General features: G+C 42.9%; 2 protein-coding genes across 6 annotated transcripts; both read right to left on the bottom strand.

The window, feature by feature from the left end:
* Nucleotides 1-2,748: 2,748 nt before the first annotated feature.
* Nucleotides 2,749-22,136, bottom strand: LOC308586513 (cytochrome P450 4B1-like). Of its 5 annotated transcripts, none has more exons than XM_081193186.1 (12): nt 21,824-22,136; nt 20,145-20,286; nt 19,184-19,228; nt 11,943-12,070; nt 9,857-9,987; nt 8,614-8,765; nt 6,866-6,972; nt 6,494-6,684; nt 5,722-5,855; nt 5,043-5,107; nt 3,660-3,742; nt 2,749-3,329 (listed from the first exon to the last, which is right to left on the bottom strand). In XM_081193186.1, the coding sequence occupies exons 1-12, from the start codon at nt 22,019-22,021 to the stop codon at nt 3,161-3,163; spliced, it is 1,545 nt and encodes a 514-aa protein (XP_081049312.1). In that variant the 5' UTR covers nt 22,022-22,136; the 3' UTR covers nt 2,749-3,160. The 5 variants fall into 5 exon arrangements, 4 of the variants coding, with proteins under 4 accessions (XP_081049312.1, XP_081049313.1, XP_081049314.1 ...); XM_081193187.1 differs by having other exon boundaries at nt 3,161-3,329; nt 5,003-5,107; XR_014007919.1 differs by having other exon boundaries at nt 3,263-3,329; nt 3,660-3,982.
* A 419-nt stretch (nt 22,137-22,555) lies between these two features.
* Nucleotides 22,556-57,233, bottom strand: LOC308586517 (cytochrome P450 4B1-like). Its single transcript, XM_081193199.1, has 12 exons — nt 56,734-57,233; nt 54,267-54,408; nt 52,636-52,680; nt 44,110-44,237; nt 43,117-43,247; nt 38,997-39,148; nt 38,019-38,125; nt 37,393-37,583; nt 35,011-35,144; nt 34,791-34,855; nt 25,174-25,256; nt 22,556-24,608 (listed from the first exon to the last, which is right to left on the bottom strand). Exons 1-12 carry the CDS (start codon nt 56,929-56,931, stop codon nt 24,440-24,442), a joined length of 1,545 nt encoding a protein of 514 aa, XP_081049325.1. The 5' UTR covers nt 56,932-57,233; the 3' UTR covers nt 22,556-24,439.
* Between the last annotated feature and the right edge of the window lie 1,002 nt (nt 57,234-58,235).

Below are 58,235 nucleotides of genomic sequence, written 5' to 3'. Positions count from 1 at the left end.
CGCTCCAGAGTGTCTTCAGAACAGAGCTTTGACCCACCTAGACAGGAGTGGGTGGCATGGCAGTGCTGGGCTTTGTTGGGAAGAAGGGCGGGATATAAATTCAAAAAAATAAATGGAATAAATAAATGCAGTGGAGCTGGCCTGCTGGCTGACACTCACAGATCATCTCTAGTTTGGATCTTAGTCAACAAAGTAACTGGCCATGCCTGAATACAGGAACACTGAGATATTGTAGCTAAACATGCTGAGTAAGGCTTAATGATTATCTAATCACTTCCATTACTCCAGAGCTATTTCAAACATGCCAGAAGGACACATGGCACATGCCTCATCTATTTGTGCCAAGGAGTGGTCAGCACAGCAGGGCAGTGCCACAAAGCCACCCTCACAACATACGTTGTGCTGCTACTTATGGGGCAGGGTTATGGCAAGGTTGCGAGTGTGCATTGTGGTGGGAGCAACAGATTAGCTCTGCCAATGTGGCTGCACAGTGCCAACCATGGTGCCTTTCTGCCCTGCCCAGGCACCATTCCAGTAAAGCATGCTATTTTTCTGGAAAAAGAGGTGCCAGAACTCACCATGAACACCTCCCTTGTTTGCTTATAATGGCAATGGCACCCGCAAGAGAAGTGCTGGAACAGAGTTCTGGTGAGTTCTAGCTGAAAAAAAGCCCTGCCACTAAGTGGCAGCAATACCAGCGTTGAGATTGGCAGCCCCATGGCATTGCTCTATTCTATCAGCTGCTCCTGCAAATTTTGTAAAATATGCAGCGATTTATGTAAAATGAACCATGGAAAGAAAAGGGAAGTCACTGATATCTTAAGGATGTAAAACGAGTATCTTAAATTGCAAAACAGAAAACCTAATAGAAATTATATACAGAATGGTAAAAAGAAAAAGAAAGAAAAGGAATGAAAAGTAAAAAACCCACATGGAGGCTATGCCAGCAATGATAGCTCCACCCTGCCATTCTCGCCTCCAGCTAAATTCTTTTCATTCAGGTAATTTTCCTCTGCATGCATACTTTATTCATCATTGTCAAATACAGCTGGCAACTGGATTTACCCCTGCAAACATGCCCTGACAAATACGTCTCAAGTTGTTCAATCAACAAAGAAGCAAAGCACTCTATGGACATAAAGTTTTCCAGTTTCATAGCAATTGCCCTACACTTTATTCACAACTGAATGGTGACTGGTAACACAACATTCAATCCATTTTCAGTTCCTTATTGAGAAATGCAGTTTTACAAAGAGACCCCCCAACATCTCACTAGTTAAGTCAGAGAATCCCTTACCATGTGGACATGGCCATATAGTCAGTGGCTGGGGGGTCCTGGGAAACTCCTAAAACCCTTGATCAGTTTCTGCCTTGTCTGAAATAGCTGGATGGCTTTCAGAGCGATGCAGCTGAAGATCAACGCCATAGTCCAATAGAAAAACCGAGAGGGACTCGCCAGTAGCCAGGACCATAAGGCATTGATTCCAATTTCCATTGCCAGCTGCTTGCTTTGCTCCAGCATCTAGAATAAGTCCTGAAAACTTTCTAGCTTGCTTGGCTTTGCTCTGTGTGCTGTGTGAAAATATCAGATCAAATCCAGGTACTGCAGGGATCTGAGAACTGCTTAAACCTCCACCCACACACTCTAACTAGTTCCACCTGCTGGGCGCTGAATCTTCCCCTTTCCCCCACTTCAGAGCTGGATCCAGATCACTGTTACTGGGAAATGTTTTAATTAACTGCATGCATCCCATCAGAAACTGAAGTCTTTATACCAGTAGCCTCAAATTCCCCAATAGGGATAGGGGACATATTTGATTCACTTTCCATTTAAATAAAAAATGACAAAATTCACAGCCTCTGAAACAATACAAGAACCGAAACAGACATACTTTGAAATTTGCCCTTTTCCAAATTTTACTGTGTAATTCTTCAGAATACACTGAGGCAAAGTGTGCATAAAAAAATGCATGTATTAGTGAATATAGCATACAACAATATATTTTATTTACGGACATTGCTTTGCAAAAATGTGCATATTAGGCAAAATTGCATACTTTTGTATCCTAGGAAAAATGGCACTAAAATGATGGATTTTCATGAGGACAGAGTGCCAAGCTTCAACATTCTTCCACCTTGGGTCCACAGATGATGTTTGCCCACAACTGTTGATGTGAGATCAGCAACAAGGAGAAAGTCCAAAAGATCAGGCTTTCCCCCGTACAATCCTTGGAACACAATAGTTATGACCTATATATTATAAAGCTGACTAATGCATACTTTGTTTTACTAAAAACAAACAAACCCCAAAGTATTCCTAGGTCTATAATATTAAACATATAAAAATTAAAACCCAGCCATATTAAGCCTTGATTTCAGAGTTTATATTGTAAATAACCAAAGCTCTGTAGTGGGCATGTTCAATAAGCACAGGAGAATTTGCCATAAAATCACAGAAAGATAGCAAATAATTCATGACAACTAAATACCCATTATCCCAAAACCCCATCTGCCAGGGGCAAATACTCATCTGGAGCTCATTGTCATTAGCTCATCCTACTCTCGAGTAGGACCCTGGTAGAGACACATGCCTGGCTGGCATGTTCTCTCCCTCCTGGTCAATTGTTCGGGAGCTTCAAAAGCTTTCTTCTGCCCTAACATCACAGCGACTGATGCCAACAGACACCAGCATACTCAGGGATCCACAGAGTTTGTGCAGTCCGCGTAACAGAACTCAGTAGCTCAGCATTTGGATAATCTATGTTTATTTATATATAAACACATATGGAGCATTCTGACTTAGCTCCTTCCTCTTTCTCATCAGATAGCAAAGAGAAAAAACAATGGACAATCGTAACACAAACATCCTGTCTCCGTCACTTCCCACACTGTGGAGTCAAAACATACACCGTTATGTGATAGACAACAACCCCATGACTGCAATCATGGAGCAGGAATTCTAACAATTAACAGGGTCATATATAGGTTGGTCTCACATCAGCTGTTCTGTGGGAAGGGTCCTGAACACTTTTTAATATGTCGCAACTATCTGCTGTGTTTTTAAAATGTGTAATTTACCTGTAAACCTTCTTAGAAAAATATTTATTGGCAGGAATTGAGAGTCCAGAAGCAAGCATTACTACTCTGGTAACAGCAGCCATCAGTGGAGAGCCTTCAGCTTCAGATATATCCCATTCATGGATCGGGTGACAATTTGCGGCATGGGAATCGGGAGGTTGGCAGGATCAGGAAAAAGCTCAAAGTGCAGGAGTGTCAATGCAAGAGCAATCTTCATCTCATTCATGGCAAACTGCTGTCCAATGCAGTTCCTGAGTAGAATAAAGGGCAACATTACATTACAAACAGAAGAGCATTCTGCACATGGTCAAATCAGGGCCTTTTTGGTTGTTGCTCCTTCACTTTTAGATTTCCCTTCCCAGAAATGAATGTCTGGCACCATCTTTGTTCTCCTTTGTATGCCCTACCCTTTTAAGTTTTTGAGTATATATTGTTTTATGCTGGCAGCTAATTCTGCCTTGCTGTGGACTCATTCACAATTTTATAAGCCTTGAACACAGTTGTGTCTTTCATGGAAGATTAATGTAAAAGTCTCCTTTTATGGAGGAAACAGTACAAAATCTAGGTGAGAAAATATTTACCTTGGCCCTGCAGAAAAAGGCAAGAAAGCATATGGGTGGCGATGGTTTGAATTCTCTGTGGAGAATCTTAGAGGATTGAACTCCTACAACAGAAAATAAGTCATGGAACTTTGTATTAGTATGGCAACAGATATAGTGGCAAAAGAGCTAAAGGAAAAAGGGGCATTCACAAAAAAGAATACTGTTCTATACCCACTTACCAGGTCATAATGCTCATTGAGCTCCATGGGGCTTAGTTCTGTATAGGATTATAGGACTACACTCTTAGCAACATGTTTTCCCCAATGTAATCTGAAGGAAAATTCCTTCACATCTATAAATGCCTGGGCCAAATGAGACATGATGTTAATTGCATCAGTGTGCATGTTTTTAAAACTGTACACAGTCATTGGGGTGTCTGACCAGCAACAGGGCTGCAGGGCTTGGGAGGGAAATGCTAACCATTCCCCCCTGCTGTGGTGCTGATGTTGCTCCTGAAGTTGCTCTTTGAATGGAGAGGGAAGCCTACACAGTTTTTGTAAGCAGCACTTTAGGGACTGGTGGGTGGGTGGATTTTTGGCCGAATACTTCCATAGCTCCTGACCTGGATTAGGAATGTTTTCTCGATTAGGATTCCACAGCAGCTTTGCCAATATATTTTGCAATGGTTTTCTTTTCGCAATACATTTTTGCCATTTTGTAAGTGCGTAAGCAACATTTTAAGAATCATAACTACATAACATGTGGCCTGTCCTTCTACTTAATTAGTACAGTATCTTCCTCATACCGTTCTTATCCAATTCTGTAGAGGGACACTCTAAGCTTGACATCAGAGTTGTACGAAGATATATCCAAACATTTTTCTTTTTACTAACAGCTGCTGGCAGGAAAGGGATTTGGATCAGAGTCATGGCATAGGGAGGAATTTAGCTCTACATGCGCACACATGCACAGAAACACACAGAGAGACACACATGTTTTCCCCAGCATCTCTCTCTCATGCACACACTCTAGAGCTGGTAGTATCTACATAGGAAAATGCAGGCATCACTTGTGTTTATATGTTTCTGCTCCACATTTAATATCATATCAGGGGGTAGATAGTTTGGCATTAGGCCATTGATATGGGGCAATGGACTAAATGTGCCTTTCTCACTTCCAAACTGGAATACTTCTGGATGTGTTTACTAAGGTAAAACAAGCAAGAAACTGGTAAAACAAAACACTGGGATAAATCCACACATCTAGTCACACAGTGTTAGTGTGACAAACAATTGGCCTCTTTTCTTAAAGAAATTGTATGCGTCTATGGCAATTATTCCACCATCTTTTTCTCAAAACATGTCAACTTCTCTCAGTCTCACCAGAAAGGTCTTGCTTAGGCTTTTCTTCTTTTATTATTACCTCAGGATTTTCCCAAACCTCAGGATTTCTATGAAGACCATAAATATCCAATATAGTTAGAAAGCCTGTGGAAAAAAAGAGACATCATCTAGTATCATTTCGTCACCAGTGATATTATGTAATGAGAATTAATTGCTATCCAGTGGCATTTACCAAGACATTCATTCTCAATAACTTGCTGCAAAGACTGGCAGTTTTTCAGAGTTGTTGCACGGATAACCAGGATGATTCTGCACAGAGTACAGGAAGGCAGCTGGAAAGCATACGACTGTGCTTTCCTGGTCATGTAATATTTGTTTGTTTGCCCAAGGAATTCATTTAGGTGTAGGTGGGGCCTCAAGAGATGGTCCATCTAAGGCCTAGCAGCTCCTGAAAGTGTCCATCTGAACACAGGGGCTGTGTACCTCTGTGTAGGCATGCACACCTGTGTGTGTCCTCCACATATTCCGTGTGCACGAATGTGAGTGTGTGCAAGCAAGATTGTGTGGTGGCCGCATCACAGTTCTCAGTAACCCCACAAGGTAGGCCAAGGGTGAATGTGGTCCAGAAAAGGTTAGAAACCCTTGATGGAAGTTAAGTGACAGTGGAATTGAATAATGAGAACAGTGTAAGAATGAAGATGGAAGAGGAAGGGGCGAGTTCAAAGGAAGTCTGCAGAAGGGAGAGAGGGGAAACCTACCTTTTGGTAAGGTTCGTCCATCAACAAAAGTCACAGGAGAATCCACTTCTCGTGCTATAAGAGGTACTGGAGGATAAAGCCGAAGGCTCTCCTTAATGCACATGGTGCTGTATGTCATCTTTCCCAAGTTGTCCCTTAAAGACACAGCCCAAAATTGCCAGATTTAGGTCTCATAACTGTTTTTTAAGGGACGCGGGTGGTGCTGTGGTTGCCTTGGGCTTGCCGATCAGAAGATCGGCGGTTCAAATCCCCACGGTGGGGTGAGCTCCCATTGTTCAGTCCCAGCTTTTGCTAGTGGTTCGAAAGCACGTCCAAAAGTGCAAGTAGATAAATAGGTACCACTCCAATGGGAAGGTATATGGTGTTTCCATGCGCTGCTCTGGCTTTGGAGTTCCGTTGTGCCAGAAGCAACTTAGTCATGCTGGCCACATGACCTGGAAAAACTGTCTGCAGAGAAATGCCGGCTCCCTCGGCCTGTAAAGCGAATTGAGTGCCACAACCCCAGAGTCATCTGAGACTGGACTTAACTGTCAGGGGTCCTTTACCGTTACCTTTTACCTTTTTAACCATTTATTAAGATGTAGCAAATAGGGTTCGAGAGCATAGGATTAGGCCAATTTCCCTGGAACCTAACGAACCTGAGACTTGTAGTCAGAGTACTCTGACCCTAAAACACTCTGCAGTGTTGCTATCCCTTCATCTTCTCTTAATTTCTGAGAAACCCATAAAGCAGGAAATAAACATTTAAGGTTGAACAAGAATTTAGTCTGACCATTGTATCTCTTCCTGTTGCCCAAGAAGCTCCATGATCTCCTCTCTGCATCTCTGCTGATGTTCAGGGTTCTGGGCCATACAATAAAAGAGCCAAGAGATTCCACTAGCTGTGGTATCATGACCTTCGAACATGAATGTGTCCACTTCTGCACGTATGTCTTCATCTGGCAATGGATTTCCATTTTCATCCTAACCGCACAGGGAACATAGTGTTTTATAGGATTGGTGAGAACCAATATTTAAAGTCCTCCAAGACCCTCCTCCCTCTCCCAGCTCACATTAAACCTTTCAAAGAAGGTTGGTGATGGCTGGAAAGGCCCTTAGCAATATAGCATGGCAGGCCTAGGTGCATTATTTCTACAATGTCCACCTTTGCGCAAAGAAGAATATCCAGGAAGTCCAAATGCCTCTTCTTCAGAATCTTTTCAAGCTCTTTCTCATTCTTGAGGGAATCCTTCCTCTCTCTTATTACCTTCTCTGCATTGAAAACATACAGTATGAACTGAATAAAGCTATATGCAAGAGGCAAGCAAATATATTTAGATTGTGTTTTGCTTGGGGTAACAAATACTTTTATTAGCTGAGCTCTGAAAAGGAAGCTTAGAATGATCAGTAGCTTAAAGAGCTAAAAGTTTTCAGTCCAAATTCCAGTCCACAGTTGGGAGCATTAAGGCTTCCAAATGCTGGTTTCTGGGAACCACAGGAGGGGGAAGTTCCTTTGTGTTTAGGTTCTGCTTCCTAGGTTCCCACCGGCATCTAGTTGACCACTGTGAGAAAGGATGCTGCACTAGAATGGGCTATTGGCCTGATCCTGCAGGCTATTCCTATGTTCTTAGGAATTTCAGAAATAGACTGGAAAGAGAAGCTGCTGAATTGCAACTCATTACCAAACTTAAAACCATGGAGAGACCTGGTTTGAACAAAGACATTGGATTCTTTTTATTTATTTATTTATTATTTTGACTATGGCAGACCAACACGGCTACCTATCTGTAACTATACATGACTAAGCCATTCTTCACCTTCTCACCCCTTGCCTTTTCCTGTAAGACCTATTGCAGTCGTTAAGAGTCGTCAACAAGCTCATCTCAGCTATCTGTCAATCTCCCATTCCCACCACCCTTCTGAGTAATACCCCTCCCCACCTTCTCACTATATAGAAGGATCTGGCAACTTCTGTTTCAGTGTATCTGAAGAAGTGTGCATGCACACGAAAGCTCATACCAAGAACTAACTTAGTTGGTCTTTAAGGTGCTACAGGAAGGAATTTTCTTAGAGAGAGTTATCATGTTGGGATTAAAGCTTCACATAGGAGAAAGCTAAAAAGGAGAAGAAGTCCCAGGATATAGGGAAGATGAGAATCCAGATGCAAACTCTGCCCTTTCACACACACACACACACACACACACACACACACACACACAACCACACAGAGGTTTCCTCAGGGTCTTTTGGACGTTTAACAATTCAGTAAAGGTTACATGATCTCCAGAAATCCAGGGAGAAATCCTGAACAGGAATGATGTGGGAAAAGGACAATGAAATATTTCTCTGGGGACAGAGAGAAATTATTGAATTGGCTGCATTCATGACAATTCTCAGAAGTATAAGAAAGATATATTCATTATGTTAGGCAAATGATCAGATTTTAGGGTTCCAGAAAGAGAATTCATGTTATTAGGAAGTATGAGAAGAATTGGTAGGGAGGTAAATATAATGCCAAGGTGCTGGTTGATTTCATTTATAAAATTTCACTTCTTATAAATAGAAAGTCCTTTCTCCTTATATAAATGATTGAGCACATAACTAGAGAAGAAGTTAAGTTGGAAAGGAGGAGGCAGTTATGTGTTTTCTTAATTTTGCTTCAACCTTTTTCATTTCTAGTCTCTCTATTATAATAAGACCATTGTTAAATTAATTTAAAAAAATTTGTCTTGCTTTTCAAGTGCATCATACCAACACTTACAATTTTTAATTTTCCTTATGGTACTGAAACACTATCTTCTTTTATTTTGAATTTTTTTATTAGGAAATAAAATTATATATTAGCTCAGAAGAAGAGGAGGAGGAGGGGGAGCAGGAAGGAAAAGTTGTTGCCAGGAAGTAAAAAATACATACCTGTGTGATGGTGGGCTATTTTGCAAGCTTTGTAAAACTGACGCCCTTTGGAGCTCAACCAGTAAATGAGATCATTGTGATGCAATGGTGTTTTCAGTCTCTGATAAGCCAGGAACCCAAGATCAAAAACAGTTTCAATATAGGAATTTTCTCTGTGGACAGTGAGAAATGGAAACCAATATAAACACAAAAAAACAAAAATGACTTTGTAAGAGCCAACAAGCTGATGATCAATCCAGATAAGTCTGAGGTACTGTTGGTGCGTGGTTCCCTAGACTAGATGGGTTGTGATGGAGTGGGTATGTGGTTTGGGGGTATTTCTGGCAGCCTTGGTGGCCTGTAGTGCCCTCAATCAGCTTTGGCTGGCAGCCCAGCTGCACTCCGATCTGGACAGCGATAGCCTTATTTCCATTGTCTATACTCTGGCTACCTCTATGTTCAATTATTGCAACACCTTATGTATAGGACTACCTCTGAAGACAGTTTCAGAAACTTCAGCTGGTGAATAATAATAATAATAATAATAATAATAATAATAATAATAATAATAATAATAATAATTTATTTATACCCCGCCCATCTGACTGAGTTTCCCCAGCCACTCTGGGCGGCTCCCAATCAAGTGTTAAAAACAGTACAGCGTTACATATTAAAAACTTCCCTGAACAGGGCTGCCTTAAGATGTCTTTTGAATGTCAAGTAGTTGTTTATCTCTTTGACATCTATTTGGCGGCCTTGAAGCTCACCAGGGTAACATGTTTTGAGCATATTGCACAAATTCTGGCCTGACTGCACTGGCTGCCGATTAGTTTCTGATTACCTGGTACCTTCCATGGTGAGCTAGGCCTGGCAGGACCGCTTACTCTATGGCCTTAACCCCTTTGTGCATTAATTAGACTTAAGCATGCTGGTTATATGAGGCTGGTTATCTCACAATAAGAACAAACAAATTGGTCCAGGGGTTAGAGGAAGGAACCCAGGGTCATCCATTGAAGCTGACAGTTGGAAGATTCATCACAGACAAGCGAAACTATTTCTTCGCACAGTTAAACTATAGAATTTACTCCCCAAAGATGTAGTGATGTCCATCATCCTGAATGGCTTCCTTAACCATATGCAGATCGCAGAGGTGACTGCAATCTTGGGCTTGCTTCTCATGACACTCCTAGCGCATGACACAGAAAAGAAGGTCTGTATCTGTCTGGGACACCCACCTTCTCTGAAATGGGGATTTTATACTGACCTGTCCGTTTCAGCATTTTTCTGGTAGCTGAAGGCACATTTCATAATAGTATCAAGAGTCATCAGACTGACATGTTCGAACATCTCCACTGATGCTGTGGGGTTGCTGAGTACCAGCTTTCCCCATACATCCTAAGATTTTAGGAAAGGGAAAGAAATGAGAATAGAGAAGTCTCCTGAATGATTAGATGATTCAATATTAGATACGATGTTGCATTTGTAGAACTCAGCAGGGAATAGGGGTTAAAGTAGGACTGGTTGGCTCTGCCTGTCATTAGCTCTGGCTCCACTTACTGATGGCCTCTTTGCCTTCTATCCTCCTAGTCCCAATGGGCATCAGTCACTACCGTCTGCTAAGCAGCTTCCTCCACTGCAGGGGTAGGCAACCTAAGGCCAGGGGGCCGGATGCAGCCCAATCGCCTTCTAAATCCGGCCCAGGGACAGTCCGGAAATCAGCGTTGTCAGGGGTTCAGGGACAGAGGCACAGGTGAGGGGGGAGACGGAGAGCGATGGGGAAGAATCCCAGGACTGTGAGGAAGAGGAGGACAATGACTTGAGGTCTTCCATGAGTCTCTCAAGTGAATCGGAGGATTCCCAGAAGGGGGCGCCCCTAGTCAGGCCAAGGGGGTTCACAGGGGGGACATGCCAGGGGCAGGGAAGCAGCAGGGAAACCCCGAGTGGGAGTGGGAGATCGGGGCCGGCTTCCCAGCAGGAACGAAGTGAAGAGAGTGGAGTTCCCAGTGTGACACACGGAGCAGAGCAGGAAGGAGACAGGGGAAGGAGATCGGGGCAGAACGTCCTGCCGGAAGAGGCGGAGAGTAGTACAGGGAGTAGTGTAAGTGTCAAGAGGAAGGTCAGGGGTAGCGAACGCGCGCCAAGTTCAAATGTGGAGGCGCGCGGAAATGGAGAGAGCCCGGAGGAGGAGCCTGGCCCCAAAGCACGAAGGAGGGGGGAACAGGCATCTCAGGAATCCGCTTCAGGAGAGAGCAGGAGGGAAGGGACCCAGGGGGGCAGAAAGACCCTGCGGAAAAGGAAAGACAGGAAGAGGTGGACTAGCACAAGCCTCTTAAGCTGGTGTAGGGGCGGGACCGATTCAGAGGGGACTTAAAACGTCTAGGCTAAGAGACGCGGGGCTGCGCGCCTCGGTTGTGAAAGCAATAATGAACTGCAATAAACATCCTTGTATATAAGAAGAACCTGGCGTTGGTCTTTTGTGAGCTGAGACCTGAGGCAGCCCTGACAAGCGTGTTTTTACATGAGTAGAATGTGTGCTTTTATTTAAAATGCATCTCTGGATTCTATGTGGGACATAGGAATTCGGTCACCCCCCCCAAAAAAAAATAGTCTGGCCCACCACATGGTCTGAGGGACAATGGACCAGCTCACAGTTGAAAAAGGTGCTGACCCCTGCTCTACTGGCTGGTAAGCGTATCTCAAGGACACACATAAAGCCTTTTGATTCAGGGGAGATGTGGAGAAGAATGAGGAAGCATCAGACAGACAGAGAGAGGGAGAGAGAGTTTGTGTGTCATAACTAGACATTGGGGGGAAATGTATTTGTTCCTGCAGAAGTCATTGCCTGCAACATAAAGGACTGCTCAACTAGCCTCATACTTTCACAGGTACTCCAGACTCAAACTTTTCAAAAGAACTTTGTGTTATGGAAGATGTTTTGACATACAATTCTAGCTAATACAACACTGCACAACCCTTCAAAGTGATGCATTCAAATATTCCACAAAGAAAGCTGATGGTAGTCAGCATCTGTCTGTCCTGAAAATATGGATGAACTAATTAAGACAATATCAAGTGCCACAGGTTATGAAGGAATTTTAGAATTCAGTACTGCTGCAAACTCATTGCCTGAGACCCAAAGGGCTGCTCAACTAGCTTCACACTTTGATGGGGGCTTCTGACTCAAACTTTTCAAAAGATCTTTGTGGTATGTCAGAGGAGGTTTTCAGGTCAAAGAAAGAGTCTGCTCTGGCCCTCTGAGTCTGCTCAAAGCAAGACTGAGAACATGAAGATGGATGAGCAACTTCTTAGACTGGAGCTGACCTCCTGAAAGTAGTAGTGGGGTTTCTTACCAGCATCTCCTTGACTGATTCTGCCATAAGAGTCACATAAGGCTTCAGAATATTGTAATGGAATCCGGGAGTCAGCAATTTCCGGTGCTGCTGCCACTTTGGCCCATTCAGGATGAGAAGTCCCCTTCCTGCCAAGGAAAGGAAGAAAAATGAGGAACAGAAGCCCAAGATAATGTTGTCTTTCATAGGCACATACACCAGGGTCAGGGTCACATGGGAAATTATCCACCACAGATGACAGGGTTTACAGCACTATATTTGACCCATTGAATTAGGCACTTAATTGCTGGAACAATTCAAGTTAAGAATCTATTTACCTACTAAAGGATTTCTGAAACATGGAATGCAGTGTGTATATTTCCTTACAACCCGAGAAGTCCATCTTCATAGACTCTATAAGGACAGACTTTTGAGATTGTAGGGAAACATCCTATAGAGTCTGATTCCTGAGCAAAATGGGCAGAAATCAGTTGGCCAGAGGAATAAACCTGGCACTGAAGCCTCCTGGAAGGCACCAGTGGGGAAGGCACCAGCTTAACAAATACTAGCAGCTTCCCATAGACCCAAAGGAAGTTTGAACTTTGAAAGCTGAGAATATATGTGTCAGGGGTTCAGAAGCAGAGACGCAGAGAAGGGAGGAGACAGAGAGCGAGGGGGAGGAATACGAAGGAAAGATGAGTGGGGATGACGAACCGAGATCGCCGAGCTTATCCAGTGAGTCCGAGGATTCCCAGAAGGGAGCGCCAGCAGTCAGAGCAAGGGGGGAAAGCAGGGGGACACCCCAGGAAGAAGGGTCCAGAGAGGAATCAGAGAGCAGCAGTTGGAGATCGGGACCCACGTACCCAGACGGGAACAGCGGGGAGAAAGGGGACCAGATATCGGGTTCCGGAGGCTTTCAGAAGGAGGGAGGGCATGAGTCAGGAGTAGTCACGCCCACCTCGGGGAGCGACGAAACGATCAAGAGGAAGGTTGAGAGTTGGGCGCGCGCGCCAAGTTCAAATGTAGCGGAAGCTGGCGCAGTAAGCAGCCCAGAGAGTGAACCAGGTCCCAAAGCCCGTCGCAAGGAGGCGGAAGGGTCAGGGGGGTCCGCGTCAGAAGAGAGTAGGAAAAAGGAGACCCCGGGGGGCAGAAGGACCCAGAGACGGAGGGAAAGGCGCAGGAGGTGGAGCAAGGCTAGGGTATTAAGCTGGTGTGCTAGAGGCGGAGACTCAGACGGGTCTTCGCCGGTCTGACCTAGAAGAAGTAGGGCTGCATATTGCAGTTTGGAAATGGAAGCTGTAATCCAATAAAGACTCTTTTAACCTGAACGCTGGCTAACGTGGTCCTATGTGAGCTGGGACTGAGTGGCAGCCCTGACAGTAAGACCCGTCTCTTTTAAGCTTCGGACACCTGATACCTCGCAGCGGAGGCAGAAGCAGCGAGAGGAGGAAATTGGTGTTTGGGAGCGAGCTCACAACGGTTGGCAGAGATGACGGAAGCAGAGAAAATTTCAGCGCTGCAACAGGCAGTGACCCAATTGAACGCGGAGGTACAGGCATCCAAGAAAAGGGAGGAGGATGCGGCAGCCGCCTACAGAGATCTCCACGCCAGGTTTGAAGCATTGGTTAAGCATGGGCAGCCAGGACCCAGACCGGAGGGGGTTGGGTTGGCACGGAGAGCAGGAGGGCTTGTGGCTCACTTCGATGGGAATTTACAACAGTACCCCAATTTTCGAGCAGACGTAATGTGCGCACTGCAACTGCTGGCGAAAGACTTTAGGGATGAGGAAGAGAAAGTGGGGTTTATACTATCCCATTTGCATGGGGATGCTAAAGCGTGGCTACGCAATTTGTGGAGGGATAAAGATCCGGCGCTTCAGAATGCAGATGCCTTTATCAAAGCGATGGATGCGTGCTTTTTATCTACCATTGACGTGGATCTTGCCCGACGGGAGATTCATGGACTGAAACAAGGGAGGGCGAGCGTACGCCAGTATCACGCCCGCTTTTTTGCGCTGGTCAGTGCCTTGGAATGGGACCGGGATTCGCCCCCAGTCAGAGACCTCTTCTGGGAGGGATTAAGCAGTGCTGTTAAAGACGAAATTGCGAGGGGGGAGAGGCCCCGGAGCACGCAGGAGGTGGTCCAAAGGGCGCTGACTGTGGGGGTGAGGCTGGAAGAACGTCCGTGGTGCAGAGACGAAGGACGTGGAGGGCGCGAAGCAGCGAGAAGTTTCTCTTTCGTTCCCAGGGACGCTACGCGTGCGCAATCTACACCTCCGCCAGGAGGGGGAGTGGAACCTATGGAGGTGGGAGGAGCCAGGGCTCAGTCAGCTACCAGAGCCCCTGCACCGGCGGCAGTCAAGACTAAACCTCCTAGAGGGACCAGGAAGTGTTATATATGCGACAGCTCTCAACACTTGGCGAAAGAGTGTCCCCAGAGGAGCTCCAAGCACACTGCAGCCTCCGCAACGGTGAAAGCGGCCACGCAACACAGCGAACACCAGCAGGGAAACGACGATGTCTGGCTGGAGACAGAGGCACTGGGGCCCAGCCAGACGCATCACTGAAGCAGTCCCCAGCGATCTTGCAACCCACAGACCCCCTCCCACCCAAACCAGTAGTGCAACTCACAGCATCTCTCCAGCTGCCCGATGGCGTCACTATCGAAGTCCCGCTTTCTGTGGATTCTGGAAGCAACGCAGACTTTATAGCACAGGATTTTGTGGAGCAGCACGCTATACAGCTATTGCCGGCCACTCTGCCCCTGCAAGTCGTCACAGTGGATGGCAGAGAGTTGCTGGGGGGGCAGGTGGTGAAGCAAACGCCGCCAATGGTGATGCGCCTTGGCAACCACAGGGAAGTCATCAGTTTTAACGTCACACGACTGTCGGACACACCCATTGTGTTGGGCATGAGTTGGCTGGACAGGCACAGTCCGACACTGGCTTGGTACCAGCGACAGCTGATCTTCGGCTCCTCTTACTGCGCAGAACACTGCATCCTGCCCGGACAGGAGGGAGAGGAGGAGGAATCACAACTGCAGTTGGGAACGTTGCAAGCAGTCCCCCACAAATACGCAGACTTTCTGGAGGTCTTCTGCGAGAAGGAGGCAGACAAGTTACCACCGCACAGGCAATATGACTGCAAGATTGACCTCCTACCAGGGGCGACGCTACCGAAGGGGAGGCTGTATTCCATGTCTGAGGATGAACTACAGGAACTCAAACAGTTCATAGATCACAATTTGGAGCGCGGTTTCATCCGGGAGTCCAGGGCAGTAGGGGGCAGTCCTGTTTTCTTTGTGAAGAAGAAGGACACGCCCCAAAAGAGGCTGGTGGTGGATTTTCGCCTCTTGAACAAGATGACCAAGCCCTCTGATTTCCCCATGCCCAGGATTGACGACCTACTGGCGACGGTGCGCAAGGGACGCGTGTTTACCAAGTTGGACCTGCGAGGGGCATACAATCTCATCCGCATGAGGGAGGGCGATGAGTGGAAGACAGCCATGTTCACGCCTCTGGGCACCTACGAGTACAGAGTGATGCCGTTTGGATTGCAAAACGGTTCTCACTGTTTTCAAGATTTCATGCATCATGTGTTGGCGGGACTCCTCTACAAGAAGTGCGTCTGCTTTCTGGATGACATCCTGATATTCTCCGAGTCGCAGCAAGCGCATGACCAAGACGTTCGGGAGGTGCTGGAGAGGTTGCAGCAGCATAGACTGTACGCCAAACTGGAGAAGTGCCAGTTCGACACGACGGAGGTGGATTTCTTGGGTTACAAGTTGTCGGACAAGGGGCTAGCCATGGACAGCGCCAAGGTGCGAGCGGTGTTGGATTGGAAGAGCCCGCGCAACCGGAAGGAGGTCCAGCGGTTTGTCGGCTTCGCCAACTTCTATCGCAAGTTTATCAAAGGGTTCGCGATGCAGACGGCGGCTATTACGGACACGCTAAGCTCCAAGAAAAAGAAATTCATCTGGACGGAGCAGGCAGAGCAGTCCTTTCAGGCACTCAAGCGTCTCTTCGCGTCGGAAGAGCAACTGCTGCATATCGACCCCAGCAGACCGATGCGGGTAGAGACAGACGCGTCCGATAGAGCAGTGGGAGCTGTCCTGCTGCAGAGGGACCCACAGGGGGTCTGGAGACCGGGAGCGTTCTACTCCAGAAAGCTCAGCAAGTCGGAGCAGAACTACACCATCTGGGACAGGGAGTTGCTTGCCATTCATGCAGCATTCAAAGCATGGAGGCACTTCCTGATCGGCGCCAAGCACACGGTGCAGGTCTGCACGGACCACAAGAATCTGGAGCACTGGCGCACGGCGAAGTTCCTGAACCAGAGGCAGATACGTTGGGCGGAGTTCTTTGCTGACTTCGATTTCCGAATAGAGTACGTCCCAGGCGACACCAACATCATGGCGGATGCACTGTCCCGAAAACCGCAATACCTCGAAGAGGCGACGCCAGCGGCAGCCATGCACATCTTCGCGCCAACAGCGTGGGCGTGCGCTTCAGCCACAGTAGACCTGGAGGCGGTGCGGCGGGCGTTGCAGGATGACTCATTCGCGCAGGCGAAGATGGCCGAGGTGCACAAGGGCACGGCGAAGAGCGACGAGTTCCACATACGGGACGGCTTGCTCTTACGTAAAGGGGCCATCTACGTGCCTGGAGATGAACTTCGCGCCAAGGTACTGCAGCAGTTGCACGACGCACCCACGGCCGGGCACTTTGGCACGGAAAAAACGGTGGAATTAGTCGCAAGGGACTTTTGGTGGCCCAGACTGAGAGGGGAAGTCGCGGACTACGTCGCGAGGTGCGACACCTGCCAGAGGGCCAAGCCGGTGCACAAACCACCGGCGGGACTGCTCGAACCGCTGCAAACGCCGTTTGAACCGTGGGAGAGGGTGGCCCTGGACTTTGTCACGGATCTACCCAGCTCGAGAGGCAAGACGGCTGTACTAGTGGTGGTGGACTTGTTCACCAAGATGGCACACTTCATACCGTGTGCGAAGGTGGCCACGGCAGAACAAACAGCCAAACTGTTCATAGATCACGTGTTCAAAGTGCACGGGCTGCCGCGGTCTATACTGTCCGACCGCGGTCGCCAGTTCATCTCGAATTTCTGGCAGAAGCTGATGGGCTTCCTGAACGTCAAAATCAACCTGACATCAGCGAGACACCCGCAGACCAACGGGCAAGCGGAGAGGGTCAATGCCATCATGCAGCAGTACCTGAGATGCTATGCCAATCAACAGCCTGCGACGTGGGTGGATTACCTGCCGCTCGCCGAGTTCGCCTACAACAACACGAAGCACGTGTCCACAGGGGTGACACCGTTCTTCGCCAACAATGGGAGGAATCCCAGAACCTTCCCGGGACTGGACAGAGTGGGGGAAGGGGAACCGCAGACGGCGGACGCTTTCGCGTCTGAGTTGCAGGAGGTCCACGATCAACTCCGACGGCAGCTGGAGCTAGCGAAGCGCGCATACAAGGTGCAAGCGGACAAGCACAGGCGGGTTGGCGAAGAGATCCGAGTGGGAGACTGGGTCTGGTTGGCAGCCCACGCAGTGCCGACCAGATCGTTAGCCAAAAAGAAGTTGGGGCACAAGCAACTCGGTCCATACCAAGTCGAAGCGCAGATCAACCCAGTAGCTTTCAGGCTGGTGCTCCCGGAGGGTTCCAGGATGCATCCGGTGTTCCACAGGTCGGTGCTCACTCCCTACAGGACACCTCACAGGTTCCAGGAACCAGGAACAGCACCGAGTCCGTCTCAGGAGCGGTCGGAGGCGGGAAGATTGCCACAGCAGGACCCCATCAACGAAGTCACGGAGATTTTGGACTCCAGATGGGGGGAAGACGGAGTGGAATACCTCCTAGCCAGGGAGGGCACCCGGGCTAGTGCTAATAGCTGGGTGCCAGACTACGCTTTGGAGGAACCCCTGCTCAAGGACGAGTTTCATGCCCTTTTCCCACACAGACCCATGCCAGCAGGCTTCTTCGACGACTGGTTGTTCACGCCCACACTTTCCTCCAGCACGTTCCATGGCTTCGACTCGGACGGGGAGCCCGCACAGCGCACACATTCCCCAGAGGGGTCACCGGAGGGTTCGGCGTCCGACACCTCGTATTGGTGGGACGATCGGCCAGAGGAGCAGTGGCGCCGGAGGTGGCTGGAGATGCCAGGTCAAGCGACCGACGCAGAGACTGACATGGACGTGTGCGGGGAGGATCTCGGTTTCGAGCACGGCGGCACTGAAATGGAGGCGGAGCAGCTCACCGTTGACGAACGCGAGGAGGAAGACTCGGAGGTCTTCAGTTGGCGGCCAGCAACGAGGAGCGAACTGTATCCGGCATTCACTCCTGTGATGATGGAGCACCCTGCAACCACCCTTGAAAGTGGGGAGGGGGGAAGGGGGGGCTTCGAGGGGGGGATGGATGTCAGGGGTTCAGAAGCAGAGACGCAGAGAAGGGAGGAGACAGAGAGCGAGGGGGAGGAATACGAAGGAAAGATGAGTGGGGATGACGAACCGAGATCGCCGAGCTTATCCAGTGAGTCCGAGGATTCCCAGAAGGGAGCGCCAGCAGTCAGAGCAAGGGGGGAAAGCAGGGGGACACCCCAGGAAGAAGGGTCCAGAGAGGAATCAGAGAGCAGCAGTTGGAGATCGGGACCCACGTACCCAGACGGGAACAGCGGGGAGAAAGGGGACCAGATATCGGGTTCCGGAGGCTTTCAGAAGGAGGGAGGGCATGAGTCAGGAGTAGTCACGCCCACCTCGGGGAGCGACGAAACGATCAAGAGGAAGGTTGAGAGTTGGGCGCGCGCGCCAAGTTCAAATGTAGCGGAAGCTGGCGCAGTAAGCAGCCCAGAGAGTGAACCAGGTCCCAAAGCCCGTCGCAAGGAGGCGGAAGGGTCAGGGGGGTCCGCGTCAGAAGAGAGTAGGAAAAAGGAGACCCCGGGGGGCAGAAGGACCCAGAGACGGAGGGAAAGGCGCAGGAGGTGGAGCAAGGCTAGGGTATTAAGCTGGTGTGCTAGAGGCGGAGACTCAGACGGGTCTTCGCCGGTCTGACCTAGAAGAAGTAGGGCTGCATATTGCAGTTTGGAAATGGAAGCTGTAATCCAATAAAGACTCTTTTAACCTGAACGCTGGCTAACGTGGTCCTATGTGAGCTGGGACTGAGTGGCAGCCCTGACAATATGTATATGCTTGAGGCAAGAATATCACATTAAATTCAGGAATACATGAAATTAGTGAGAGAAAATACATACCAATCCATGGAATTACGAAGTCCTGTGTTATAAGAGGTTTAGGATCTGAATAGTGTAATAAATGAGATAAAATGAGTTTAGCATGAGATGGTAAAAAACTATTTGTGAGAACAAATTTAAATGTTTAATTTGCTAAATTGCACTCTGTTTCCTCAAGCCAGGCGATTCCTATGGGAACCCAGAGCTCCCTCACTTGCCTCTCCTTGCTTTTCAGCAGCCAGATCCAAGGCACACTCCCACATCTTTGCACATGAGAATTAAGAGGAACAACCTTTGCAGGCCAAGCTTACTCCAAGGTGTGACCATTACCTTCCCCAGCCTTGGGGACTCCACCCATTTGTTGGGCAAATAGTTGTGCTTCCCCCAATTTCCAAAATGAAATATCCAGTTCTGTAATGTACTTTTTGAATTTTGTAGTCTGCTGTGTGCCTTCTCTACCAATCTGATTTGAGCATTAAAGACTTGGGTAGAACTAGAGCTGGGAGCTGGGAGTTCTTTGCCTGGCAGGGAGGGACTGATGGGAATTGGAGTTCAAAACATCTTGAAGGCATCAGGTTGGGGAAGGTTGCTTTAGGATGCGCTTGGAATATGAATCACTTACATTTATTTATTGCCTTACAAAGAGCAGTGCAACTTACTGCATGAATAATGTTGACAGCCTTCAGCATACAGTGGTACCTCGGGTTACATAACACTTCAGGTTACATACGCTTCAGGTTACAGACTCCGCTAACCCAGAAATAATGCTTCAGGTTAAGAACTTTGCTTCAGGATAAGAACGGAAATCTTGCTCCGGCAGCACAGCAGCAGCAGGAGGCCCCATTAGCTAAAGTGGTGCTTCAGGTTAAGAACAGTTTTAGGTTAAGAATGGACCTCCGGAACGAATTAAGTACTTAACCCGAAGTACCACTGCATTCATGTAACTGAACGATGAGAGGGACAAAAGGTACAAATTTCTTACCGCCTCTGCTGTACACGGCCTTTGCATATTCAGGGTGGTTAATGCACAGGAAAGCCAAGAAATTTCCATACCAACGTGGATAACAGTGCGGGTACTTTTCTGTCCATGCAGCTGCGTTCAGGAATTCTTCTTCAGGTTTCATCTGTATCGGTAACCAGTTTACATCTTAGTTATTGTGATTAAGTGTTTAGTTCAGGATGAAAACAGATAATCAGGTAATGTAATAGTGTATAACTTTCAGCTGGGGTGCATGTGTAACAAAGGAATAATTCACCCACTTGGCTCAATCCTAAAACCACAGCCTTTTTAAACCTGTTTCTTTCTATTCTGCATTGGCCTCCCCTTATCAATCTCATTTCAGACTCTCAGGTGTAGAAGAACACACACTGGTTGAGCATGAATAAGCCATTGAACTATAAATGTTAAGGAGGGGGGGAAACAGCCACCAAAGAGTACATTTAGAAAAGCGTTTTTTCCTGTTGGAATAAATTGAAACATTATACACAAAATTATAATATAATATTTATGCCTGAATCTGTGGATCATTCTTCAACTTTAGGTAAAATTGGATAAGAGAAACAGGTCCATCACAAATGCAAACTGTTGCATGCCAAATATGGGAGTCAGGGTTAGAAGCTGAATATGGAATTAGAGATCAGCATATTGGGGAAGCCACAATACATGGCAATACCCTGTTCAAAATTTCAGCACTCCAACAGGAAAATGAAATGGATATAGATGTGAACCAAAGTCCACCTCCACCTGTAATCAATAAAGTTGTGGCCTTCCCCCCTCCCAAATTGTTGTCTTGTCAAGTATGTTCCTTTACACCATAGCCATTGCCTTCACACAGTAGGGAGGGGGCTATGACTAGGCCCACAATGGCCGTGTACGCTGCTCCTAGTGGGCAGCAGCTGTGGCCCCTTGTTGTCGGTCCTTCATTCAGAAGGTGCCAGGAGTCACGTCCCAGTGACTAGCTAATGTAGATTCCTTGGACAAATCTAAAGTTCCAACTGTCCAATCATGTGCAGCCAGTGAGTGGAGCCCAGTCTGCTGAACCAGCACAGCCATCCCCAAGCCTTGCAGAAGCCAGCAGACTGAATGACAACATTAATGAAGCAGCACATTTGATAGAAAATATCCTTTCAGAATGTGACATGAAGCTGAGAAAACATTTGGCTGGATTCCTGTCATCACACAATATGAATTGGAACTGATGCTCAAGAAAGTAATTATTCTGTGTCACATCATAAAGTTTAAATCCACTGATTTCATCTATCTTTCTGTGTTCCTGATGTAGTCTTTGCATGCCAACAACAACAAAAACCAGATTTATCCCTGTTTATGGTTAGTCCTGCAACACTTCCCTAGTTTCTCAATAGCTTTGATAGTGTGGTAATAGCTTCACTTGTGGGTTTAAGAAAACAGGTATATCAGCAGTTAATAAGCTAATGCCATGAGTATGTTGCACAATCTTTGTATGATCCTTTTAACTTCATTTACCAATGCATTACACCAAATAAAGTTTATTAGTTTCATAATGAGTGCCTTACAGTTTAGGCACAACTGGATGGTGACTGGTAACACAACATTCAGTCAATTTTCAGTTCCTTATTGAGAAACACAGTTTTGCAAAGAGAGACCCAACATCTCACCAGGAAAGTCAGAGATTCCCTTACCATGTGGATATGGCCATACAGCCAGTGGCTGGGAGGTCCTGGGAAACTCCTGAAACCCTTGATCAGTTTCTGCCTTATCTGAAATAGCTGGATGGCTTTCAGAGCAATGCAGGTGAAGATCAATGCCACAGTCCAATAGAATAACTGAGAGGAATTCGCTGGTAGCCAGGACCACAAGATATTGATTACAATTTCCATAACCAGCTCTCTGCTGCTTGCTTTGCTCCAGTAGCTAGAATAAGTCCTCAAAAGGTTTGCTGTTTTGCTGGCTTTGTCTTGTGAGCTGCATCAAATTACTAAAACAACTTTGTCGCAGGTGTTGCTTCAGGAATCTGGGAACTGTTTAAACCTCCACCCACACACTCGAATTAGTTTCACCCGCTGGGTGCAGAATCCTCCCCTTTTCCTCACTTCAGATCTGGACCAGATCACTGTTATTGGGAAATGTTGTTTTAATTAACTGCATGCAGGGTAATAATGTACTTTATCAATGGAAATATTGGTACACCCAGAATTCACTGATATTCAAAGAAGATTTCCCTCTCCCTCTCCCTCCCTCTGGCTCCGATGGCAGTTCCCTGACAGGTTATATCTAAAAAGTGTCTCCTTTTCTATAAAATTATTGTTTTATTTATATGGTAGTGTGTGTAAATTTAAATTGCTTGGTTAACCTTTTAAAAAAATGGTTAATATATTTCCATAAATTATACAAGAAGTCAATACAGTATGATATTTTTTCTTATTTGCAACTTCTAGATTTATTACATTCTTCTCTTATCATAGCAATTTATATTCCATAGTTCAGGAAATAAATATTTCTAAGAAGGCTTACAATTAAATTACACATTTAATAACTACAACAAATATTTGTTACATATTTAAAAAGTCTTCAGGATCCTTCCCACAGAACAGTTCATGTGAGATCAGCAAAAGGAGGGGGCATGTGTAATAAGAATTTTGAGGTCTTAGATATATAATAAATGTTCATAAATATACCAAGCAAACACGTACATAAATATATAAACCACATGTCTGAAGCAGCACAGGAAGACAGTCCTGAAACCATTTTGACTCCCAAGCCAACCAAATGTTTCTCTGCTAGGAGGGAGGAGGTGAAAAAAACCTTCCTTGTTACAGGAATTGGGTAATCACCATTTCAAAAGAATGGGCAGACTACCAGGAAAGACAATCAGATAAGGCATTATCAGATAACCTGGCAGACAGGAAAAACAACAACATTCAAATTTCTTTTGTAGACCACCTTTTCTGTGATGTAGATATGATGTTTGTGGTCTTGGGTTACACCCCTTCTGTGATGTATGTATGATGTATGGAGAGGGTGGTCTTGAGCTCCAGGGCAGGGAATTTAAAATGTCTGTATAAGGGCAGGCACACCTTTGTTCTGGGTCCTCCTCTGTCGTCCGGCATGTGAGGGGAGCACCCTGTTGCAACAGCTTTAATAAAGATCAGGCTTACTAGCTGCTTTGCTTCTCAATATTATCTGGATGGTCTCTGTTATTTTCTCCTACCAATAGAGAACCCACTTAAGGACTACAACACATGAGAAAGTCCAAAAGATCAGGATTTCTCCCTGTACAGAATAGTTATGATCTATTTATTATTAAAAAGGCTGATGCATACTTTGTTTTATTAAAAAAACAACCCCCAAAGTCGACAATGTAAAACATATAAAAAGTTAAAATCCAGGCATATTTGTAAATAACTGAAGCTCTGCAGTAGACAGGTTCAATAGGCACAGGAGATAGTTTGCCATAAAATCACAGCAAGGTAGCAAAGAATTCATGGCAATTAAATATCCTCTACCCCAACATCCCATCTGCCGGGGCAAATACTTGTCTAAAATAATTAACAGGGTCTTGGCTGGATAATGATTTGCTACCATCTTCTGGTAGCTATTTGCTCAACTAGTCTGATAGGACTGAGAAGAAGAAAGCTGCTGTTGAGCTAAGATAACTCCTAGTCTATTACTGTTTGAGGAGGTCAAATGAAAAAGAAAATTAACAGTTGCCCTTATTTGCCACTGTGTGAATTTTTCCAAGAAGGTAACTTATTTTAAATGTTACAGAAGGGGATTCATTCATGACCACATAATGTGTTTTCATGATTAACAGTAGGAATATGGCCACTGTCCTAAGTCCAGCCCCCCCAAATGAAGGTGACAGCCCATGCCCCATACATAATGTTCTTAATTAGAATATTAAAGTGTAATGGACAAAGAAAGGAACCCAAATAAGCGATACTCAAAGGAAATATCTTGCAAGTTGTGGACTTAAGTTAATCCAGTTCATTTATTTCAATGATTCTATTCTGAATATGACCTGGTAGGTTAAAGGAAGCTTGTTGGGTTGAGAACATAAAAGTGATTACTGAACGTTTTTATTGTAGTAATAGCTGACTAAAAATACTGAAAGAATCTATATTTGGAAATGGTGCTGTATTTTGAACCAGCTTCTGTATGCCTAGAGAGGACAACAATTCCCTTCAGAAGAAAAGCAGAAGTACACTGCATAATATTAATATTCATGGCCTTCCAATATTTATTGGCAGGAATTGATAGTCCTGAAGCAAACATTACTACCATGGAAATAGCAAGCATCAGCGGACAGCTTTCAGCTTCAGATATATCCCATTCATGGATCGGGTGACAATTTGTGGCATGGGAATCGGGAGGTTGGCAGGATCAGGCAAAAGCTCAAAGTGCAGGAGCGTCAGGGCAAGAGCAACCTTCATTTCATTCATGGCAAACTGTTGTCCAATGCAGTTCCTGAGTAGAATGAAGGGCAACATTACTGTTATGTACTGAAGTTCTCACCCTGGGCCAGCAGGGGGATACTGTAGATAGTTATGCAAATGAAGGATTGAAAGTGACGTTCAGTGATTGGATAGTTTGTATGCAAACGAAGGATCGAAAGTGACGTTCAGTGATGGGCTAGTTACAGAAAATGGTTACTGTTGCATTCTAGTGGAGTACTATATAAGCAGGCTGACTGAGCTCCTCAGTTCAGTTCTGTTCCAGCTTACAAATAAAGAGCTGCTTTGGAAGAATCGCTGTGTCGTCCAGTGGTCAGGGATCATAGGAGTTGTAGTCCCAAAACATCGGGAGGGCCGAGTTTGCCTATGCCTGATTTAGGCAGAGGAAATATTAATCCTAAAAAGTGAATCCAGGTATTGATTTGCATAGATCTGAAAATATTGGGCATCCAATAGTGTTCGGACTCATCCACAATTTTATAAGCCTTGAACACAGTTGTGTCTTTCATGGAAGATTAATATCAAAGTCTCCTTTTATGGAGGGAACAGTGCAAAGTATAGAGTGAGGATATATTTACCTTGGCCCTGTTGCAAAAGGCAAGAAAGCATATGGGTGGCGATGCTTTGAATTCTCTGTGGAGAATCTTAGAGGATTAAATTCCTACAACAGAAAATAAATCATGGAATTTTGGATTAGAATGGCAACTGATATAGTGGCTAAAAGAGCTAAAGGAAAAAGGGGCATTCACAAAAAAGAATACTGTTCTATACCCACTTACCAGGTGATAATGCCCACTGAATTCCATGGGGCTTAGTTCTGTATAGGATTATGGGATTGCACGCTTAGCAATATGTCTCTCCCCCCCCCCCCATGTAATCTGAAGGAAAATTCCTTCACATCAATAAATGCCTGGGCCAAATGAGACATGATGTTAATTACATTAGTGTACATGTTATTAATTATATTAGTGTACATGTTATTAAAACTGTACACAGCCATTGGGATGTCCATGTCTGACCTGCAGGGGCTAGGAGGGAAATGCTAACCTCCCCCCCCCCCGCTGTGGTGCTGATGTAGCTCCTGAAGTTGCACTTTGAATGGAGAGGGAAACGAATACAGTTTATGTAAACAGCACTTTAGATGGCAAATACCAGTCCAGGTGTGCATGTGGAATTTTGGCAGAACACTTTCATAAATCCTATTCTGGATTAGGAACGCGTTCTGAATTAGGATTCCTATGTACTCTTTTGACAATCCATCACAATAGAATATTACCTCTCAAAAGTAACTATTAAACCATTGTCAGAGGGGCACAGAAATTACATAAATCAACCAATATCTTTAAAGGAAGTACAAGAAGCAATTAAAAATTTAAAACCAGGAATGTTTCCAGGGCCTGATGGACTCCCAGGAGAATAGTATAAAGTTTTTAAAGTAGAATTGTAACCATGGCTAACTAAGCTTTTTAACTCAGTGCTAGAGGGTGGGCAAGCTTGACACACATCAAAATTAACTTCGATATTGATGCCCGAGAAAGACTCCACCTTACATGATTCATATAGGCTGATTGCTTTAATAAATGTAGACGCGAAACTATTCACAGCTGTGATGCTTAAGAGATTAAGATTAAGGAATATAGCAGACTCAATGTAATCTATGACTTGCAGCTACAAAATGTTCCAAGGACATTAATTTCACTTGATGCCTTTAAAGCATTTGATAGTGTTGAATGGTCGTATTTGAAACTCTTACATTCTAAATTACAATTTGGAAAAGAAATTCTTCACATGGTTCAACAAATTTATTCAAAATCTTCAACTATAATTACAGTAAATGAATACAATGCTGCTCCAATAAACCTCAGCATGGGCACCTGCCAAGGATGCTCTCTGTCTCCACTTCTATTTGCAGTGCCAATAGGGATCTTAGCTATACAACTACATGCAGATGCCCATGTAAAGGGAGTGAAAACAGGAAATGTTGAACATAATACGTTTGTGGATGCCACATTGAGAATGGCGCTTAGTTCTGTATAGGATAATGGTGCAAGATCCAATTGCTGTGCTTCCATCTTTGAAAGAACATTTAGAAAGGCAAAGTAAATCTAAAGAATTAATTTCCTTCCTGTTCACAATAGCCAGACCAGTTATTGTCCAATGATGGAAGGAAACTTCTAAAAATAACAATAGAGGCTTGTGTTAATAACATCTGGGGCATTGCTCTATCAGAATGCTTCACATACCATGGGTGATTAATCAAAGGCATCTCCAAAAAAGATACATTTGACATGATCTGATCTCCCCTTTTCTCTTTTATTGAAGAAGAACAGGGTATTTTAATGCCACCATCATCAGAGAGGTGTGTATGGAGAGGATATGTTAATTGAAAATGTATTGTACAGTGGTACCTCAGGTTAAGAACTTAATTCGTTCTGGAGGTCCATTCTTAACCTGAAACTGTTCTTAACCTGAGCTACAACTTTAGCGAATGGGGCCTCCTGCTACCGCTGCACTATTTCTGTTCTCATCCTAAAGTAAAGTTCTTAACCTGAGTTACTATTTCTGGGTTAGCAGAGTTTGTAACCTGAAGCATCTGTAACCTGAAGTGTCTGTAACCTGAGGTACCACTGTATTGTAACTGTATTGTAAAAACAGAATGAGGAGACTCTTTCAGGTGGTTCGTAATCTATCGGAACCACCTTCATCATCGGGGCCGGGTAGGGACCCCAAGATCTCCTGCAATGCTTTTACAAAGATTTTTGCAGATAAAGTCGCTCAGATTCAGAAGGAGGTAGACTCCACCGTGGGAGCAGGGCCAGGGCGGGAGAGTGCTAGAGTCCTGTCTAGTCATGTTATATGGGATCAGTTTCAATCTGTTACCTACGAGGATGTGGACAGGCTGCTTGGACGAGTGAAACCAACCACCTGCCTTCTTGATCCTTGTCCATCCTGGCTGTGAATGCTCTGCAAGGGAGCCTTCCCAGACCCGCTGAAAGAGGCGGTCATTAAACCGCTTCTTAAAAAAACATCTTTAGACCCAGCCATTATGGCCAACTATCGCCCAGTCCCAAATCTTCCATTCTTGGGCAAGGTGACTGAGTGGGTGGTTGCTGAACAACTCCAAGCACGCCTGGAGGATGCAGACCATTTGGATCCCATCCAGTCGGGATTCAGGCCTCACCATGGGACTGAAACTGCCTTGGTCGCGCTGGTCGATGATCTTCGATGGGCTAGGGACAAAGGTGAGAGTTGTTACCTAGTTCTGCTGGATATCTCAGCGGCCTTTGACACCATCGACAATAACATCCTTCTGGACGGTCTAGAGGGGCTGGAAGCTGGGGGCACTGTTATACTGTGGTTCCGCTCCTTTCTCCTGGGCCGTGTCCAGAAAGTGGTGTTGGGGGATGAGTGTTCAGATCCCTGGGCTCTCACTTGTGGGGTGCCTCGGGGTTCCGTCCTCTCCCCCATGCTTTTTAATATCTATATGAAGCTGCTGGGAGAGATCATCAGGGGGTTTGGGCTGGGTGTTCATCAGTATGCAGATGATACCCAGCTGTACCTCTCTTTTAAATCAGAACCAGTGAAGGCAGTGAAGGTCCTGTGTGAGTGTCTGGAGGCGGTTGGAGGATGGATGGCGGCTAACAGATTGAGGTTGAATCCTGACAAGACAGAAGTACTGTTTTTGGAGGACAGGGGCGGGTGGGTATGGGGGACTTCCTGGTCCTGAATGGGGTAACTGTACCCCTGAAGGACCAGGTGTGGAGCCTGGGAGTCATTTTGGACTCACAGCTGTTCATGGAGGTTAATTCTGTGCCCGGGGCAGCTGTTTATCAGCTCCATCTGGTACACAGGCTGAGACCCTACCTGCCTGCAGACTGTCTTGCCAGAGTGGTGCATGCTCTAGTTATCTCCCGCTTGGACTACTGCAATGCGCTCTACGTGGGGCTACCTTTGAAGGTGACCCAGAAACTACAACTAATCCAGAATGCGGCAGCTAGACTGGTGACTGGGAGTGACCGCCGAGACCATATAACACTGGTCCTGAAAGACATACATTGGCTCCCAGTATGTTTCCGAGCACAATTCAAAGTGTTGGTGCTGGGGACTTCTGGTTTGGAATCGCAAGCAGCAGGGAGCGCAGAGAAGCCGCTGAGAGCTTTTCCGAGCTTCATGGGGGCTTGGGGGCAACACAAAGGCACTGCGACCCCCAAAATCTCAAGGGGACACCCTTGAGGGATAAGCTATCCAGCAGCATTGGAGTGGTTCCAATGTTTTTTCGGGGTTTTTTTTAAAGGACCCGAGAACAACGGGACTGAGAAACGTGAATGGTAAGCTCTGCGGACCCTGTGTTGCGATGCCTCTAGCTCCTACTGGAAAAGCGACAAACCTCCGTAACTTTAAGAGCAGAACCCTTAGTGTTTCTGGAGTAATTCTGCGTTTAAATTTTTTGATTATACACTAAGTGAGATCTGGATGTAGAAGGATTTAATTAAGGAACCCGACCCGTTTATCGGAGTGAAAATGGTGCAGGATACATAGTTGTAAGAGTGAAGAAAGGAAGTGGCTATTCACCCGCTGTAGAAACAGAAAAGTGAAAGTCCTCAGCAATCTTTAAGCGAGGCGAAGGAAACTAAGTAAGATAAAAGTAACGAAAAAGACCTTTATAGACTTTGTATCTTTTTTGGGGGGAAGGCACTAAAAATAAGAGAATGAACTGAACAGAGTGGTTACAAAGAGATAAATACTTGGGAGCTTTAAACTTCAATACGGAAGCACAAGGGGGAAGAAGGGGAGAAGAGAAAGGACGAAATAAAACAAAGGCTTTAAAACAAAATAATAACTTCCACTCATTGCCCTTTTGTCTTAAATACTGAACCCTCTATAGTACAGCTAGGGCAATTGACTAAGCAAGAGTGTAAACTTTTGTTTCGCTTTTTTAAAAAACCTCAACTCTGGACTCTAACCCCCCCCCCCCACACACACAAATAACTTGGATTTTTGACTTCTTTTTTACTTCTTCTCTCTGAGTTGTTGGGAATTCTACATGAACTGAGCCAACAGGAATATAGACATATTTTTATTTGAACATCTACTTCCTCTTTTCGACCGAGTGGATTAAAGTTTGAATACCCCACATTCTTAAAGGTTTGGAGATTTGGATCTTTCTGGAATTGAACTATACTCAAACTATACTTGAACTGAGTCACTTAAGATTACTGGGGGATATATTCCTCCTCATCTGATAGACTGGATTTGATTTTTGGATTTTTGGACCTCGGGATCTTCTTTAATTACAGCCCAATATTGGATTAAGCCAGCAAGTGGCTGAAGAGCATAGAACCTAGAACTTAGAACTTAAGTAAATAACTCTCCCCCCCCTCTTTTTCCTATTTGTGGAGGCCTAACTGTGTGGATCCCATCAGACTGTATATTAGAGATTATGTTTATTTCTTGTTTTTTATCTATCCATATTTTTTCTCTCTACGAACTGCTTTGATGCTCTTTGTCCTCTCTGGCCTCAGAGATTTATTTATTTAGATCAATCTTTAAATACTGACGCACTCTCCTGGCGAAATATTGGAATTGGACTAAGCTGACCAAGTGGCTGAAGTTCAAATAGAAGAAAAAACAGGGAGCCTCTATATAAAACAAAATCAGATATACGTTAAATTTATGTTGCTATTTTTATTGTTTATTTGTTTGTTTGTTTTTTGCTCTTTTCTTCATTATAAAGGCTTCCCTGTAAGATTAGTATGTTATTAACGGTCTTTATATAAGGCCTTTATCTCTACATAATTAACAATCTCCTAATAAGTTTATCATTGAATTAATTTGGATTAACTTGTATTAATTGTGAAGTTATGTTGGATTTTATCCAAATTTGGAGTTTATAGATTGTAAGTTTATCAATTGGGTCTTTAATTTGGGAAATTAACTGATATCTGGGATCTTAGAATTGGAGTTGGAAATTTTATAAGTTAATTTTGTATGAATAACATCTTAGTGTATTTGTAGGAACCTAAAGGGACTGAGAATAATTTGATTTATTACACTTACAGAGTCATTCTATATGTATCCCTTTTGACTCTAAATGGTAAAAATTTGCAATGTGAGTGTTTAAGAAAGTCCCCTTGAACACACTGTTTGATAATTAATTAGAATTGGTTAGACTGTGCGCCCTCTAGGGGAGAGAACAAATATTGTAAGAGATTTAATTAAAATACTGGAGATGGAGAAAATGTCTGGGGAAAACGGGAAAAAGATAGGAGGAACACCATCGGATAGGAAAACATCCAGACAAGAAGAAATTAAGGACCTAGATATTCTATGGTTAAAAATAAAGGAGGAATTCAAACAGAGCGAAATACATATGGAGAAAAAACTAGGAGAGATGCACGAGCTGATAGATAAGAAAATAGAGGGAGCAGTAGGAGAACTGTCAAGTAAAATTAAAGACTTGACAGTCCGGTCAAAGACTATAGAAGAAACAAATAAAAAAAATTCAAAAAGAAATGAAAGAACAAAGAAAGGAGACAGATAGGATAAAGGATGAGATAGGAGAACTGAATAGAAATCAAGATCAAGTTTTGGACAATTTAGCGATGATTGAAATGAAACAAAAACAGCTAAATTTGAAATTTAGAGGAGTACGAGAAGAAATAAATGAAAATATTAAAGAAAAAATGACTAAAGAGTTAGCGAAATGGTTAGAACTGAAAGAAGAAGAGGTTGCATATACAATGGAAAACGCTTTTAGAATAAAAACAAAGACCAAACAAGTAAAATCAAAAAAAGTCTCAGGAGACTGCCTAGTTATATTCAATTCGATAGAGATGAAAAATATGATATTAAGAATAAGCTATCAAAAGAAATTAATAATTGATGGCAGACCAATCATCATCTTTAAAGAGATACCAACCAGACTCCTGCGCAAAAGAGAAGGTTATAAACAGCTGGCAAGTGTTCTAAAAAAGAATGGCATACAATACAGATGGGAGTTCCCTGAAGGGATTTCTCTTTTTTACAAAGATAAAAGATTTAGGATTACTGAGACCCAAGAGGTGAAGAAATTTTTGCATAGATATGAGAAAGACCTTGGAAAAGTAGAGGAGAGATATGAAGGAAGAAATGGAGATCCAGAGGAGAGAAGAAGGAAAAAGGAGAAAGGAAAAGAACAAGAAGATAAAGGAAGGGAAGAAGGAGTAGACAAAGAAGAAGAGGAAGAGGTAGCAGTGGAAGAGGAAGAAGAAGAAGAGGAAGAGGATATAGAAAACAAAACCACTCGAATTTAAATTATTAGTTGTCTGCAAATTGGAAAGTAGTCATAATAATGAATTTGAAAGTTTTGTCGTGGAATGTGAACGGTTTGAATGAAAAAACCAAAAGGAATAAAATCGTGAATGTTTTGAAAAGAAAGAATCTTGACTTAATTTGCATACAGGAGACACACTTGACTAAAAACCATAAACATATTTTGATACACAAAAAGCTGGGGGTCGAGTTTATAAACTCTATTGCGGAAAAGAAAAGAGGGGTAGCGATATATGTCAAAGAAAAATGGGAACCCAAAGTGATCTTTAAGGATGATGAAGGAAGGATTTTGGGGGTACAAATTAACTTCCAGGGTGAAAAACTTAATGTGATAAACATATATGCCCCGAATCTGAATAAACCAGAGGTTTTTTTTAGGAAACTGGAACAAATTTTACTGGAGTTAGAGTGTAATAAGATGATATTATTGGGAGATTTCAATGGAGTGCCGAAACCAGAAATAGACAGATAACCAGAAAAGAAAAAACGTAACCAAGGGAAACTGCCAAGATCCTTTAACAATTTGGAGGAAAACTTAGATTTAATAGACATCTGGAGATACAAACACCCAGTAGAGAAGCAATTCACTTTCTTTTCAGAGCCACATAAGAGCTGGGGCAGAATTGATCTAATCTGGGTCTCAAGGGAACTTACATTAAGAACTATAAAGTGTGAAATCCAACCTAGAACCCTCTCTGACCATAACCTGATAGTTTTTGAAATAAAAGGCACATCACAGGGCGGGTTCAGATGGAGAGTGAATGAATACCTATTGGAGAATGAAGATGTTGTTGAAAAAGCCAAAGCCACCTTAAAAGATTATTTCAGCCTGAATCTAATAAAGAAACAAGTATGGATATAGTCTGGGACGCCAGTAAGGCGGTTTTAAGAGGGTTTTTTATTCAGCAAAACAGCTATAAGAGGAAAATAAGAGAACAAAAGAAAGAGGAAATTCTTAGTCAGCTAAGAGAATGTGAGAAAAAATTAACAACAGATCCAAAAGATGAACAAAACATACAAATAATAAAAATGTTACAAACACAGTATTCAATGTTAACAAGTCAAGAAATTGAATGGAAAATTAAATTAATGAAACAAAAATATTTCGAGTCAGCTAACAAAACAGGTAAACTATTAGCTTGGCAACTGCAAAGAAGGCAAAAACAAAACGTGATAAACAAGATAAAAATAGACGAGCAATTGACAGAAGACCCAAAAGAAATAAAGGAAAATTTCCTCAAATTCTATGAGAAGTTGTACAAATAATAAGACGAAGAGACAACCCGAATAGAAAAATATCTAGAAGATTACTGTGGGAAGACCATAACAGAGGAAGAAAGAATTCAATTAAATAACCCCATAAAAGCAGAAGAGATCCAAGAAGCGATAAGGAAGATGAAACCAGGGAAAGCCCCAGGACCGGACGGATTGTCAGCTAAATATTATAAAGTATTAGAAAACCAACTAACGCCTGTGCTATGTGACATCATGAACAACATATTAAAAGGAGGAAGGGCACCAGAGACATGGAAAGAGGTTCACATTACGATGATCCCTAAACCAGACACGGATAAATTAAATATTAAAAATTATAGACCCATATCACTATTAAATAACGATTATAAAATCTTTGCGGAGGTGATGGCAAGCAGACTCAAAAAATGTCTAGTAAATCTAATACATAAAGATCAAGCAGGATTCCTTCCAAATAGGTTACTTAAAGATAATGTAAGGCATACCATAAACATCATTGAATATTTGGAATGTAAGAACGAAGTACCTGCGGCGCTGATTTTCATCAATGTCGAAAAGGCATTCGACAATGTTTCATGGCAGTTCCTACTAAAAAGTATGGAGAAAGCAGGGCTAGAGGGCGAGTTTAAAAGCAATCTACTCGAATCAATCTGCTAAACTGATTATAAATAACAATCTAACAAATTCATTTAAAATTGAAAAAGGAACAAGACAGGGATGCCCTCTATCCCTGCTTTTATTCATTATAGTACTAGAGGTAATCACGAATAAAATAAGAGTAACACCAGAGATTCGAGGGATCAAAATAGGAACGAAAGAATACAAACTAAAAGCGTACACAGATGACTTGATGCTATCCTTAGAAAATCTGCAAAAAAGTGTTAGTAAGGCCTTGGAGATGTTAGAAGAATTTGGCAAGCTATCCGGTTTCAAATTAAATAAACTAAAGAAAAAAATGTTGACTAAAAATCTGGGAAAAGATGAAAGAGAAAAATTGGAGACACAGAATGGAATTAAGGTGGCAAAAAAAATATATTTGGGAATCTGGCTAACTACAAAAAACATAAATTTAATTCAGGATAATTATCTTAATCTTATAATCGGGGATGAAATTAAAAAATTTTATTGCCAGCCTGAGCAATAGCCAAAGTCACACACTGAGCTTCATGGCCAAGCAGAGATTTGAACCTGGGTCTGTCCCATTCATGTTTATCACTCTAACCACTGCACCACACAGTCTGCCCAGTGATCAATATCAGAGCTAGAAGCCCTTTGAATAAAGGGAACGCCAAGTATTCCCTTCACTTTTGAGTTAAGCACATCCACTCGCGCAAAAAGAAAGGTGGAAGTCTCAAGGTGCACAGAAAAGCAAAGCGTGTCCATCCCCATCGTTCTGTATGGACACTGAGGTCCAGCTCCGAGTGCCTTCTGGCAGTTCCCTCACTGCAAGATGTGAGGTTACAGGGAACCAGACAGAGGGCCTTCTTGGTGGTGGCATCCACCCTGTGGAACACCCTCCCTTCAGATGTCAAGGAGATAAAGAATGACACAACTTTTAGAAGACATCTGAAGAAATCCCTGTAGGGGGGTTTTAATGCTTGATGTTTTTATTATGTTTTTATTATCATACCTCAGGTTTGTCCCAAACCTCAGGATTTCTGTGAAGACCATAAATATCCAATGCAGTTAGAAAGCCTGCGGAGAAAAGAGACACACAATGTAGTCCATAAAAGGTTAGCCACCTTTTATGGAACGTGGAATTAAATAGTGAAGACAGGGTAAGAATGAAGATGGAAGAGGAAGGGACGAGTTCAAAGGAAGTCTGCAGAAGGGAGAGAGGGGAAACCTACCTTTTGGTAAGGTTCGTCCATCAGCAAAAGTCACAGGAGAATTCAGTTCTCGTGCTATAAGAGGTACTGGAGGATAAAGCCGAAGGCTCTCCTTAATGCACATGGTGCTGTACGTCATCTTTCCCAAGTCGTCCCTTAAAGACACCGCCCAAAATTACTGGAGTTAAGTCGCATAAAGTTTTATTAAGATGAAGGAAAAAGGAGACAGGGTGGAATCCAGTACCTACTCTTTCCTTGCTCAATACAAGTGTGTGGGTGGTAGGGGGTGGGGGGGTTTGATTCAGTTCACATTTAAAGGAGTACTTATCTAATTCATACTTTGTGAAACAAGATGTGAATTGAAACACAGCCAGCCTTCAAAACTTGCATTTCTCCAGCCAAATAACAGGTGCAAAAATAGACATTCTAGTTTAAAGTGTACAAGAAGATGCATATATTAGTGAATAGTGTCATGGTCAGATCACTTCCTGGTGCAACTGGACTTCTCCGCGACCCTTCCCCTTTGCAGGGAGGTGGGAGTGATTCAGATGGTCCCCACCCCCACTTAATGGATCCAAATGGTTTCCAGAGAGTGGTAGGGGATGCTTTATCCCATGTTGATGGCCTTTCAGCTGATTCCCTGGTGGCCTGCTGGAATGCGGAGTTAACCAGGGCTATTGACTGTCAGGCTCCGAAGCGCCCTCCCCGATTTCATGGAGCCTGGACAGCCCCGTGGTTGTCCCTGGAGCTGAGGGCGATGAAACAATAGCTGAGATGGCTAGAGTGCCGGTGGTGGAAAACTCACTCTGAATCTGACCAGACACAGGTTAGAGCTCAATGTTGAGCCTACCAAATGGTGATAGTGATGGCGAAGAGGACCTTCTTCACCCCTCTATTGCATCTGCAGAAAACAGCAACAGGAGACCCTTTCAGGTGGTTCGCAATTTAACGGAACCACCTGTGTCACTGGGGCCTGATAAGGACCCCAAGATCGCCTGCAATGATTTTGCAAAGTTTTTTTTTTGCAGATAAAGTTTCTCAGATTCAGAAACAGGTAGGCTCCACCGTGGGAGCAGGGCCAGGGCAGGAGAGTGCTAGATGTCAAGTAAATAAACAATGATTTGACTTGTAGAAGAAATCTGAAGGAAGCCTTGTTTAGGGAAGTTTTTAATGTTTGATGTTTTATACTGTTGACAGAATTACAAGCCTGGTAGATGAAGGGAACGCAGTGGATGTAGCCTACCTTGATTTCAGCAAGGCATTTGACAAGGTGCCCCATGATATTCTTGTAAAGAAGCTGGTAAAATGCGGTCTTGACTATGCTACCACTCAGTGGATTTGTAACTGGCTGACTGACCGAACCCAAAGGGTGCTCATCAATGGTTCCTCTCCATCCTGGAGAAGAGTGACTAGTGGGGTGCCACAGGGTTCTGTCTTGGGCCCGGTCTTATTCAACATCTTTATCAACGACTTGGATGATGGACTCAAGGGCATCCTGATCAAATTTGCAGATGACACCAAACTGGGAGGGGTGGCTAACACCCCAGAGGACAGGATCACACTTCAAAACGACCTTGACAGATTAGAGAACTGGGCCAAAACAAACAAGATGAACTTTAACAGGGAGAAATGTAAAGTATTGCACTTGGGCAAAAAAAATGAGAGGCACAAATACAAGATGGGTGACACCTGGCTTGAGAGCAGTACATGTGAAAAGGCCCTATGTCTCACCGATATTCCTGGTCCCTAGAAGAATAAGAAGAAGAGTTTGGATTTGATATCCCGCCTTTCACTCCCCTTCAGGAGTCTCAAAGCGGCTAACATTCTCCTTTCCCTTCCTCCCCCACAACAAACACTCTGTGAGGTGAGTGGGGCTGAGAGACTTCACAGAAGTGTGACTGGCCCAAGGTCACCCAGCAGCTGCATGTGGAGGAGCGGAGACACGAACCCGGTTTCCCAGATTACGTGACTACCGCTCTTAACCACTACACCACACTGGCTCTCGATGTCCTGAGGGATAACTTCTAAAGAAGGATGCCTCCTCTATCCATGTATACCTCTTCATCTGTCTGGTCCAATTCCAGTTACCTCTTTTTTGTGATATATTTCATTCCTTTATTATTTTTAGGCAATGCAGACCTGACCACACTAGCTACAGTATATGAGTGTAACAGCAATAGCAGTGATTTAAATGTAGAAATAGAAATCATAGCTTCTCTTTCTACACTATAGGATTGGCCCATCTTTCCTGGAACTTAAGCAAGCTGAGGCCTGTGGTCAGACTGCTTTGATCCTAAACTACCCTGCAATATTGTTCTGTCTCATCTTCTCTTAATTATCGAGAAGCCTCATAACATGACCCAGGAAATAAACATTTAAAGTTGAACAAGAATTTAGTCTGACCATTGTATCTCTTCCTGTTGCCCAAGAAGCTCCATGATCTCCTCTCTGCATCTCTGCTGATGTTCAGGGTTCTGGGCCATACAATAAAAGAGCCAAGAGATTCCACTAGCTGTGGTATCTTGACCTGCAGACATGAATGTGTCCACTTCTGCACGTATGTCTTCATCTGATAATGGATTTCCATTTTCATCCTAACCGCACAGAGAACATAGTGTTTTATACAATTGGTGAGATCTATTATTTAAAATCCTCCAAGTCTGTTCTCCTTCTCACAGCTCACCGCAAAGCCTTTCAAAAAAGGGGAGATGCTTCAGAAAGCAATTTGCCAAGCTGCTCTCTGAAGCACCACCCCCTCAATTAAACAGCTCACCTGGGCCACCTGCCACCCATGGTGCTTGCTCACTCACGTGCCCACCATCCATTCTGCCATCATGCTGGAGTTAACATGGTCACCTGTCAGCAGCCACACAAACTACAGTGTGATGACAGTCTTACAATTTTATGTATATATTACAGCATGGGAATTTTGCTTGGGCTGAACTGATTTGAACTGATTAGTGATGGCTGGAAAAGCCCTTAGCAAAATAGCATGGCAGGCCTAGGTGCATTATTTTTACAATGTTTACCTTTGCGCAAAGAAGAATATCCAGGAAGTCCAAATGCTTCTTCTTCAGAATCTTTTCAAGCTCTTTCTCATTCTTGAGGGAATCCTTCCTCCCGCTTATTACCTTCTCTGCATTGGAGACATACAGTATGAAATGAATGAATGAATGATGATGATTATGATAATTATTATACCCTGCCACTCTGTGCAGCTTACAGCATATATAAAAAATTGTAAAAGAGGTAAGTGACCCAGAAACTACAACTAATCCAGAATGCGGAAGCTAGACTGGTGACTGGGAGCGGCCCCTGAGACCACATAACACCAGTCTTGAAAGACCTACACTGGCTCCCAGTATGTTTCCGAGCACAATTCAAAGTGTTGGTGCTGACCTTTAAAGCCCTAAATGGCCTTGGTCCACTATACCTGAAGGAGTGTCTCCACCCCAATCAGTCTGCTTGTGTACTGAGGTCCAGTGCCAAGGGCCTTCTGGTCGTTCCCTCGCTGCAAGAAGTCAAGTTACAGGGAATCAGGCAGAGGGCCTTCTCAGTGGTGGCACCTGCCCTGTGGAACACCCTCCCACCAGGTGTCAAAGAGGAAAACAACTACCAGACTTTTAGAAGACATCTGAAGGCACCCTGTTTAGGGAAGCTTTTAATGTTTAATAGATTATTGTATTTTAATATTCTGTTGGAAGCCACCCAGAGAGGCTGGGGAAACCCAGCCAGATGGGTGGGGTATAAATAAAAAATATATATTTTTATTCTTATTATCATTATCATCATCATCATCATCATTTAGATGGTGTTGTGCTTGTGGTTATGAAACCTTTTATTGGCTGAACTTTGAAGAGCCAACCACTTTTCAGTCCAAATTTTAGTCCACTAGGGCTTCTGAATGCCAGTTGCTGGGAACCACAGGAGAGGAGAATTCTCTTGTGTTCAGGTTCTGCTTTCTGGTTTCCCACAGAAGTTGTTGCCAGAAAGAAAAGATAACATACCTGTGTGATGGTGGGCTATTTTGCAAGCTTTGTAAAACTGACGCCCTTTGGAGCTCAACCAGTAAATGAGATCACTCTGATAAAATGGCGTTTTGATTCTGTGATCAATGAGGGAGTTGAGATCAAATACAGTCTGAATGTAGGATTTTTTCCTGTTAACAGTGAGAACATGGAAACCAATATATTCACAGAATGAGGACAAAAAAAGTGTATGTTACATATTTATTAAAAATCTGATTTCTAGCTCCTTTCAGTCTGAGATCTGAAGTGGGTGGCACAGTTCTGGTCTTAATTTTATGGCTGTTTCCAGGGGGTGATGCAAGCTTGGGGGGTTCTCTTCAGCCCCATGGAGCCCTCATTATGGGGTTCCTAAGGATTCAATTTTATACCCCATGCTGTTTAACATCTACATGAAACTTTGAGTAGTTTTATCCAGAGCTTTAGAGTATGTTGTCAGCAACACACACACACCTTCTCCTTTACATTCACAGCTGTGGCAGTAGATGTGTTGGAACATTGTATTAGCTTGGTAGTGGACTGGATTAGAGCAAAAAAAAAGCTGAAGATCAATAAAGATAAGGCTGAGGTACTGTTTCCTCTTTTCTCAAGGTTTGCATTAGGGTTTCCAACACCAGTATAAATAGAAGGGGTGACAAAGGACATCCTTGCCTTGTGCCTTTCATAATCTCAATGTTTTCTGTGACTTTGCCATTTATTATCAGCCTTGCCTTTTGCTGGTGATAGATTACCTATATCCCCCTTTCAAATCTTTCTCCAAATTCCATTAATTTAATTTGTCTTTTCATAAAATACCAGGAAATATTGTCGAATGCTTTCTCTGCATCTATCAGCATCAAAGCTGCCTGTTTATCGTTTTTAAATTCCAGATACTCCAGTATATCGACAATATTCCTTGTGTTATTTTGGATTTGCCTTCCCAGTAAGAATCCTGCTTGGTTTGGGTGTATTATTTCTTTTAAAACATTTTTTAACTTGTCTGCTAGTATGCCAGCAAAAAGTTTATAATCACAATTCAACAGGGATATTGGTCTATAGTTTGAAGTTAATTCAAAATCACTTCCCTGTTTAGGTAAAAGTGTAATGTAGGCTTCAGTCCATGATTCTGGTATTTTCCTTCTATTAAGTATCTCTCTCTCTCTTTTTTAAAAAATGATATTTATTAAAGTTTCAGAAAAGGTTACAAAAAAAAGAAAAAGAAAAAAAGAAAAGAGAAAATACAAAATACAGAAAAATAAAAACAATTAAAAACAAATCAATCTTTCCATGTCTTGTCTTTCATTTACTTGTTTCCCTGACCTCCTCACACCTCCCTTTTTTGTATTCTGGTTCAGTTAGTTAATTCAGCAAATCCTTTCCCTCTTTGTTTTTATCTTAATCCTTAATCTTAATATATTATAACTTTAGATTCTCACCTGTTACTAATCCATTTTTACATACTCCTTTACATAAAAATGCTGCTAAAACCACTTAACTTCATTCCAACATCATTCTAACATTCATTAATTTTGCAGTATTTCTGTAAATAGTCTTTAAATTTCTTCCAATCTTCTTCCACCAACTCTTCTCCCTGATCTCGGATTCTGCCAGTCATTTCCGCCAGTTCCATATAGTCCATCATTTCCCCTCTATGAAGTATCTCATTAATTACTTCTTTCAAAGGGGTTACCAGTGTCTCTTCTAATTTTATATAGAACTCCGCAGGAATTCCGTCTGGGTCCAGAGTTTTCCCTGATTTGGCATTTTTTATTGCATTTTTAATTTCTATAATTGAGACAGGAGTATTTAACATCTTTATTTTCTCTTGTGTACTACTAGCAATTTTATGTCAACTTAAATATTGATCTATTTCTTCTGGATTTTCTATTTCCTTTTTATATAGTTCTTTGTAATATTTCACAAAACTTTGTGTATTCATTTTTGGGTCATCTATAACTTTCTCCTATTTTCAGTCTATTAATTAGTTTCTTGTTCCGCCTTTTTTTGAATTGCCAAGCTAGAAACTTAGCAAATTTGTTAGCAAATTGAATTTGTTAGTAAATTCAAAATTTTTATGTTTTAAGGTTTTCAAATTCCATTTAATTTCTTGTTCTAAAATAGGTGTATAATCTGATTGTAATAACTTGATTTCTTGTTTCATTACTTTCTTAATAAGTTCCTTTTCTTTTCTTTTTATTTCTTCTAATAGTTCTGCTTTCTTTCTTTTTCTTTTCTTTGAATAGAGTTTTGGCGTATAAAATAACCCCTAATCACTGCCTCTTCTTCTTCTTTTGCATCTTGTACTATTTTCTCATCATTTAACAGAGATTCATTAAGTCTCTATCTTATTCCTTTTGTCCCACCTCTTTTTAAATTTACAAACACTGGGTTATGATCTGAGATAGTGTTTGGTAAAATCTCTGTCTTATCTACTCTCCCTAATAGTGCCTTGGAAATCCATATAGCATCAATTCTGCTGGCAGATTTATTTGGCTTTGAAAAACAAGAAAAATCTTTTTCTGTCAAATGTCTAAACCTCAATGAATCTTTTAATTCCAAATTTTCTATCAAATCAAAGATACTACGCGGGAGCTTTCCTTCTTTTCCTTCCTTTCCTCCTGAGGATCTGTCCAACTCTGGGTTGGTTACCCCGTTTAAATCTCCCAACAGTATTATTTTTTCCTCCATGTATTCCAGCATTCTATCTTCTAATTCCTTATAGAATTCAGCCTTCTTTTCATTTGGTGCATATGCTCCTACTATTATCATTTCTTCCCCTTGATTTGCTATTATTATTATTATTCCATTGGAATCCTTATATAATAATTTTGGTTCTAGGCTTGATTTATTCATAGGGCTGCCTTTGAAGACAGTTTCAGAAACTTCAGCTGGTGTAGAATTTGGCAGCCAGGTAGCTCTCCAGGGCAAGGTGGTTTGAGCATATTACACCAATCCTGGCCAGACTGCACTTGCTGCCAATAGGTTTCTGATTACCTAGCCCCTCCCATGGTGAGCTAAGCCTGGCAGGACAGCTTCCTCTATGATCTTAACCCCTTCATGCATTAATTTGACTCAAGCATGCTGGTTACATGTGGCTGGTTATCCCACAATAAGGACAAACAAATTGGTCCAGAGGCTAGAGGCAGGAGATTCAGCCTAGACAAAAGAAAATATTTCTTCACACTTAAACTATAGAATTTGCTCTTCAAAGATGGAGTGAAGGCCATTACCGTATTTTTCGCTCTATAACACGCACCTGACCATAACACGCACATTGTTTTTAGAGGAGGAAAACAAGGGGAAAAACATTCTGAATGAAACAGTGGATGTATCATTTTTGTGCTTCATGCTGTGGCCACAGACATGTGATCTGATGGTGAATTTGGGGTGACCCAATGCAAAAATCCTGAGAATCCATATGGATCTATGCTTTGTAACCACATTTTAAGTGGGGAGCGAAGGAAAAACAAAGAAGGGACATGAGAGGGGTGTGCAGAGAAGCAGCTGGCTAAGAATGCAGGAGAGGGATTTAATGGGAGCGAGGAAAGAAAGGCAAAAGTTTCTCCCCACCCAAGCCAGCCATCTCTCTCTCTCTCTCTCCCTCCCCCTCTCTCTCCCTCCCGCCCCTCTCTCTCTCTCCCCCTCTCCCCCTGCAGCACTGGAGCACAGAGAGGAACGACACTCTGCTTTCCCCTCTGCTTGCCTGGAGGGGAGGGGCTTTCCCTGCTCTTTGTTCCGTTTCAGCAAACACAGCAAGGAAATAGAGGAGGGTGGGCAATAAGACCCTGAGGCAGAATGCAGGAAAACAGCCACTTCCTCTTTTCAGGTTTCCCTTCTCCGTGAAGCACGATTTGATTTTTGGCTGATTTTTCGGCTCCAGGGACCACACATTCACTCAATAACACGCACAGACATTTCCCCTTCCTTTTTAGGAGAAAAAATCTGCGTGTTATAGAGGGGAAAATACGGTATCTTGAATGGCTGTGTTTACCATATGCACATCTCATAAGTGACTGGAATCTTGGGCATGCTTCTCATGTCACTGCTAGCCCACAGCACAGAAAAAAAAGGCTGTAGCTGCCTGTGGCTCCCACCTTGTCTGAAATAGGCATCTTATACTCACCTGTCCGTTTCAGCATTTTTCTGGTAGCTGAAGGCACATTCCATAATAATATTGAGAGTCATCAGACTGACATGTTGAGACATCTCCACTGATGCTGTGCCATTCTTTGGTACCAGCTTTCCCCATATAGCCTAATATTTTAGGAAAGGGACAGAAATGAGAAGTCTCATTCTGGGGAAATCTCTAGAATGATTAAATGGATCATCACATATGTCCAACAATGGATTTTGCTGTTTAATGTAATAGAATGAATGTTTATTGTGTCTCCCCCTTCTTTCTCCTTCCCTAATTCCATACAGCCTACAGCAGTATTGTCTCACACTGAACGTAATGCACCTCCATGCTGCCCACTAATGTTCCCCTGAAATGACCACTACATTTGGGAAATGGTTTTGCCAAGGTGATGTGTGGCTGTCCTCTGAGAGAGACTTAGCTGTGTGCTTCAGAAGTTGCTGACTGAATGTGGACTCTCAAGGAAAGAAGACAGTTCAGGAGGTTCTCAGGAGCTAATGAACTGTTCATTAATTCACATGGCTATAGAGCAAAAAGTGATAGCACATAGCAGGCATCCCAGTCCCAAACTCTGGCTGAAAAGCTAATACAACACTGCACATCCTGTCAAAGTGATGCGTTTAAATACTCAACAAACAAAGCTGGTGGTAGTCAGCATCTGTCTGTCCTGAAAATGTTAATGAACTAATTAAGACAATATTAAGGTTCACAAGTCTGTGCATGAATTTTAAAATTCAATGCTGGTGTAAACTCATTGTCTGCAACCCAAAGGGCTGCTCAACTGGCTTCACACTTTGACAGGGGCTTCTGACTCAAACTTTTAAAAATATTTTGGGATAAGGCAGAGGAAGTCTGATCAAAGAAAAAGAAAAATTTAAAGGCCCTATGAGTCTACTCAAAGTAGGACTATAACCATGGCAGTAGATGAGCAAATTCTTAGACTGGAGCTGACCTCCTGAACGTAGCAATGGGGTTTCTTACCAGCATCTCCTTGACTGATTCTGCCATAAGAGTCACATAAGGCTTCAGAATATTGTAATGGAATCCGGGAGTCAGCAGTTTCCGGTGCTGCTGCCACTTTGGCCCATTCAAGGTAATAAGCCCCTTTCCTGTCAGGAGAAGGAAGAAAAATGCAGAACAGAAGCCGAAGGCAGCATTGTCTTTCTCTCTCTTTTTTTAAAAAAATAATATTTATTACTTTTACAACAATTTAAACACTACAAAAAAAGAAGGGGGGAAAAGAAAAAACAGTACATTACAATACAAAGACACTACATAACACTAAAACATTAAAATAACAAGACAAAACAAAAACAATTTAAAAACACATTAAAAAAAGATTTCAATATCTTATCTTTCTTTCACATATTTCCACGACCTCCTCACACCTCCCTTTTTGTATTCCACTTCTATTAATTATTTCAGCAATTCCTTTCCATCTTCCCCTGTTTTCTATCCTATAACTATCTTAACACATCTTTACCTTATTTTACCTTTAATACTCTATTAAGCTATTTGTACTTAATTCCTTATAACCTTTCTACTAAAGCCATATCACTTCATTCCAACATTCTTCTAGCATTCATTAATTTTACAATATTTCTGTAAATAGTCTTTAAACTTTTTCCAGTCTTCTTCCACTGACTCTTCTCCCTGGTCTCGGATTCTGCCAGTCATTTCCGCCAATTCCATATACTCCATCAACTTCATCTGCCATTCTTCCAGAGTGGGTAAATCTTGTGTCTTCCAATACTTCGCGATGAGTATTCTTGCTGCTGTTGTTGCATACATTAAAAAAGTTCTATCCTTCTTTAACACCAATTGGCCGACCATGCCCAGGAGAAAGGCCTCTGGTTTCTTCAGGAAGGTATATTTAAATACCTTTTTCATTTTGTTATAAATCATCTGCCAGAATGTCTTAATCCTTGGGCATGTCCACCAAAGGTGAAAGAATGTACCTTCAGTCTCATTACATTTCCAACATTTATTATCGGGCAAATGGTAAATTTTTTCAAGCTTAACTGGTGTCATGTACCACCTATAAATCATTTTCATTAAATTTTCTCTTAGGGCATTACATGCCGTGAATTTCATGCCTGTGGTCCATAACTGTTCCCAGTCAGCCATCATTATGTTATGTCCAACATCTTGTGCCCATTTAATCATAGCTGATTTAACCGTTTTGTCCTGAGTGTTCCATTTCAACAGCAAGTTATACATTCTTGACAAATTCTTGGTTTTTGGATCTAACAATTCTGTTTCCAATTTTGATTTTTCCACCTGGAAACCAGCTTTTTTGTCCAATTTGTATGCCTCCATTATTTGGTAATAATGGAGCCAATCTCGCACTTTGTTTTTCAATTTTTCAAAGCTCTGCAATTTTATTCTGTCTCCATCTTGTTCCAGAATTTCCCAATATTTCGGCCATTTGGCCTCCATATTGAGGTTTTTCTGTGCCTTCGCTTCCATTGGTGACAACAACCTTAGGGTTTTCTTTTCTAACAAATCCTTATATCTTATCCAAACATTAAACAATGCTTTTCTAACAATATGATTTTTAAACGCTTTATGTACTTTTACCTTATTGTACCACAAATATGCATGCCAACCAAATACGTTATTGAAACCTTCTAAATCCAACACTTCAGTGTTTTCAAGAAGCAGCCATTCTCTCAGCCAGCAAAAAGCAGCTGATTCATAGTAAAGTTTAAGGTCTGGCAGGGCAAATCCACCTCTTTCTTTAGCATCGGTTATGTCAGGGAACTGCCATCAGAGGCACGGGAGAAGGAGAGGGTCTCTGATTCTGCAGGGGAAGGTCCAAGTGCTAGAGGGAGACTCAGCCAGGAAGAAGGGGAAGAGAATGAGTGTAACACCAGGGATCCAGGAGAGCAACGGGACAGGGAGGTGCAGGGGCTCCAGGACTCTTCGTTGGAAGTTAGCGAGGAGAGCCCAAGCACCCCGCTGCCCACGCCCACCCTGCGCAGGAGACTCCCGTGCAGTGAGAGACGGAAACGATTGGGCGTCAAACAACTCTTATGTTGGCAACGCTTTAAGAAACGCCCACAGACAGATTCTACAAGTGACTAAGGGCAGCCACGCAAATATGGGCTGCGTAGTCCGGAGGGTTTAACCAGGCAATCCGATGCTCAAACGGAGCAGGATTACGCACGAGTAACTCCCAACCACTACAGGTTAGTATCTTAAATTTTATTCGAGGCTTCTTGCCCTGCCAAACAAATCTGGAAATATCCTTCTGCCACTTCTTGAAACAATCCATCTTATCCAAAATTTGCAATGTTTGAAACAAAAATAACATCCTTGGCAGCACATTCATTTTTATCACAGCAATTCAGCCTAACAATGATAACTTCAAATTTGTCCATACTTCTAAATCCTTTTTCACTTCAATCCAACATTTTTCATAATTATCCTTAAATAAATTCACATTTTTAGCAGTCATGTTAACCCCTAAGTATTTTACTTTTTTGACCAATGTTAGTCCTGTTTCCTCCTGAAACTTCTCTCTCTCATTCACAGTTAAATTTTTCTCTAAAACCTTGGTTTTCATCTTATTCAACTTGAAACCTGCAACCTGTCCAAATTCTTGAATCAGTTTCAATACCCTTTTAGTACTAGGTTCTGGCTCCTGTAGAGTCAATACTAAATCATCAGCAAATGCTTTCAGTTTGTACTGTTTAGCTCCCACTTGTATACCTTTAACCTCTTGGTCCTTTCTAATCATGTTTAACAAAACCTCGAGAACCGATATAAAAAGCAATGGAGAAATTGGGCAACCTTGTCGTGTCCCTTTTTCAATCTTAAACTCTTCTGTCATCACATTGTTCACGATTAATTTTGCCTTTTGTGCTGAATAAATTGCACCTATACCATTTTCAAAACCTTGTCCTACCCCCATCCCCTGTAGGTTCTTCTTCATAAAACTCCAAGAAATGTTATCAAAGGCTTTCTCTGCATCCACAAATATCAATACTGCTTTAGTATTGATATTCACTTGTAGTTTTTCTAGAATATTAATTATATTCCTTGTATTGTCAGACAAATGTCTGCCCGGGAGAAAGCCCACTTGGTCTATATGAATTTCTTCTGCTAACACCTTTTTTAATTTTTTAGCCAAAATATCTGCAAAAATTTTGTAATCCACATTAAGCAGCGATATAGGGCAGTAGTTCTTAAGTTGTGTCTTTTCAGTCTCTGTTTTCGGTATAAGTGTAATGTAAGCTTCCTTCCACGACTCTGGTGCCTGTCTTCCTTCCAATATTTCATTGCAGACTTCCTTCAATGGTTGTATTAACCATTCTTTCAAAGATCTGTAATATCTTGAAGTCAAACCATCTGGTCCTGGAGATTTGCCTAATTGCATGTTCTGGATGGCCCCTTCCACCTCCTGATCCGTTATCTTATAATTCAACATTAGCTGTTTTTCCTGAGAGATTTTACGTAGTCCATTTATTTTCAGAAATCAATCAATATCCATTTCTTTTTGCTTCTCCTGTGTATAAAGTTGTTTGAAGTATCTCTGAAAACACTTCCTGATCTCCACTGGGTTCTGTATATTCTTTCCTTCCACTTCCAAGTTCGTAATAGTATTGAGTTTTTGTCTTTTTTTTATCTGCCAGGCCAACAATTTTCCACACTTATTTGCCAATTCAAATGTCTTTTGCCTCATCTGTTTGATTTTCCATTCTATTTCCTGATTCGTCAGCTTCATATATTGTGCTTGGTATAACTTTATCTCTTTCAGGATCTCCTGTGACTTTGGTTTTGCTCTCAGTTTTCTCTCTCCTTCCTTTATTTTCCCCAGGATTTTATCCTTTTTTCCATTCTGAATTCTCTTCTTAATTACATTCTGTTGTATTAGGAATCCTCTCATAACCGCTTTGCTTGCGTCCCAAATTACTCTTTTTTCCACTGTAGTATTCATATTTATCTCAAAATAATCTCTTAGAGTTTTTTGGGCCTTCTTAGTCACCTCTTCATTCCTGAACAGAGTATCATTCATCCTCCATCTAAAGGAACCAATTGGCGTCAATTTCATTTCCATCTTCACAGCATTATGGTCCAAACAAGTTTTGGGGCAAATCTCCGTTTTGCAGATCTTCAGAACCAGTCCCCTGGTTACCCAGATTTGGTCAATTCTTGTCCAAGTCATTTTAGCCTCAGAGAAGAAAGTTCCCTCTCTTCCCAGAGGGTTCTTCATTCTCCAAATGTCAACTAAGTCCATACTTTCAGTCATGCCAAAAAAAGTTTTTGGTAGTCTACCATCTTTGGTGACTTCCTGTCTCTGTGCCTTATCCATATTTGTGGACACCACTCCATTCATGTCTCCCATCAAGATCATATTATAGTCCATATAGTCCATCAGAGTCTCATGTAGCTTCTTAAAGAACTCCGATTTTCCTTCATTTGGTGCATAAATACCTACAATCAGGAATTTCTCTCCTTGTAGTTGAATTTCAATTGCAACAAATCTTCCTTGGTCATCTTTGAATATGAATTTTGGTGATAGGCTCTCCTTTGCATAGAGGACCACTCCTCTTTTTTTAACTTTATCTGATGAGATAAATTCTTGGCCTAATCTTTTATTACTCAATATCTTCCTATGTAGCCTTATCCCATGTGTTTCTTGTAAACAAATCAAGTCCAAATGTTCTTTTTTCAATAAATGAAATACTCTCCGTCTTTTTTCGGGGGAGTTAAGTCCATTCACATTCCAGCTCAAAAACTAGCTCAAAACCTTACTCTGGTATCCCCCCCAACTGCACCCAATGCTTGCTCTTCTTCTGTTGGTGGTGGTGATGACGCGTTCGCTGGGAGGTCCAATCCAAAGGATAATGCTGATATATCCAGTATTCCCCTGTTTGGTGATCTTCTGTCCGCTGCTCTTTGCTCTGGTCCTCTATCTGGTGATCTTCTATCCAATGCTGTTGGCTCTTTTCCAAGTCCCTTCTGCAGATCTTCTTCGTATTTAAACAAAAACTTTACTTTATCTTCTACTGATCTTATTTTTATTTTCCTTCCTTTGAAACTAAAAGATAGACCTTGCGGAAACTCCCACCTAAAGATGATTTTATTCCTTCTCAGCAGAGCAACAATATCTCCGTAGTTAGGCCTAAGATCCAAAAGGTATTTTGGAACGTCTTTAAAAATTTCCACTCTTGACTGTTGTACTTCTAGGTTCTTCTGGTAGTGCCAACCCAAAATTTTGTCTCTCTCTTCTTTGGTCCGAAGGGAAATCAAGCAGTCTCTTATTCTATTCTTCTCTTTTTTCCCTCCTCTTCCAAGTCTAAATGCCCTCACAATTCTAAACTCTTCTTGACCCAAGTCCAAGTCCCAAAAGTCAGCAAATTCCTGTGTAAGAAAATCTATCAAGCTTTCCTTCTCCAGTTCAGGTATGGCTCTAATCCTCAAATTTGTCTGTTTTTCTTTAAGTTCAATCATAGCCAGCGTCAACTTATGTTCGTCAAGTTGTCTCTGTAGGGTTGGAACTATCTCTTTCTCCAGTTGTGTTACTTTGCATTCAGCTGCAGCTGCTTTCTCCCTGGCTTCCTCCGCAGTCTGTCATGTCAAAGTAGATTCCTGTATCAATTTCTGGATGGTTTCTGTATTGGTGTTCACCTTTTGTCCCAGGTTATTTATACTTTCTGTATTTAAAACAATTTTATTAGTTGCAGCATCCACTTTCTTGTTAAGCTGTTGCAGTGAATTATTTATCTTACTTAATGCAACTGCTAAAGCCTCTTCTGCTGACATTCCTCTTGGTTTTGAATGTACTGATACAGAAGCAGCAGCAGAAGAAGAAGCAGGGGGGCCTGATGTTGAAGCTCTCCTGGGTTGCTGCCAAGTCCTACCGGATCTTAATGTTTTTTCAGCTGTTGGCTGGTCTGTTTTTCCCTTTTCATTTGCCACAACACTTAACAAATTCAAGGTCAGTCCCAAAGTCTCACAGTTTTTTATCTTGTGACTGGAAATTCCCCTAGCCCAGCTCTTGTAAAGCAACCAATTTCAGAGACTTCCACTAGGGGGAAACAGTTTCTATTTATAATAGTCAATAATGTCCCCTTTAAACGCAACTCATACAATCCAAAGTTAGTTTCAGTTTTCAGTTACTTTTTACTCCTTTTTAGAAGCACCCGGAGACAGTAGAAACAATGTATTTCTCTTATTTGCTAGCTGTCAAGGAACATTGTAAGCGCTGTCAATGAACATTCCAAAACGTCAGTCCTGCTAGCAGCCCATTTCCAGGGTCAGAGCGGTGGTATTTTAACTCTCTTCACTCTCTCCTGCAGGCATACTCAGTCCGCAACTCCCCCCCCCCCTCTTTTCCTGCCTCCAAGGGGGGTTTTATGCTCTTTACCGATGGAAATTTAGTCTTTTACAGAAGACTTTCCAAGACTTCAGCTTGCAGTCTCATTGCCTCAGTCTATTTACAAATAGGGAAGGCGGACTTCCTGTATTGAACCTCCCCATTTCGATACCAAATTAAACGTTTAAATTCCAATTCTCCCACTTCAGCTCTACTCACGGGTAATTACTTTGAAGTTGAATTGTCCACAGGAAAAAGTCAGTGCTCTCCGGCAACAGCTATGTGGCTTCGCTCCGTGGAAGAAGCAGACGATTTGAAGCACCGTGCCGCTCACCCCACTTCGCTCCGGATCCCCAAAACCGGTTTCCCCACGAGTAGGGGAGGCGCAAAAGGTGCCCGCCGAATCCCACATTCACAGGCTTCTCCCGCCTGTGATTTTTTGTGGGTCTCCGCCTTTGCCGTGGCAGCCAGACCCAAATTCCCATGGGGCAAATTCCTCCCGATCAGAGGAATTCCGCCATTACTGGAGGCACCAACCCGGAAGTCCCGACAGCATTGTCTTTCTCAGGCACATGCACTAAGGTCATATGTTAAATTATCCACCACAGAGGAAGGAGTCTACAGTAGGAAGTTCCCCCCATTCTTATATTTGTCCCATGTTAGTAGGCACTTAATTGTTTCTTGGGTGGAACAATTCAAGTTAGGAAGCTCCCTTCCATAAGAATCCGTGCACCTGCTACTGGATTTCTGAAACATGGTTTGCGGGGTTGGGGTCAGAACTTTCCAGAACTCAGTTTCTGCATCTCTCAGAAGGCTGCAATTGTCATTATAAGAGAACAAGCAAGGGGGTCATGGTGAGACCCAGTACCTCTTTTTCTAGAAACACAGCACTGGCAGTGCAAATATTTGTCAGCATAGGTGCATAATGGCCACTGCAGGTGAAGGGAGAGCCACAAGAATGACACAGGAGACTGGTAAAATATTTTTTTCCCCATTCCTTATTAAAAAAAATTATCTTCCTGGTTTCTGATATTTCCAGTCATTTTTGCCAATTTGGCGCAGTCCATCAACTTGATCAACCATTCTTCTCTAATACGGATTTTGTCTTCCTTCCACCTCTGGGCTAGAAACATTCGCACAGCTGTCTTTGAGTACATAAACAGTATTTTCTGCTCCTTTGGTATTTCTTCTCCTTTGGTATTTTAAACATTTTTTTCCAACTCATTATATATCATTTTCCAGAATACTTTATTACCTTACTACATAGGATAATGTAATGATTTCCTTTTCTTTGAATTTTTAACATGTATTTGACCCAGTCCTATACATTTTTGCTAACTTACTCAGGGTCAGATACCATTGATACATCATTTTCATATAATTTTCTTTCAATATACAACATGCTGTAAATTTTAAATCCTCCCTCCATAACTTTTCCCGTAATGAAACTGTATATAATATCCAAAATGTCTCGCCCATTGTATCATTACTAAATTTAACTTCATATTTCGTATGCCACTTTAATAACATTTTATACATTTTTGAAAGTAATTCTACATGATTTCCCCCTAATTCTTTTTCAAAGCTTGAAAATTCATTACTAAATCCATTTCTTTTGTCCATATGAAGAAGTGTGCATGCACACAAAAGCTCATAACAATAACAAATTGTTGCGAATTCTCTGCGGTGCTTTAGCAGAAAAGCTCAGAGTTCCAGGTTCTTCAGTGCAGTGCAGTATATTTATTGTGAGATACAAACACACACATAATAATCTACAGGCTATAATACGCGAGCAGTTCATACAGTCAAACAGAGTACCTGGCTGCACCTTAAGGCAAATACGAAGACCTCTAACTCTCTCTCTCTCTGACCACACTCCTCTACACCACCCCTTTATTGCTGGACAGGTTTCCCTTTTAAGCCGATGACAGCCAATCAACTGACAGCACATTACCGCTGGGTCATTCTGCCCCAGCACTTCCATAGAAAGTATTGCAGGCTGATTGCATCAGCCAGTTGCATCAGCTAGCAAACTCAAGCCTGCAGACTTACTATCTCACACAGCATTCTGTGAATTCCAACACAAACTTAAATGGTCTCTAAGGTGCTACTGGAAGGATTTTTTTTTCATTTTGTTTCGACAGTAAATACATAACAAAAAATTAGTGAGAGAAAATACATACCAATCCAAGGAATTAGGAAGTTGTACGCTACAAGAGCTTTAGGATCTGAATAATGAGATAAATGAGAGAAAACTATTTTTGAGAACAAATTTAAATGTTTAATTTGCTAAATTGTACTCTGTTGCCTGAATCTAGGGGATTCCTATGGGAACCCAGAGCTCCCTCACTTGCCTCTCCTTGCTTTTCAGCAGCCAGATCCAATGCACACTCCCACATCTTTGCACATGAGAATTAAGAGGAACAACCTTTGCAGGCCCAGCTTACTCCAAAGTGTGACCATTTCCTTGCCCAGCCTTGGGGATTCTGGCCATTTATTGGGCAAATAATTGTGTTTCCCCAATTTCCAAAAGGTCGTATCCCAGTCTCTAGTGTATCTGCTGAACTTTGTAGCCTGTAATGTTCTTTATCTAACAATCTGATTTGACCATTAAAGATTTGGGGAGAACTAGAGCTGAGAGTACATAAAGAAGGCTGATCGCCAAAGAATTGATGCTTTTGAATTACGGTGCTGGAGGAGACTCTAGAGAGTCCCATGGACTGCAAGAAGATCAAACCTCTCCATTCTTAAGGAAATCAGCCCTGAGTGCTCACTGGAAGGACAGATCCTGAAGCTGAGACTCCAATACTTTGGCCACCTCATGAGAAGAGAAGACTCCCTGGAAAAGACCCTGATGTTGGGAAAGATGGAAGGCACAAGAAGAAGGAGACGACAGAGGACGAGATGGTTGGACAGTGTTCTCGAAGCTACCAGCATGAGCTTGACCAAACTGCGGGAGGCAGTGGAAGACAGGAGTGCCTGGCGTGCTGAGGGCTCTGCTAGGGGTGCCACAAAAGATGGCTGACAATACCACCTCTCCAGCTCCCACGAGGTAATTTAGAGGCGGAGATGGGAGTAATCAGCCTCCCAAATTCTTCCCGGTGTAAGGGAAGAGGCAGTCTCATCCGCGGATGCCCAACAAACCACCCCCAAGTTCGTAAAGAAGGAGGGGGCGGGGGCACTGGATGGAAAGCCCTCGAAGGAGTTCGGATCTCCTTCATGAGCGCTCCAAGTTCCATTTCTTAAGATAAAAAAATGGATTTAAGACCTTGGACACGCTTCAGGTGAAGAAAGGGTAATGATTGGACCCCACTGAACTTGAAGCATGGGAAGCCCCAACAAAAATTTATAATTTGGCAAAATATTTGGACTTTATGATATGTATTTGTATAATTTGGAATATTTAATGTGATCTGATTGGATTGTTAAAATGAAAAACCTAATAAAAATTATTATATATATATATAAAAGAGTGCCTGGCATGTTCTGGTCCATGGGGACACGAAGAGTTGGACACAACTAAATAACTAAACAACAACAAGAGCTGAGAGTTGGAGCTCTTTGCCTGGCAGTGAGGGCCAGGCCACTGACTGGGACTGATGGGAGTTGTAGTTCAAAACATCTTGAGGGCACCTGTTTGGGGAAGGTTGCTTTAGGATGCCATTGAAACATGAATCACTTACATTTATATCTCGATAAAAGCAAAGAACCATGCAACTTACTGTACAGAGAGAAGTGCATGGATAATTTTGACAGCCTCTAGCATACTCATGTAACTGCACGATGAGAGGGACATAAGATACAAATTTCTTACCGCCTCTGCTGTACACGGCCTTTGCATATTCAGGGTGGTTGATGCACAGGAAAGCCAAGAAATTTCCATACCAACGTGGATAACAGTGCGGGTACTTTTCTGTCCATGCAGCTGCGTTCAGGAATTCTTCCTCAGGTTTCATCTGCATAATTTTATTTTCAAGATCGGTAATCAGTTTACAACTTGTTCATTGTGATTAATAGATGTGGTTTCAGATGTGAAAACAGATAAGTTTACAACTTTAAGCTGGTATGCACATGTAACAGTTGATTTATTGACCTGCTTGGCTCAATGCTAAAACCACAGTCTTTTTACATCTGCTTTCTGTTCTGTATTGGCCTCCCCTTACCAATTCCAACTGAACTTCTCAGGGAAAGGGGGGGAAAGGCCACCAATTTTTACAGTTCAAAAAGCCCCCCCCATACATTAGAATAAATTAAAACATCAGACATGTGTGCAAATCTGAGAATCATTCCCCTTTTTTCATAGGATTAGATAAGAGAAACAGATCCATCACAAATGCAAACAGGTGGAGGCCAAATAAGGAGCCAGGAAGTAGAGGTTTAATGTTGGGTTGAAATAGACGACAGACGAGTGACAAGTGTCATATGGGAGGCATCTCCCGAGCATGTCTCGGGGAGTCCCTTTTATTCAATATTACAGCATTGCCACATATGTGCTTGTTGCTGATTGGTTAACACAAATACAATGCAAGGGTTGCATATAGGCATTAATCATCAATAGATTAAAGGTTGGGAAAGGGAACACAGAATTGGACAGGCGTGAATACCTCATATTAAACAATTACTAGTGATTGATATAGCAAGACTTAAACTATAACTAGTGATTGATATAGCAAGACTTATAAGAGCATAACCATCGCATTCTGTAGATGTGGTCGACCATGCATTAAGAACGGGTCAGGGTACAATGTTTCATGAACTCAATGTGAACTAAACATTCTAGGAAGGAATGTTTCAGCTTAGAGTGGTTTGCCAGACTCATGTGCAGAAGGAAAACTTCCCTTCAGTTGAATGTGGGACTACAGATCAACTTGGAGAGGCCACAATACATTACCCTGTTCAAATTGTCAGCCCTCCAGAAGGAGACTGAAATAGATATACAGTGGTACCTCGGTTTATGAACTTAATCCATTCCGGAAGTCCATTCTTAAACCAAAGCATTCTTAAACCAAGGCATGCTTTCCCATAGAGTAATGGAAAATGGATTAATCCATTCCAGACAATGAAAAACAACCCCTAAAACAGCAATTTAACATGAATTTTACTATCTAACAAGACCATTGATCCAGAAAATGAAGGCAATAATCAATGTACTGTACTATAAAATAAATAAGACTGTATTGTAGATGATAAAAATATTTTTATTATTATTATGTGCACTGATGATAGTCATTGTTTGGGTGGGGGGCTTTTATCCATTTTTGCAGTCACACAATCAACCAGTAGCTGAACTGGGTTCCACACAGTTACAAAAACAAGTCACAAATCACAGTCACAAGTCAGTCTCATAAAATGAAGAACAAGTCACAGTCAAAAAAATGAAAAAGCAACACAAACAAAAACACAAAAAAGCAAAAACAAAAGCTTCAGATATCACCTCTGTGTTGTGTGGGTGCTCAACAGCCGACAGACTCAACAGGAAGCCTCTGATTAGCAGTGGGGGACTCAATTTACAAATGGAACATACTCAACAGGAAACGGGGCATGTTGTGCTTCCAAGGAAAAGTTCACAAATCAAAACACCTACTTCTGAGTTTGCAGTGTTCTCAATCCAAGTTGTTCATAAACTAAGCTGTTCTTAAACCAAGGTACCACTGTACACGCAATAGCTGAGCCAAAGTCCAGCTACATGTGTAATCAATGTTCTGCTCCCCCCAGCTCATTGTATTGCCAAGTTGGTTCCTTTACACCATAGCTTTTGGCTTCACAAAGGGGTGGAAGGCGTTACGATTTCCACAATGGTTGTGTACCCTGTTCATAGTGGGCAGTGATTGTGGCCTCCTCTCCAGTCACAAGGTGAGATGAGTCACATCCCAGCCACACTGAAGGGTGGGATAGCCCACCAAAACTAAAGTTCAAAGTGCCCAGTCATGGGCAGTCAATAAACTGGAGACTGGTCTCTCAAACCAGCACGATGGTACCCAAGCCAGCTGCCTTGCAGGCGCAAACAAACTGCATGACAACAATAATGAAACAGCACATTTCATAGAAAATATCCTTTCAGAATGTGATATTAAGCAGAGAAAGCACTGTGGTTGGATTCCTCTGATCACACAATATGAATCGGAACCAATGCTCCAGAAAGTAGTTATTCAGTGCCCTACTCTTTAGGCACAACTGAATGGTGGCTGGTAACACAGAATCCAGTCAATTTCCTTATCGAGAAATGCAATTTTACAAAGAGAGACCCACCTTCCCACCAGGAAAGTCAGAGAATCCCTTACCATGTGGACATGGCCATATAGCCAGTGGCTGGGAGGTCCTGGGAAACTCCGAAAACCCTTGATCAGGTTCTGCCTTGTCTGAAATATCTGGATGGCTTTCAGAGCCACGCAGGTGAAGATCAACATCACAGTCCAATAGAAAAACTGAGAGAAACTCCTGGGGAGCCAGGACCACAAGGGATTGAATAGATTCTCCATTGCCAGCTGACTGCTGCTTTGTTTTGCTCACTGTCTAGAATATGTCCTAAAGACTTTCTGATTCGGCTGGCACGGCTGGCTCAAAATGCTTTGTGGCAGCTGGTGCTGTAGTTATATGTGAACAGCTGGAGCCTTCACTCACACATTGTAATATGTTCCTCCCTGTGGGTGCTAAATCCTCACCTTTTCTCCACGTCATGGCTGGATCCAGATCAATGTTTTTGGAAACTACTGTAACAATAATTATGTGCATGTAGGATGCTTACCATATTTTATCAGGGACAGTATTTATCTATTTATTGGCATGGATTGAGAGCCCTGGAGCAAGCATTGCTACTGTGGTAATAGCAAGCATCAGTGGAGAGCCTTCAGCTGGATTAGGTGACAATTTGCGGCATGGAAATTGGGAGGTTGGCAGGATCAGGCAAAAGCTCAAAGTGCAGGAATGTCAGGGCCAGAGCAACCTTCATCTCATTCATGGCAAACTGTTGTGCAATGCAGTTTCTGAGTAGAATAAAGGGCAACATTACATTACAAACAGAAGAGCATTCTGGAGAGGGTCAAATCAGGGCCTTTTTTGATGTTGCTCCTTCACTTTTTTATTTCCCTCTCAGAAATGAATCTCTGGCACCATCTTTGTTCTCCATTGTATGCCCAACCCTATTGGTTAGTGGTGGGTAGGTGTTGTTGTTTTGTAGTTTTCCCATTCCTACTTGGTTGGTTGTTTCCAGAGTGTGATGCTTGGAGAGTACTGTTATATACTGAACTTGGATCATAGAACAATAGGCAGGTAGGATCCTAGAATTCAACAATCTGATTGGCCTGCAGACCAGTCAGGCACCAGGAGGAAGTGAATCAGCCTAGTAGGGCAATAGGATCCTAGAATGCAACAACCAATTGGCCAGCAGGTGCAGACCAATCAGGCTCCAGGAGGGAAGCAAAACCAGCCAATTACAAGAGACCCATTGTGTAAATAATGTATATACAGCCAGAGGTTTGGGGGGGGGATTACTATTCCTATAATCTGAACTAATATTCCTATAAGCCCCCCATTGGCTTACAGCTAGACCCTGCTCAAGGTCCACTGTGTCCTGTTCACCCTGAAACCCTGCTTAAATGAGGAATTGGACTGGCTCGTGGAGCAAGGAGTGCTCAAGCCAGTGCCTAACGCCCCCTGGGAAACCCCCAAGCATCACGCCCATCAAGTCCAACGGCTCAGTCCGCATCTGTGCAGACTACAAATGCACCCTAAACAAGGCCCTTATGGCCCATGCATACCCGGTGCCAGTGGTCTGCCACCCTGG

Source organism: Podarcis bocagei (genome assembly GCF_964188305.1).
Source record: "Podarcis bocagei genome assembly, chromosome: 5".
NCBI classification, from domain to species: Eukaryota; Metazoa; Chordata; class Lepidosauria; order Squamata; family Lacertidae; genus Podarcis; species Podarcis bocagei.
The sequence above is the reverse complement of the archived record's forward strand: the minus strand, read 5'-3'. Positions and strand labels throughout refer to the sequence as shown.

Excerpts from the sequence above, each read along its gene's own strand:
- LOC308586513 (XM_081193185.1), bottom strand. The coding sequence starts at position 22,021 with ATGGAAATTGTAATCAATATCTTGTGGTCCTGGCTACCAGCGAATTCC. Across the intron at positions 19,229-20,144 it reads GGCCGTGTACAGCAGAGGCG|ATCCTAAACCTCTTATAACA; the intron begins GTAAGAAATTTG and ends TACACTATTCAG. Across the intron at positions 9,988-11,942 it reads AATCAGTCAAGGAGATGCTG|GATGTATGGGGAAAGCTGGT; the intron begins GTAAGAAACCCC and ends CTAAAATCTTAG.
- LOC308586517 (XM_081193199.1), bottom strand. The coding sequence starts at position 56,931 with ATGGAGAATCTATTCAATCCCTTGTGGTCCTGGCTCCCCAGGAGTTTC. Across the intron at positions 44,238-52,635 it reads CTTCCTAATTCCTTGGATTG|GAAAGGGGCTTATTACCTTG; the intron begins GTATGTATTTTC and ends TTCTCCTGACAG. Across the intron at positions 35,145-37,392 it reads CAACAGGAAGAGATACAATG|GGACGACTTGGGAAAGATGA; the intron begins GTCAGACTAAAT and ends GGTGTCTTTAAG.